Source organism: Carcharhinus amblyrhynchos, chromosome 18 (assembly GCF_965287045.1).
Source record: "Carcharhinus amblyrhynchos chromosome 18, sCarAmb.v2.hapA, whole genome shotgun sequence".
Taxonomy (NCBI): domain Eukaryota; kingdom Metazoa; phylum Chordata; class Chondrichthyes; order Carcharhiniformes; family Carcharhinidae; genus Carcharhinus; species Carcharhinus amblyrhynchos.
The window spans coordinates 42628632-42700720 of record NC_137341.1 but is presented as its reverse complement, the minus strand read 5'-3'; positions in this window follow the sequence as shown (position 1 = coordinate 42700720).

The window sequence follows — 72089 nt, the reverse complement described above, 5'->3', positions numbered from 1 at the left end:
GTCTATTGTGTCCACACCAACTCTTACTCAGGTTTACCCCCGTAACCTGACGTATCTACCCCGCTAATTCCCCAAACACTTTAGGGGCAATTTAGCATGGCCAGTCCACCTAAGCTGCACCCAGACGAAACGGACAGGAGGACAATGTGCAAACTCCGCGCAGACAGTCACCCCGAGACCGGGATTGAACCCAGGTCCCTGGAGCTGTGAGGCAGCAGTGCGGGCCGCTGTGCCACCATGCCACCCATCCTTTAAGCTGAAAGCTTGACGTCTGCCAAAAACTAGTTCTATGCCAGGGTGTTGGCACGGTGCTCCCAAATCTGTACCAGTGTAACCCGACGTAATCCCCAAGGCTACCTTGCAATTTGACATCATGAAAGTTCCCAAATTAACAAGGCATGAGGTAATCGCTTAAAACATGCATGGAGCCTATTAATTACCATTCATTAAATGAGTCTTAGCATGAAAAATTCCAAAGATTTAATCTGCCCCATAGATCTTAGAGTGCTTGAGAAAAAAAAATATATAGTTATAAGCTTCGGTTGCTCAAAATTATTTCAACATCTGCCAAGTTTTTGCCTGCAGCTGCTTAACATTAGTTCTGAACATCATTATGCAAGGGGAATGAAGAACATCAGTAAGTTCAGTGAGCAAAATGATTAGCAAAAGAGTAAGTTTGCATCTTGAAGGCATCTTGGCCGGCTCCACGCTAACTTGTGAATCTATATGTGCCATAACAGCCACAATACCAATGTGCATTCACATAGCGCCTTTAAAATTGTGAAATGCCCCTCGACACTCTAAGGGCTCCATGAAAGAACTCTATGAAACACTGAGCCATGAAAGGAGATACTTTTTGCTGATGACCACAAGCTTGGTCTGGGCAGTAGGTTGCAAGGGCAGTCTTAAAAGGATGCAAGAGAGGAAGAAGGAGGGGGTAAGTTTAGTCAGGGAGTTGCAAAACTTATGGCCTTGACAGCTGAAGACATGATCACCATTGGCACGGTGATGAGAGTCAGGCATTTTCAACAGGCCAGGTTGGAGGAGCAACTCAGAGGGTTGTGGGCTTGCTAAGCTTAGAGGAGAAGGGCGAGAATTTTTAAATCACGGTATGACTCAAACTGGAGCTAATGCAGCTCAGTGAGAACGGAGGTGATGGGTGATTTTGATTTAATTTGATTTGATTGATTATCGTCACGTGTATTAACATAGAGTGAAAAGTATTGTTCCTCGTTCGCTATACAGACAAAGCATACTGTTCATAGAGAAGGAAAGGAGAGAGTGTAGGAAGTAATGTTACTCTAGCTAGGGTGTGGAGAACACAGTTTACAGAATGTGGGAGGCTGGGTAGGAGTACATTGGAACAGCCAAGTCAAGGCACAAAGAAGCCATGAGTAAGGGAAGACTGAGATTGAACAGTAACATTTGATTTGATTTATTATTGTCACGTGTATTGGCGTAAAGTAAAAAGTATTGCTTCTTGCAGCTGGTGCATGATCTTAGACTTTTATACATTTTTTTCCCGATGGAAGAAAGCGGAAGAGAGAATGTCCAGGATCCATGGGGTCCTTAATTATGCTGGCTGCTCTTCCGAAGCAGGGGGAAGTGTAGACATGTATTGGGATACAGTGAAAGGTATTGTTTTCTGTGCATTAGTACACAGTAAAAAATATTGTTTCTTGTTGATGATGTTGAGCTTCCGATTTGATTTGTTACTGTGTACTCATGATCCAAACTGGGAATCGAACCCGGGTCCCTGGTGCTATGAGGCAGCAGTGCTAACCACTGTGCCACCCAGAGTAACATAATGATAAAAGTAAAGAAGGTCAAAGCGCAGTGCACCACAGAGACAGGAAAAATGTCCTGGCTGTAAGGAGCCAGAGCAAAGTAGGAAAGAAGAGATTTTGATAGTGAAGATAAATATCTCGTTATGAGCAGTTATAAAGATGGGAAGAGGCTAGGCAAATGCAACCAGCTAGGATAGCATACAGTACAGGACCACACAAAGAAATTAGAACAGCACAGCACAGGAAATAGGCCCTTCAGCCTTACAAGCCTGTGCTGCCCATTTTAACACTCAGTGAGTGCCTTAATCAAGTCTTTCGTCCACAATAAAGAGGGTGCAAATTTAGGGAATTATATGTACACCAGATTAAGTGAGATCCAATTCAGGGACAATTTATTGACACCAATCAGCCTAAAAGGCATGTTTTTGGGATGCGGGACGAAACCGGAGCACCCGGAGAAAACCCACGCAAGCACAGGGAGAATGTGCAAACTCCCACAGACATTGATCCAAGCCGGAGATCTGACCCGGGTCCCTGTAACTGTACAGCAGACAGTGATAGTCACGGAGCTGACGTGTTGCCCGTCAATTGGTCCAGATTAAGTGTACACTAACGGATGTGAAGCACTCGGCAACTCTTGAAGCAACGTCCAAGAGCAACCCTCGCACGACTCACCAGGCGATAGAATTGAAGCAGTCCTTGAGATAGTTTATGGTACATTTAAGGGGAAGTGAAATACTCACACAAGGAAGAAAGGAACACATGTTTATGCTGATAGAGTTAGAGGAAGTGGAGTAGGGGGACACAGCAGATGCATCGATATCAATTGGTTGTGTCTAAGGACCTGTCTCTGTGCTTTACATTCAGTGTGATTCTATGTAATGAAACAGAGGTGACCAAAGCTGCTGTGTTAACAGTATTGGAGCTGCAATCAACTATGTAGAGGCAACTTGAAAAGTTTAGCAATGGCATCGTAACTGCAATGGTGTGAAGGCATGAGAAAACCTGATGTGAAAAGAAGGCGGAAATATCTGAGAAGAAATGTGGAAATGGTTAAGAAGGAAGGGACATCAAGAGATGTTAATTCTTTATTAATGCATGGATTTCGTTACGCTAAGTAGCCAAAATTTCCTGTGGTAAGAGCAGATGTTTTGTGAATTTGTACCTACTGTTTAAATTGGTGGCATAGTGGTTAGCACTGCTGCCTCTCAAAGCCAAGGGCCCAAGTTCGATTCCCAGCTTGGGTCACTGTCCGTGTGGAGTTTGCATATTCTCCCTGTGTTTGCTCTGGGTGCTCCGGTTTCACCCGGAAGATGTGCTGTTTAGGTTCATTGGCCATTCTAAATTCTCCCTCAGTGTACCCAAGCAGGCACCGGAGTGTGGCAACTAGGGGATTTTCACAGCAACTTCACTGCAGTGTTAATGTAAGCCTACTTGTGACGCAAATAAATAAACTTTAATAATAGCGCAGAAAGGTTAGGGCATAATTGGACAATAGATATTGTATGACCACTTTCCAATAGGCCCACTGTTGTTTAATCTTGGGCCAGAATTTGCTGCCAAGATGACAAGGAGACTAATAGAACTTACCCTTATGTATAAACGCATCAAATCCAGGAGCGTGGTCAATACGCAGTTAAATTGTAAGTCACTTTCAAGGCTGTGCCACTCCGCACATTTGCTGTCTGCCTCACCCTTGGAATGCATTGACTGTCAGAAAGTTGTTGCATTTGCCTGGTAGAAATAAGCTAAGCTCCTGCATAAACGTAAGGCCAGCAATTAGCAGCCCAAGTACCCTAATAGCAATTTGACCATTCGTAATTAATGTCATTTAATCTCTCTGGTGCTGCAACTAAATTTTGCAAGTATGGTTTTGCATACCATCAGGTTGTAAACGTTCGGAGAAGATTTAAAAATATCAAATGTCACATTTTATTTGTCCTATAGGTCTTCTTTTCTCTTTTTCTTCTTCCACTCTTTTAAATTCTCTTTACTTCTCTTTCCCTACCTAATTTGATATTGAATTCACCTCCTTTACTCTCTTAATCCTTCTGCTGTTAATTTCCCTAACCCTTTTAGCTCATGATAAAGGAGATAGGTATCCTGTATTCTGCTCTGTTCACTCACGTTCCTGATGTTTTTAAAGTTTATTTATTAGTGTCACAAGTAAGGCTTACATTAACACTGCAATGAAGTTATTGTGAAAATCCCCCATCCGCCACACTCTGGCGCCTATTAGGGCACATTTAGCATGGCCAATGCACCCAATCAGCACATCTTTCGGACTGTGGGAGGAAACCGGAGCACCCAGAGGAAACCCACGCAGACACGGGGAGAACATGCAAACTCCACACAGACAGTGACCCAAGTCAGGACTCGAACCCAGGTCCCTGGCGCTGTGAGGGAGCAAAGCTAACCATTTTACTGCCACAAAGTCCATATTCCCTCATGATGCCATTGTTAGCTCAAACTTTCAGCGAATTTGTGTAGGCTGAAGAGTCCAGGGGAACCAGTCTAGTTCTTGGTTATTTTATGAGCAAGATCCCTGGAGACCCTTGAACTACCTGTCTGTTTTGCTTGGACTGCCTAACAGCGCAGTGGTTAGCACTGCTGCCTGACAATGCCAGAGACTCGGGTTCAATTCTGGCTTTGGGTGACTATCTATTCGGAGTTTGCATATTCTCCCCATGTCTGCGAGGGTTTCCTCCGGGTGCTCTGCTTTCCTTCCAAAGATATGCAGGTTAGGTGGATTGGCCATGCTAAATTGACCCTTAGGGTGGAATTTTCCCATCCTGCCCACCACGGGAATCATAGCGGGTGGGACATGGTCCATGCAAAAGTCTGCTGACCACAGGTGGGATTTTCCAGTCTTGGGGCAAGCGCAGCTGGAAAATCCCACTTTTAGTGTCTCAAGGTGTGTAAGTTAGTAGGATTAGCAGGCTAACTACACAAGTTTTAGGGGAGAGGGTCTGGGCAGCATTCTCCATTCGAGATTACATGTAGACTCAATGGGCTGAATGGCCTCCTTCGACACTGTTCAGAGTCTATGTCTGGTCCTACGATTAGATGCTCTGCGACTGCAGAATCTAATGTTTTATATTCTGTCCAGACGAGACAGATCCCCAAATGCTGATTAATGTCTAGGATCAAGTTGTAAAAGGGCCGACAGACAGTGTTAAGGGGCCAGAGGTGCAGAAGAGCCTAAATATAGACCAGCAGTAGATGGAAAGTTCAGTCACTGGTGTGACATGAATAAATAAAGAGGCCGTCACAAAACACGGCAGCATTGCTAGTTCGAGTACTTGGCTGGGGACAATCAGTCAATGACTAAAGTCTCACAGGCAGCTTTCGGCTTCAGTAGAGTTGAGGGAATAGTGACAAATTAAGGGAACAGCAAGAAAAAGTTGCATTGATATGGAACTTATAACATGACAAGACATTCCAAGATGTGAAATGCGACAGCGAGCCACATAGAGAGATATTAGAACCTGCAAGCAAAATCTTGGTCAAAGTGGTAGGTTTTACAGATCTTAATATGGGAGGTGGGAGAGGGAGAAAAGTAGAGAGGATGAGGGAGTGAGTCCCAGACTGCGCTGGTCCACGGTGCTGAAAGCACAGCTATTAATAAAGACGAAAAATAAATCAAGGGTGCCAGAATTGGAAAAGCACAGGTATCCTGGAAGGTTGGGGAGCTGGAGGAGGTTGGAAGGGTGATGGTGGGAGGGAGAAAGGGGAAAGGTGGTGGGATGGGTGGGGGACAAAGTCATTTGATTTGATTTGATTTGATTTGATAGTGATTCATAGAGTCATAGAGGTTTACAGCATGGAAACAGGCCATTCGGTCCAACTTGTCCATGCCGCCCTTTTTTTAAAACCCCTAAGCTAATCCCAATTGTCCACATTTGGCCCATATCCCTCTATACCCATCATACCCTTGTACATAAGCACATAAGAAATAGGAGCAGGAGTAGGCCATCTAGCCCTTCGAGCCTGCCCCGCCATTCAATAAGATCATGGCTGATCTGTCGCTGCTCAGTTCCACATTCCCGCTCTCTCCCCATAACCCTTAATCCCCTCGCTTATCAAAAACCCATCAACCCGCATCTTAAAAATATTTAGCGAGGCAGCCTCCACCACTTCAACGGGCAGAGAATTCCAGAGATTCACCACCCTTTGAGTGAAGAAGTTCCTCCTCAACTCCGTTCTAAACTGCCCCCCCTTTATCTTGAGGCTGTTCCCCCCAGTCCTACTGTCCTTTCTGAGCGGGAAGAGTCTCTCCATCTCTACCCTATCCATCCCATTCATCATCTTATATGTCTCAATGAGATCTCCCCTCATTCTTCTAAACTCTAACGAGTACAAGCCTAGTTTATTCAGCCTCTCCTCATAGCTCAACCCCCTCAACTCCGGTATCAGCCTAGTAAACCTCCTCTGCACTCCCTCCAAGGCCAATTTTAAAATACAAAATTATAGAGTCATAGAGGTTTATAGCATGGAAACATTTGATTTGATCTGAGTTGATTTGGTTTATTATTGTCACGTGCATTACTATTGTCACAGTGAAAAGTATTGTTTCTTGCACACTATACAGACAAAGCATAGCTTTCATATAGAATGAGAGGGTGCAGAATGTAGTTATAGCTAGAGTGTAGAGAAAGATCAATTTAATGTAAGGTAGGTCCATTCAAAAGTCTGATGACAGCAGGGAAGAAGCTGTTCTTGACTCAGTTGGCACGTGACTTCAGGTTTTTGTATCTTTTTCCCAATGGAAGAAGGTGGAAGAGAGAATGTGGAAGAGAGAATGTCCAGGGTGCTTGAGGTCCATGATTATGTTGACTGTTTTTCAGAGACTGCGAGAAGTGTAGACAGAGTCAATGGATGGGAGACTTGTTTGCATGATGGACTGAGCTTTTTCATGACCTTTTGTAGTTTCCTGTGGTCCTGGGCAGAGCAGGAGCCATACCAAGCTGTGATACAAACAGCAAGAATATTTTCTATGGTGCTTCTGTAAAAGTTGGTGAGAGTTTTAACAAATATGCTGAATTTGCTTAGCCTCCTGAGATAAGAGAGGCTTTAGCAGGCTTCCTTAACTATAGCATCAGCGTGGAGGGTCCAGGACTGGTTGTTGGTGATCTGGACATCCAGAAACTTGGTGAGATTTGAAAAAGAAGGTAAGGATACAGAATTATTGCTGGACCATGAGCCAATAAAAGTCAACAAGCACAGGGCAATGAGTGAAAAGGAATTGGTCTGGATACTGGCAGCAGAGTTTTGAATGAGTTTGAGATTTTATAGGATGGAAGGCAGTCGATGGGTCAGGAGGGCACTGAGATAGTCAAACTTTGTAGTTACAAAGACCAGCAGAGACAAGCCATCAGTAATTTCCCCAGGCATTCGACAGAAAGGCAGTGGCGATGGTTTAGTGTGCCACGTACACAGAGCAAGTATGTGCAACAAAAGCACACAGATGTAGGTTCTGGAAATGATCTTACCAGCTTTATGGCTTGCAGCTGCAAGCTTGTGTTCACAAGAACCGTTACACACTTCTTCTTTCCTGTAATTGAACAAAATACCATTGAGACTGGGGTTGGAGACGGGGGTGAATGTTTCTGCCTGTGGACAGTATGCACACTCTGTGCTCGTAATCCACCCACCCATAATATAAAATCATCCATAGACAACTCCAGAATCATTCTGACCAATAAACGCATGGAATGAACACTTCGATTCCCAGCCACAATGTGCTCATCCTGGTTTCATGAGAAAATAAATTCTAACTAAATTATAAAGGATGCAGAAGCAAACTCTTTATGTATCAATTTCATCCATGTGCCTTCATGTAAAAATATCCCTGCAGTATCAATACCTTGAGGATTACCATTGATCAGAACTAGATTAGCCATATAAACACTATGGTGATAACAGCAGGTCAGACGCTGGGAATCCTGCAGTGAGTAACTCACCTCCTGACTCCCTAAAGCCTATCCACCATCTACAAGGCACAATTTGGGAACACTCCCCATTTGCCTGGATGGGTGCAGCTCCAACAACACTCAAGAAGCTCGGCAACATCCAGGACAAAGCAGCTCACTTGATCAGCACCTCATTCACCACATTCACTCCTTCCATCAATGACACACACTGGCAGCGGTCTGTGCCACCCACAAGAAGAACTGTAGCAACTCATCGAGGCTCCTTCAGTAGTATCTTCCAAAACTGTGACCTCTGCCAACCAGACAAGAACAAGGGCAGCTGACACATGGGGACAGTACCACCTGCAAGTTCCACTCCAAGCTACACACAATCCAGACTTGGAAATATATCAGCCATTCCTTGACTGTGCTGGATCAGAAAGGGTTGTGATTTGATTTGATTTATTATTGTCACATGTATTAACATACAATGAAAAGTATTGTTTCTTGCGCGCTATACAGACAAAACATACCATTCATCGAGAAGGAAACAAGACAGTGCAGAATGTAGCGTTACAGTCATAGCTAGGGTGTAGAGAAAGATCAACTTAATGCAAGGTAAGTCTATTCAAAAGTCTTTTGTATCTTTTTCCTGATGGAAGAAGGTGGAAGAGAAAATGTCCAGCATGTGTGGAGTCCTTAATTATGTTGGCTGCTTTGCAAGGCACAGGAAGTGTAGACAGAGTCGATGGATGGGGGGCCATTTTGCGTGATGGATTGGGCTGCATTCATGGCCTTTTGTAGCTCCTTGTGGTCTTGGGTAGAGCAGGAACCCATCCCAAACTGTGATACAGCCAGAAAGAATGCTTTCTAATGGTGCACCTGTAAAAGTTAGTGAGAGTCATAGCTGACATGCCAAATTTCATTAGTCTTCTGAGAAAGAAGGCTAAGGAAATTTGGTGTCTGGGCCAACTTCCTCCAGAGCACTGAGCACACCCACATGCAAGGATAAACCTCAGAGGCCTCTGATTTGCGAAGGTTACGGGTGCCCTCTGCACCTAAGCCCATTCCCCACTCTCCTCCCCCGTCACCACCTTCCATACCACACTGATCGCTGTGTGTTGGAGGGTGAAGGAGGCATTGAGGCCTTTGCACTGAAGACTGAGAGGACTGAAGTGGGGCTATGAGGTTGTTACCACTGAGGCCCACACACCCTGACATTCATTGACCTCGTTGTGGTTACTGTGGACAGCTAAAGCCTCACATACTCTGGCGAAGTCAAGTTTCCAGCATTGTATGGCTGACCTGCACTGGACATCCTGGACCCATAGAGCACTGACTTTCTGCCCCCATACAGGGGTATCTTCCCTCCTCAGCCTCCCATCAGCCAGGTACAGTATGCCCCTCCTCACAGCGATGTGGCCAATGAGGATGTGCCTGGAGGCATCACTGACGTTAGACCTTCATCTCCCTTTCCAGACACCTTGATAGCTTGCACTGAAAGTGAGAATGGCCGGAGCCTTTTAAACATTTAAAGTTTATTTATTAGCCACAAGTAAGCTTACATTAACACTGCGATGAAGTTACTGTGAAAATCCTCGAGTCGTCACACACTGGCGCCTGTTTGGGTACACTGAGGGAGAATTTAGCACAGACAATGCACCCAACCAGCACGTCTTTCGGGTTGTGGGAGGAAAACGGAGCACCCAAAGGAAACCCAGGCAGGCATGGGGAGAATGTGCAAACTCGAGTTGAGAATTGAACCCAGCACTGTAAGGCAACAGTACTAACCCTGTGTCACACCGCTCCTTATTGGAAGGAGTTGGAGGAAGACTCCTGAGGTGGTGGATCGATGTCCAGGTGGGGAATGGGCCCCTCACATGTCAGAAGGAGGGCAGTTAAATTGAGGGACAGACGCTGTGAGCCTTTTCCCTCTGGGCTGCTGATACCCTGCACAGTCTGGGAATGAGGACAGGTGAGCTGCTGACAGTGATCGGAGCGTGCTGGACTGGTGTTTAAATATGGCACTGGGACTCTGTAACTGAGGGCAGGCTGGTGAATCAGCTGCAGGCCCACCAGGAGAGTTGGAGAGCAATGCGGTTGTGCATAATTAATGTGGTTCCAGGTACAGGAATCCCGTCATTCCGGCCAGTGGGACACCTGCTACCACACTTCGGGAGGGATCTTGTGGCCACCTTTCCCCCCAGGCCTGAAATTCCCGCCCAAGGTTAGCGGACCTCCGCCGAATTTTCTGTCTGACCCGTTACGATTCCCGCGGCGGGCAGGATGGGAAAATTCCGCCCTTAGTCTCAAAACGGGAGAACTCCGCCCTGTGAGTTTTGCATCGGAAGCTTTGCAAAACAGTAGCTTGCGTCGTTCTCAAAACTCAATGCTGGGAGCTGGGACAACATCACAATCGTGCTGCCAGATTCAGAGATTCGGAATGATTTACGGTGGAACCGACGTGTACCTTGCAAATCTGCTCTCACTGCGTGATCCTGTCGCTAAAGAAAATGGAAAGGCATGCACGTTATTAAGTAAACTTGACATTCCCCATCCTCAACAATGGTCCCATCTGTTAGAAATGGGTCACGTTTGAGGCCGCTTTTTTCACTAAATGTGTCTAATTGAGAATGAAAATTGAAAGCGGAGCTGTAACTACTCCAGGCTATTTAGCAAGGCCTTCGCACCAGGTGTTACACATTTTGCCTCTGTCTTGGATATTTCCTCCAGTTAGTGTTGCTGGTTTCTCCTTATAATCGGACCCAGGTCCTTCACAATCATTACCCATTAACCCAACCTGGAATATGCCAGCCGTGGTTCAGTTGGTTGCTCTCTGGCCACCGTGCCACCCTCAAGTGGGCACAGCGGTTAACACTGCTGCCCCACAGCACTGGGGACCCGGGTTCAATTCTGGCCTCGGGTCACTGTCTGTGTGGACTTTGCACATTCCCTCCGTGTCTGCATGGGTTATCTCCGGGTACTCCGGTTTCCTCCCATAGTCCAAAGATGTGCAATTGATTGGCCATGCTAATTTGCCCTAAAGGGTCAGGGGGCCTAGCAGGGTAAATACGTGGGGTTACAGGGATAGGGTCTGGATGGGATTGTTGTCGGTGTAGGCTTGATGAGCCAAATGGCCTCTTTCTGCACTGAAAGTATTCTATGAGTCACCAAGTCCTGGGTTGAAGTCCCACTCCAGGGTTTGAGCACAAAAATCAAGGCTGAATTCCAACACTGAGGGAGTGCTGCACAGTTGGAGGTGCCATCTTTCAGATGAGATGTTCTACCGAAACCACATCAGCCTGGTCAGGTGAATGTAAAAGGTTCTATGATACTTTTTGGCAGCACAGCAATGAAGTTATCCCTGGTGTACTAGGCCAGAATCCTCCAACCTCACTGGGGGCTGGGATTCTCCAGTCCTGCTGCAGTGAATGAAGATTTGGCTGAGCGTCAAATTCTCTGTTCTCATTGGCAGTGGTTGGCGGGGTTTATAAGATGGAAGAATCACAGCCCTAGTCAATATTTATCCCTCAATCAACATCACATAAAGAGATTTTCTGGTCATTATCACCTTGCTGTCTGGGGGACTTTGGCTGCCTCATTTCTGATGACGGTGAATACACTCCAAGGTACGTTTCGGGCTATAAGGTTCTTTGAGATAGCTGGCGCCTGTAAAAGATGTTATATAAAAGCAAGTCTCTCTCTTCCACGAAAACAGGTATAACCCAGGGATGGGTGACCCAGTGAGATGCCTTTCAAATATCACCAACCTCATGCAAACATTTCCCCAATCTGCTGAACACTGAACTCAGTTCATATTTTAATTACACACTCTGCAAGCTAACCCTGGGGCTAATGCTGGAGCAGCACAGTGGTTAGTATCGCTGCCAGGGACCGGGATTCGATTCCCGGCTTGGGTCACTGCCTGTGCGGAGTCTGCATGTTCTCCCCGTGTCTGCATGGGTTTCCTCCAGGTTCTCTGGTTTCCTCCCATAGTCTGAAAGATGTACTGATTAGGTGCATTGGCCGTGCTAAATTCTCCCTCAGTGTATCCGAACATGCGTCAGAGTGTGGCAACTAGGGGATTTTCACAATAACATCATTGCAGTGTTAATGTAAGTCTACTTGTGACACTAATAGATAATTTTAAAAACTGTAGTCCAGAAGCTGACCTACTTTGCAGTTGTGTGAATGAATGGGTAAACCTCCTGAGTAATTTGCACCACATTAAACTTTGGTCTTGTAAGCCAAAGTACTCGGTATCCATGTACTGAGCAGACTCTTCATGATTCCTCCTCAGTAGGGCTTCCTGTCTGGAATCTTTCTCTCCGCTATCTCAAGTGCAGCACTAGAGATCCTTGATGTCTCCTCATTCACTTCAGTCAGAGTTTCCTCAAGTTCTTCCACTGCATCCACAGCCCAAAGGCACTTGCCCTTTTAAGAGGTGTTGTCTACTCTTAAGTAGTCCTGGATTCCCAATTAGAACCAAGCCCACAACACCATTTCAGCCTCAGTATCATACAGTGCATTGACTCTGTCTATACGTCCCACATGTTTTGTCTATATAGCGCTCAAGAAACAATACTTTTCACTGTACATGTGGCAATAATGAATCAAATCAAAAGAAGAGTGCTTGAAACAAGCATGCACGATTAGAATTAGTAGGTGCCACCAATATTGTGTTGCCTACATTGATAATAACTGCCCTGCCCCATCCATTAAATGATAGCCCAGTGGTATTATCAGTAATCCAGAAACTCAGCTAATGTTCTGGGGACCCGGATTCGAATCCTGCCACAGCAGATAGTGGAATTTGAATTCAATTTAAAAAGTCTGGAATTAAGAATCTGCTGATGACTGTGAAACCATTGTCGATTGTCAGAAAAATCCACCTGGTTCACTCATAGCCTTTAGGGCAGGAAATCTGCCATCCTTACTCGATCTGGCCTATATGTGACTCCAGAGACACAGCAATGTAGTTGACTCTTAAATGCTCTCTGAAGTGGCCTAACAAGCCATTCAGTTCAACGAGGGATGGCAATAAATGCTGGTCCAGCCAGCGACGCCCATGTCCCACAAATGAAAAAAACAAAATGCCCATCTTCAAACACAAACCAATTTCCAGATTCATTGCTTCTCTGCTGTTCATTTCTACACATTTCAGATCACATTTGTCTCCAGTGAAAATTAATAGCCTCAATGATTAAGAATCGGGTGAAATGATGCGACGACAATAATCTCTCCCTCAATGTCAATAAAACGAAAGAGGTAGTTATCAGCTTCAGGAACCGAGGTGGAGGACATGCCTCTATCAACATCAAAGGGGATGAAATGGAAGTGGTCAAGAATTTCAAGTTTCTAGTCCAGATCACCAACAACCTGTCATGGACACTATAGTTAAGAAAGCCTACCAACGCCTCTATTTTGTCAGGAGGCTAAGGAAGTTTGGCAAGTCTGCTACGACACTCACAAACTTTTACAGATGCACCATGGAAAGCATCTTTCCAGATGTATCACTGCTTAGTATGGCTCCTGCCCTTCCCAAGACCACAAGAAACTACAAAGGAGTGTGAATGTAACCCAGTCCATCACACAAACCAGCCTCCCATCCATTGACTTGTCCACACTTCCTTGGAAAAGCAGCCAGTATAATCAAGAGCCCCACACATCCCGGATGTACTCTCTTCCACCTTCTTCCATCAGGAAAATGACACAAAAGTCTGAGATCATGTACCAACTGACTCAAGAACAGCTTCTTCCCTGCTGCCATCAGACTTCTGAATGGACCTACCTTATACTAAGTTGATCTTTCTCCACACCCTAGCTATGACTGTAACAATACATTCTGCACTCTCTCCTTTCCTTCTCCTCTATGTACTCTATGAAAGTAAGGCTTCATCTGTATAGTGCACAAGAAATGATACTTTTCACTGCATACTCATACATACGACAATAATAAATCAAATCAAATCAAACATTTCAGGCATGCCTTGGATGTTATCGCCAAACTAGCCTACAATCAAAAACCATGTCCCTGATAATCAGGAATCTATATTTGTCACCCCACATCTCAGTGTATAATGGTCTCAGAACAAAGTGGATAGCTGGTATCATTGAGTCTTCCTGTCCATTTACAGACCAGGGATGGAGGAAGAGATAATGTCATCAGCTTCTGATGCTCAGCAACAACAGAAAGTGAGAAAATGCACCTTCAAGGTTCCTTTCATCAAAAACCATCAGGTAAACAAGGCCCCTTTCCCTTAATAGAAAGGTCATAGTTACAGAGTCATACAATGCAGAAAAGGTTATTTGGCCCATCGAGTCTATCCAAGCAACCACTACCACTCAGGTTCACTAATCTCATTTTCCTCCACTTCTCCCATATCCTTGAATGATATGATATTTCAGCTAAGATCGTTCTTAAAATGATTTGCACAGCACATTCGATCTGGTATCTTTCACAACAAAAGACATGAATCTAAAAATAGAACCGTTTATGCCATGGAAGGACATTATTTGGCATCATGTCCCTGCTAGCTTGTTTCCTTTAATACATTCAAGATATCATTTAACCTCAATCACTATGGTGTAGTTTTTAAAATGTCTCGACTATTGGGAAGTCCATCAGTGCTAATCGTTCCCTAATCATTTTTGGTCATAGACTGACACTAAAATAAAAGCAAGTGAAACTGTTCCCTTGTCAACAGAATGCTGGAGTGATTTGCTTGTCGGGTCAGTGCTACCTTCAAATCTCAATGTGTCGTATTGTTGCCTCTTTCCGAAATATCTCAAAATACTTCACACAGAACAAACTCTCAGCCTTGAGGGAAGCACGAATGAAAAGCAGATTTCAAAAACATTTTAAAATATGAAGGATATCACTTAAAGCACGCATGTGTGCATTTGCCAAGCAGGTGAAGGGTTTTTTGAGGACTGTGCTCGGTGTCAGAACTATGGAAAGAGGAAATTGCGTTGGCATTCATTACAATGCCAGGTACCTGAAGTACTCCAGATGCCAGTATTACTTTGGGCAACCTTCCCGAGTCCAGAGAATTCCTTCCCCTTGTACTTCCTTCTAAAGCATTTATGCGTGTACAATATACCACGTAGGGATTGTTTATTGATCCACTCATGGGATGTGAGTATATAAAACATGGGATGTTAGAATATAAAAGCAAGGAGGTCTTGCTGCAACTGTACAGGGTACTGGTGAGGCCGCAACTGGAGCACTGTGTGCAGTTTTGGTCGCCGCATTTGCGGAAGGATATATTGGCCTTGGAGGGAGTGCAGAGAAGGTTCACTAGGCTGATACCGGAGATGAGGGGGTTAGCCTATGAGGAGAGATTGAATAGACTGGGTCTGTACTCGTTGGAGTTTAGAAGGCTGAGGGGGGAATCTTATAGAGACGTATAAGATAATGAAGGGGATGGATAGGGTAGAGATAGAGAGATTCTTCCCACTTAGAAAGATAGCAGAACTAGAGGGCACAACCTCAAAATAAGGGGGGGACAATTTAGATCGGAGTCGAGGAGGAACTTCTTCACTCAAAGGGTGGTGAGTCTCTCGAATTCTCTGCCCATTGAAGTGGTGGAGGCTACCTCGCTGAATATATTTAAGTCACAGGTTTCTGAAAGACAAGGGAATTAAGGGTTTTGGGGAGAAAACGGGAAGGTGGAACTGATCCACTTCAGATCAGCCATGATCTTATTGAATGGCGGGGCAGGCTCGAAGGGCTAGATGGCCTACTCCTGCTCCTATTTCTTATGTTCTTATGTGGGTGGTGCTGTCAAGGTCAGCATTTATTGCCCATCCCTAATTTCCCTTGAACTGAGTCACTTGCTAGGCCATTTCAGACGGCAGTTCAGAGTCAACCACGTTGTTGTGGCTCTGAAGGCACACGTAGGCCAGACCAGCTGAGGACGGCAGATTTCCTTCCCTCAAGAACATTTGGGAACCGGATGGGTTTTACCACAAGCTTTTCACGATCGTTGTGGAAGTATTGGGTTCCAGTGACTGATGACCGAGAATTTATAACAACGATAATGTATTAAGCATTCTGAGCAGCTCTGACATGCATCCATTTTGCCCACTTTCTGGGGGCATCTACGAAATTATGAGAGGCTGGATAGAGAGGCTCCGGGGTTGAAGCAGTTACAAGGTAGCACAGGTTCAAGGTGAGAGGGGGAAGGTTTAAAGAAGATGTACGAGGGAAGTTTTCCACACAGTGTGGTGGGTGCCTGGAAAGTGCTGCCAAAGGAGGTGGCAAAGGAGTCATTGTCAATTGTCAGGAAATCTGATCTGGTTCACGAATGCCCTTTAGGGAAGGAAATCTGCCATCCTGATCTGGCCTGGCCTCCATGTGACTCCAGAGACACAGCAATGTGATTCACTCTCAGATGCCCTCTAAAATGGCTGAGTGAGACACTCAGCTTAAGGCAACTAGGGATGGGTAATAAATTCTGGCCCAGCCAACGATGCCCGTGTCCCACAAATGAATAAAAAAAAACTGAGTGACTTGCAAGGCTGCTGCAGAGAGTCGACCACATCGCTGTGGCTCTGGAGTCACATGTAGGCCAGACCAGCAAGGACAGCAGATTTCCTTCCCTAAAGGACATCAGTGAACCAGATAGGTTTTCCCAACAATCAATTCATGTCATCAGTAGATTCTTAATCCGGAATCTATTTTTTATTGAATTCAAATTTCACCATCTGCTGCGGTGGGATTCGAATGTGGGTCCCCAGAATTTCTGGATTAATAGTCTAGCCATAACACCACTCGACCATCACCCCTGACCAATCTGCATCAACTCTCTGAACAGAGCATCTTACCAAGGCATGATGGACAGTATCTCAGCCATGTATCCATGTTATAGCTTCTGCTTACCGAATACCCGGTTAGTAAAGGGAGCAGCAAGAGGTGCTTTATACAACTTGAAACCAAGTAGCATGTTCTGGTAACACTGACGTACTTTGGAGGGTTTTTTGCCCATTGGAATCGATTGTTTCAAGTCCTGGCCAGGATTGGTAATCCATCTCTTCCACATTATTCAACCTTGGGCTTGTCAATGCGGATTTCTCAGATAACAGATTCGAGGGACATTGTGCTGGGATCTCCTGGCGAACAACACGATTCCCTTGTGATCAAGTTGACGCTGCCAATAAGGCTTCATCCCTCGCCAGCAATCCAGCATTGCAAGTAGCATTCCTGCTCCTTGGGAATTATCTGGAGCTGCCCATGGAACGCAATCCCACTGGAACCGCAGCGAGCCCTGCCAAGAACTGACGAGGAGCTCATTCATGAGGGACCATCATGGATTACATGAGGAATGGTGTGTTTCTGAGAATGATGAGAGATTCAACTGGCACCAAAAACTGCACGGGCAAACCCCGAACAGTTTACAACCTCAATGTGAATTCTAAATGAAAAATAGTAATTCCAGAGCAACCATTATCTTTTTCACACATGCTACGCTGCTCATGGAAGCAATGTTGATAAATCCTGAAGGTTTGGATAGACTAGGTGTGGTGAAGATGTTTCCATTAGTGGGAGAGACTAGGACCCGACAGCACAACCTCAGAGTAAAGGAATGACCCTTTCGGACCAAGATGAGGAGGGATTTCTTCAGCCAGAGGGTGGAATTCATTGCCACAGAAGAGTTTAGAGGCCAAGTCATTGCATATATTTATGAGAGAGATGGATAGGTACTGAGAGCCAATGTTTTGAGTCCAGTTGACCCTTCATCTGAGCTCCATCAACTCTGATGAAGGGTCAACCAGACCCAAAACATTGGCTCTATTCTCCATCTACAGATGCTGTCAGACCTGCTGAGATTTTCCAGCATTTTGTTTCAGATTCCAGTATTTCATTTCTTTCATAGATAGATTCTTGATTGGTAAGGGGATCAAATATTACAGGGCAAAGGCAGGAGAATGGGTTTGAGAAATTTATCAGCCATGATCGAATGGCAGAGCAGAGTCGATGGGCTGAATCCCTAATTCTGTTGCTATATCTGAGGGTCTTGTGTCTAATGGAAACATACTGGTGGAAGGCACCGACAACCAGTGCTCTCATTCTAATGTCACTTTGATGATCTCCACACAAAATAACTAATTAATATGATGTGATTGTGCTTATTAAATAGGAATGAGCAGGTAGGTAATAGGAAGTGGCACTAGAATTGTGCGATTTTAACCAGCGTCTATCAAGTAACAACACGAGGAGAATGTGCAAACTCCACACAGACAGTGACCCGAGCCGGGAATCAAACCCAGGTCCCTGGAGCTGTGAAGCAGCAGTGCTAACCGCTGTGCTACCGATTAGAACCAGGATGGGGAGAAATTTCTTTACCTAGAGGGTTGTGAACCTTTGGAGTCCGTTACCCCAGAGTGCTGTGGAAGCTCAGTCACTGAGTCTGTTTAAAGCAGAAAGAGACAGATTTCTGATTAATGTTAACATCAAGGATTAATGGGTAGAGTGTTTATAAAAGTGGGCAGGATTTTCCAGCTGCGCATGTCCCAAGACTGAAAATTCATGCCCGAGATCAATGGACTGTGTGTGTCCCCCCTGCTATGATTCCCATAGCGGGCGGGACAGGAAAACTCTACCTGTTGAAGTGTCTGTGCAGCCGTGATCCTTTAAATGGCGGAAAAGACTCGATGGGCTGAATGGCCTACACCTGTCCTATGTTCCTACAACATCAGATGGTTGGCAGCGGCTTGTTTATGTCCAATTGTTTAAAATATTGGCTGAAAATTCACAATATGGCAGGGCATGACAAGGCGGTAGATCTTAAGTGGCACCTTGAAAGAGGAGAGACTGGTAGATAGGTAAGAGGTGCAGGCAGGGCACTCCAAGGGCTTAACGCCTAGGCAGCTTAATGCATGACTGCCAAAAGTGGAGCGATTAAAGCAGAAATACTCAAGAGGCCAGAATTGGCAGAACACAGCGATCGAAACCAATCTAAGCTTGCTACCACTCACCCAGATAACATCAGTCTCCAAACTAGCAAACAAATATGATATAGCAAGGCACAAAGCTGATATTGGCCAACATTACAGCCCTGTAGTAATTAATTAACTGCATGAAATTCCTCATTATATTTCAACAATGCGACACAACCTGATTATTTCCATGAATTTAATCCCCACGGGAAAAATGGTATTATTTCTTTGCCTGTTCCTTCCCGTTGAAATCTTGAAGGTTTGTACATGGTGCTCTATCGAACTGGCTTATGCAGGATTCCTGGGCCAGAGTTTTATGCTGCTTTGGCAGGCAGACAGGCAGCCAACCCAGAACAAAGCATCAGCGGTGCATCTTGCCATCATCGTGCACTCGCTCAATATTTCAGTTGGCCCATGAGGGTCAGAAGCATGGCCACCAACAATCAAGCAGGATTGACATGAACCGTACACAATACCATAAAGGCGAAACACTGCGGGTGCTGCAATCTGAGACAAAAATGCTGGAAAAACTCGGAAAAAACTGGAAAAACTGCTCTAGTTTCCTCCGAAAGACGCGCTGGTTAGGTGCATTGGCTGTGCTAAATTCTCCCTCAGTGCACCCGAATAGGTGTTGGAATGTGACGACGAGGGGATTTTTCACACCAACTACATTGCAGTGTTAATGTAACCTATTTGTGACACTAATTTTCCCCAATAGGTGTACACAAAAGGTCATGGGTAGAGGAGGGCACTCATAAAGTTAAAATGGCAGCGTGGGCTCGTTGGGCCAAAGGCCTGTTTCCCGTGCTGTGTTGCTGTGTTATTCCAATAAACTAGTAAACTTTTACCCCTGCCTTCAATTCTTTAAAGCGTTGAATTTATTTTACATCCTGTAATATCAAAATGAGTGTTCTCTCAGATTGTTAACAGCCGCATTTTCAGGCGATTAACCTCTCAATTTCTGGGTTAAAGTTAATTTTTTAGTGTCACAAGTAGGCTTACGTTAACACTACAATGAAGTTACTGTGAAAATCCCCTAGTTGCCACACTCCAGCACCTGTACAGTTACACCGAGGGAGAATTTAGCATGGCCAATGCACTTAACCAGCACGTTTTTCAGACAGTGGGAGGAAATCGGACCACCCGGAGGAAACCTCACAGAAACAGGGAGTGTGTGCAAACTCCACACAGACAGTGAGCCAAGCCAGGAATCGAACCTGGGTCCCTGGCGCTGAAAGGTAGCAGTGCTAAGCACTGTGCCACCATACTGTATGGTGCAGGGTGAGGGAATGAAAGATGAGTCATAGCCACAAAAACGGCAAATTGCGCGGAGGGTTTGGAGAGTCTGCAGAAGGATCTAGATAGGCTGGGCGAATGGGCCAGGAAATGGCAAATGGAATTTAATGTTGGCAAGTGTGAGGTGGTCCACTTTGGTAGGAATAATGGTAGGAAGGACTATTACTTACGTGGCGAAAAACTGCAGCAGGCGACGGTGCAGAGGGACCTCGGGGTCCTTGTGCATGAGTCGCAAAAACCCAGCTTGCAGGTGCAGCAGGTGGTCAGGAAGGCGAATGGGATGCTGGCCTTCATAGCGAGGGGGATTGAATATAAAAGTAGGGAGGTCTTGCTGCAGCTGTATAGGGCATTGGTGAGGCCGCAGCTGGAGTACTGTGTGCAGTTTTGGGCGCCGTACCTGCGCAAAGATATTTTGGCCTTGGAGGGAGTGCAGAGGAGGTTTACTAGGCTGATACCGGAGTTGAGGGGGTTGAGCTATGAGGAGAGGCTGAATAAACTAGGCTTGTAGTCGTTGGAGTTTAGAAGAATGAGGGGAGATCTCATTGAGATGTATAAGATGATGAATGGGATGGATAGGATAGAGGTGGAGAGACTCTTCCCGCTCAAAAAAGACAGTAGGACTAGGGGGCACAGCCTCAAGATAAAGGGGGGGCGGTTTAGAACGGAGTTGAGGAGGAACTTCTTCACTCAAAGGGTGGTGAATCTCTGGAAATCTCTGCCCGTTGAAGTGGTGGAGGCTGCCTCGCTAAATATTTTTAAGACGCGGGTTGATGGGTTTTTGATAAGAGAGGGGATTAAGGGTTATGGAGAGAGGGCGGGAATGTGGAACTGAGCCGCGACAGATCAGCCATGATCTTATTGAATGGCGGGGCAGGCTCGAAGGGCTAGATGGCCTACTCCTGCTCCTATTTCTTATGTTCTTATGTTCTTAAAAACCAGGGCAAGGTGACGAGGCGCAGCCCATAGACTGAATAGAAGGTGTAAATGGCCAAATGACAGAGAAGCTGAGATCAGAAGGTAAGTTGTGACAGACTCCGCACAGACAGTGACCCAAGCCAGGAATCGAACCCAGGTCCCTGGCGTTGTGAGGCAGCAATGCCACCGTGCCACCCCATTTCTCAAAGCTTATTAACTGGAGGGTTGGCATTGCTACTCTCCAGCCCTGTTTCAGTCCAGGATTGCACAGAATACATCTAACACACGCTGGAGCCTAACGTTCCCTTTGAGGAGTATGCCGCAGACTCTGTCGCTCTGGCCTGGTGTTTACTGCAAAAACACTCCGACTTCCCCAACTCAGCTTGGGAACCATTGCCATATTAGGCAGTGTTTGGCTTCTCGGTGGCGATTCTTATCGCTTTCTGTGTACCCCGGGGAGGAAGAAAAAAAATTCTGCAGATTTCTGCATTTTGTTTGAGCTAATCGGAATTTGTAAGACATCTGAGCGACACCCCTAAGGGCTACTCAGTGAAGTTAAGTGGAGAGACCTTTGAAATCTGAACTGTGCTTGTGGGGAGCAATGTTTTTAACTATACATCTGATAAGAGTTTGTTGCCTGAGATTGAACTGAATCGGAATATTGCGTCCTGCAAGTTATAGTCTATTAATGACTGTTGTGCCTATCTGTTTTGTACCATGACGAGGGGTTTAGTCACTTACTTCCAAAGAGATTCTAATCATTAGTGAGGGAAATCGGGAAAGATATATAAACTACAGACAGGGAAAGCAATGGCCTTGTGGTATTATCACTGGACTATTAATCCAGAAGCTCAGCTAACGTTCTGGAGACCTGGGTTTGAATCCTGCCATGGTAGATGGTGGAATTTGAATTCAATAAAACATATTTGGAATTAAGAATCTGCTGATGGCCATGAAACAATTGTTGCAAAAATCCATCTGGTTCAGGCTGGCTTTAGATGAAGGGTTATCTGGACTTGCAACGTCAATTCTTTTCTCTCCTTACAGATGCTGTCAGATCTGCTGAGATTTTCTAGCATTTTCTTTATTGGTTTCAGATTCCAGCATCCACAATAACATGCTTTTATCCATCATGTCCTTTAAGGAAGGAAATCTACCATCCATACCTGGTCTGGCCTATCCGTGACTCCAGAACCACAGCAATGTGGTTGACTCTCAACTGCCCTCCAAGGACAACTCAGGATGGGCAATAAATGCTGGCCAGCCAGCGATGCCCATGTCCCATTAATAACTAAAATGAAAGATTCTCCTACAGAATTCTCATGAAGATTCCTGGAACTGATTCACTAATCTTACCCAGTTCTTCTCTTTGCCTGATCTGCTGAGTGTTTCTTCAATTTTCTTTACTTCCTATCAAATGGAGACCAATTCTTGACAGTGAGCTGGGTTCTACATGGAGGCACAACACTGTTCTTGTTGCAATAATCTTTCCTCAAGACTTGCTGGAGAAAGGTTTGGAGAAAACCCTTTGAGTGGGAACTGGTGACAATGCTGTAAGCATGGTGACAAATAACAAGGAGCTGCATTCTGTTGGAACTAGGGAGTATTTTGGATGCAAGGGAATGATAATCAGTCGATTATTTGAAAGAAATTAAGCACACAATTCGACTCAAAGCTCATTCACATAATTGGGCCCTATAGGTGATAATTAGGCAGGGTGACAGATGCACGAGCAGAACTAGAGGGCACAGCCTCAAAATAAGTGGGGGGCAGTTTAGATCAGAGTTGAGGAGGAACTTCTTCACTCAAAGGGTGGTGAGTCTGTGGCATTCTCTGCCCATTGAAGTGGTGGAGGCTACCTCACTGAATATATTTAAGTCACGGGTAGATAGGTTTCTGATAGACAAGGGAATTAAGGGTTATGGGGAGAAAGCGGGAAAGTGGAACTGATCCACTGCAGATCAGCCATGATCTTGTTGAATGGCGGGGCAGGCTCGAAGGGCTAGATGGCCTACTCCTATTCCTATTTCTTATGTTCTTATGTTCTTACAAACATGGGAACAAAGGAAAAAATATTATTTAAACTATTGGTAGGAGCCCTCCCACACCCTGCAGCCATTTTGAATTTAAAACCTTCTAATATTTTGTGGAAATGGTACCAATCTTTCCCAAAGCCATCATCTGGCAAATCACGTTGCAACTACATAAAACGTTGGTCAGGCCGCATTTGGAGGATTGCGTGCAAATCTCAGAAGAATGTGGGAAGATTTGGAGAGAGTGCTAAAAATGTTCACCAGGATGTTGCCTGATCTTGGGATGTTGGTTATGAGGAGAGGTTGAATAAACTAGTATTGTTTTCACTGGAAAGACGGAGGCTGAGGGGAGACCTGATACAGATCTACAAAATTATCAGAGGCACAGACATGGTGGATAGTCAGAGGCTTTTCCTCAGGTGAACTGGTGTGACGGCGATAATCTCTCTCTCTCAATGTTAACAAAATGAAGGAGATAGCATTAACTTGAGGAAGCGTAGTAGAGGACATGTCTCTGTCTACATCAATGGGGATAAAGTGGAAATAGTCAAGAGCCTAAAGTTTCTAGGTGTTGCGATCACCAACAATCTGTTTGGGTCCCTCCATGTCAATGCTAAAGTTAAGAAAACCCACTAACGCCTCTAACTTTCTCTGGAGGCGAAGAAAATTTGGCATGTCTGCTACAACTGTCACGCACTTTTACAGATGCATTCTTTCTGGTTATATCGCGGCTTAGTTATGACTCATGCCCTATCCAAGACCACAAAAAACTACAAAAATTCACGAATGAAGCTCAGTCCATCGTACAAACCAGCCTCCCATCCATTGACTCTGCCTCCACGTCCCTCTGCCTTGGAAAAGCAGCCAGCATAAACAAGAATCCCAGGCAGCCCGACATTCTCTCTTCCACCTTCTTCCGTCGAGAAAAAGGAAGAAAAGTCTGAGTACACATACCAACCGACTCAAGAACAGCTTCTTCTCTGCTGCCATCAGACTTTTGAATGGAACCTATCTTGTATTAAGTTGATCTTTCTCTACACCCTAGCTATGACTAAATTCTGCACTTTCTACTTTCCTTCTCTATAGTATGCTTTGTCTGTAAAGCGTGCAAGAAACAAAACTTTTCACAGCAGACTAATACATGTGACAATAATAAATCAAATCATATCAGGGTGGAAGTGTCAATTATAAGAGGGTACAGGTTCAAGGTGAGAAGGGGAAAGTTTAGGGGAAATATGCAGGGGAAGAGTTTCACATGAGCGTGGTGGGTGCCTGCAACACGCTATCAGAGGAGGCGATGGGAGAAGGCACATTAGCAACATTTAAGAGGCATCTGGATGGGTACATGAATAGGGAGGGAATAGAGGGATACGGACCGAGTCAGGGTAGAAGGTTTTTTGCTTTAGTTTAGTTAGGTCATTGTGATGGGATGGGCTTGGAGGGCCGAAGGGCCTGTTCCTGTGCTGAACTCTTCTTTATTCTTGTTCCTATCTCTTCAAAACAGGTTTGACTTGGTGCAGTGACACCAAACTAAAGAAGTTCAAACAGTTTGAAAAGATTTTTCAACCAGTTTTTTGAGAAGTTCTTTGTTCAAGAGCTTGAGCTGACTGCGGGTCAGGTAATGGTAAATGTGCTACACCACAGGGCTCCATTTGAACTTTCACATGGGAACGCAACAGTATAAATGGGCCCATCTTGGAGCAGCAGCAAGGAATCTGGGCCTGTTGTAGCAGCTGGGCCTCATGCTACGGTGACCTTACATCCCTGGCTTTGTCAGGAAAATCCCGGTTTTTCATTAAACATCCTGCTAGCCCAAAAGCCTGCCCAAAATAATTCAAGCATCCCAGTTTACAGATTTTCCCTCTTTCCATCGAGTGTCTCCAGAGATTTCCACAGCATCACTTCTCTTCACTTCCTCGCTGTACTGTCCAAACTATGTTCGGGGCTGTGGGTTTTAATAAAAAGCTGCAGTCTGCTCACGTGGATTCAAAATAACATAAGCAAGGTTTATTGAAAGCTGCTTATGGCACTGTGCCGAGTACAAACTGAAAGTAAAACATCAGCCGCTGCAAACACCCTAATGACACCACCATCAAATTATCTGATCAGCTCTTAAAGCAATATGCAATCCTTCAGCCCAATCTAGCCCATGCTGACCAAAATGCCCATGTAAGCTATCCCATTTGCCTGTGTTTGGCCCATATCCCTCTAAACCTTTCCTATCCATGTACCTGTCCAAATGCCTTTTAAATGTGGTCAATGTCCCTGCCTCAACCACTTCCTCATTCCATACATGTTCCACCCTCTGTGCAAAAAAGTTGCCCTTCAGGTTCTCAATAATTCTTTCCCCTCTTAACATAAACCTAAACCCTCTAGTCCTTGATTCCCCAACACTGAGAAAAAAACTGAGTGCATTCTCTCTATCCATGTCTCCCGTGATCCTATACACGTCTAATAAGATCACCCCCCCAGTCTCCTATACTCTAAAGAAGAGTCCTAGTCTGACAGGGGATTAATTTCTCAGAGGCACTGGGTATAATTTACCCCTATGACCTATAATTTAACCTATGACCGCCTGGGAGCCAGGAGGGAATGAGCCCCTGGGTGCTGACAGGAGGATTGACAGAAGTGTCCACCAGTCGAAAGCTACGATTGAAGAGATAGTCAGACCACACCCATGGATAAACCACCAATCAGAGGTGAAGAAGCTGACGGCAAACAAGATTTTGACAATCCGTGTACCTCTTTGAGGCGTCGTCGCTGTTGAAATCCAGTTTGCGCACAGCAAGATCTCACAGAATGGCAATCAGCTTATGAAGCAACAATCTGTTTTCCAGACATTAATGGTGGCTTTCAGCCCGGCTCTGGTCTCCTCCAAACCCACTACCCCCCGCAACACCCCCCACTCCGCACTCCCATCCCATCCATTTGCTCAGCTTGGCTCAGGGCCCAGTTGGTGCACTTAAACAGGGACCTGACAACTTGGAATCCCCCATTCTCCCCACTCCATTTAATGTGCACCCCGCCTCCCCCACAATTTCTGGAGCTTTTTTTTATTCATACGCAGGGCATCAGTAGTTGCTTAGCATTTATTGCCCATCCCTGGTTGCCCTTGAGAAGGTGGTGGTGAGCTGCCTTCTTGAATCGCTGCAGCCCACGTGCTGTTGGGTGACCCACAATGCCATTAGGGAAGGAATTCCAGGATTTTGACAAAGCAACAGCGAAAGAACGACGATATATTTCCAAGTCAGGATGGTGAGTGGCTTGGTGGGGTGCTTGTAGGTCTGTTTGCTTTGCCATTGTCTTTTCTGGTGCCTAGGTCAACATGGTAAGAAGTCTCACAACACCAAGTTAAAGTCCAACCAGTTTATTTGATAGTAAACCCACAAGCTTTTGGAAATGCTGTTCCTTGGTCAGGTGTGTGGAAAGTTCTGATCAGAGAAGGCACACACAGTTTACAGGATACTGATTAGAATACGAGTTTTTACAGCTAACCTGCTATTCAAGATGCAGACAATGTGAGTGGAGATAGCATTAAGCATAGGTTAAAGAGATGTGTAATGTCTCCAGACAGGACAGTAAGTGAGATGTTGCAAGTTCAGGCAAGTCATGGGGGTTACAGATAGTGCGACATGAACCCAAGATCCCGGTTGAGGCTGTCCTCATGTGTGCAGAACTTGGCTATCAGTCTCTGCTCAGCGATTCTGCGTTGTCGTGAAGGTCGCCTTGGAGAACGCTTACCCGAAGATCGGAGGCCGAATGCCTGTGACCGCTGAAGTGATCGCCAACAGGAAGAGAACAGTCTTGCCCGGTGATTGTCGAGCGATGTTATTCATCTGTTGTCGTAGCGTCTGCATGGTCTCCCCAATGTACCATGCTTCGGGACATCCTTTCCTGCAGAGTATTAGGTAGATAACATTGGCCAAGTTGCAAGAATATGTGCCGTGCCCCTGGTGGATGCCTAGGTAGATGCCAGGTAGTCCATCCAGCTTTCATTCCTTTTAATTGACTTAGTAGAGATTGATACAACTGAATGACTTGCTGGGGCATTTCAGAGGGCAAGTGAGAGTCAACCACATTGCTGTGACTCTGGAGTCACAGACCAGGTAAGGAAGGCAGATTTCCTTCCCTAAAGGACATCAATGAACCAGACAAGTTTTTCCATCAATGGTTTTATGGTCATCAGTAGACTCTTAATTCCAGATTTTTTTTTTATTACTGAATTCAAATTTCACCATCTGCTGTGTGGAATTTGAACCAGAGTCTCCAGAACATTAGCTGAGTTTCTGGATTAATAATCCAGCGATAATACCACGAGGCCATCACTTCCCTTAAAAAGTTAAAAATCAGAGAGCCCGGGAGAGTGTAGCATCGAAGGTAATTTTGCTTTCTTTCTGGAGCCAATTCTCCATGGATTTCGAAGCCTTAACTGATTAATTGACCTTGAATCTCACCTCTTTCCCTCTTAATGGCTGTTTTTCATTTGTTTTCTTTTTTATTAAAATTCTGAGTCCGCCGGTTTTCTGTGAATTTCATTAGCCAAAGTGCCACAGGGGTGTTAAGTTTCATTGATTGACCCTGGAAAGGGAGAGTCTTGGCGTTGCAACGCGGAATCAAGATTAATGCGGTCACGGGTGTACTTTATTCAAAACTAAATATAGGAGTGGAAAGAAGTTAAAACAAGATTCTTGAGCTGGAGAATGATCATTGAAGTGAAGACCTCACCAGACCAAAACTCTTTCATCTTTTTCTATTACAGAACAGCTGTAACCATCCTCAGAGATTTTCTGTGATTTCAAAGTTAAAATTTGCTTTCGCTGTCGATGGATACAGCGCTCTGCAGGATTGCCTCCTCTTCACTGAGGCAATGCTGCTTTGCTGGCTGCAGCTCTTAATCACTTCCTTATTCCTCAGGGCAGCATCAGTGAACCAGAGGTCAGATGCCAAAATAACTTTTCCACGGAGAGACCTTTCCTAAACTCCGTCTCCTCAGATGTCAGAAAACGTCTCGCGGGTAAAGTGAGACTTGCTGCCGGATTCCTCCGGCTAATTTTGGCCTGCGAAGCATTGGAGTACGGTAAGGGAGATACCCCTGTACTCTTCCCAACCCTCCCCCAACCTTCCTCAAACAGCTACTTAGACTTTTTTTTATTAATTCATGGGACGTGGGTGTCACTGACTGGCCAGCATTTATTGCCCATCCCTATTTGCCCTTGGAGGGCAGTTGAGAGTCAAACCACATTGCTTTGGCTCTGGAGTCACATGTAGGCCAGACCAGGTAAGGATGATAGATTCTTTTTCCTAAAGCACATTAATGAACAAGATGGGTTTTTCAACAATAGTTTCATGGTCATCAGTAGATTCTTAATTCCAGATTTTTATTATTGGATTCAAATTCCACCATCTGCTGTGGCGGGATTCGAACCTGGGTCCCCAGAACAGTAGCTGAGTTTCTGGATTAGTAGCCTAGCGATGATACCACTAGGTCATTGTCTCCCCTATATCCTTGCACTAAGTTAGCCTCGCACCATGCATCTGCACATTCTCCCTGTGTCTGCATGGGTTTCTTCCAGGTGCACTGTTTTCCTCCCATAGTCTGAAAGACGTGCTGGTTAGGTGCATTGCTAAATTCTCCCTTAGTGAACCCAAACAGGTGCCAGAGTGTGGCAACTAGGGGATTTTCACAGCAACTTCATTGTAGTGTTAATGTAAGCCTACGTTTGACACTAATAAATAAACCTTAAACTTTAATGAACTGGGAGAATAACTTCGCATGTGTAATAGCTCGAAGCGACTCGATGTGGCAAGCAATTAACTAAAAGGTTTATTGATAAGAAGAACTATATACAACGGAGGGTTCAACAGCACAACTAAGACAGATTTAGGGCAGGATTTTCTGGCCATTCTCACCCCAAGATTGGAAATTTCAGCCAGAGACATGGTCCATGCCCCACCTTCAAGGATTCCCGTGGTGGGCGGGACTGGAAATTTCCACCCATACTCCTAACATGGCCCTGACTCCAACTGAAGCCCTCCAGTCCTGGGACTGTTAACCCTCGTTCCTGAGTACCCAGGTCGGTGCACTCGTGCTCCATTGGCTCTGGTAGCCTGTGAAGGATTGCCCCTTGAAGGGACCATGCTAGGGAATGCACAAATGCTGGTTAAGCAGTCATCTCATAGCCATGAAGAGCCAATGGACGTGTTTACCTCTACCCATGATTATGCCATCTTTCACCAGCTCTTCCCTTCTTGTGTTCTCCATTGCCTCTTACTCAAACCATGACTAGAGTTGCATATTTCTCTGAGTTGTTCTTGCATATTGCTCCATTGGGCACATTGAAACATGTACAGATACATAGCCTGCTGGATTCAACTTATCAGAGGCTACGATGAGAATCTAGGAAGAATAAAGGAGCTGAATATTATTTGAATGGAGAAAGGCTGCAGAAAGCTGCAGCACAGAGGGATTTAGGGCAGTTGCTCAATATAACTTGTCAGGGAAAGGAATAAGTTTGCACCTAACTCCTGGGAATGTCACAGTACCTGGGAAAACTTGAATTATAAAATTCTCGTACATTCAAATCCCTCCAAGGCCTCACCCATTCCTATCTCCCTATCCCCTTCCAGCTCCACGATCTTCCAGGAACTTATCCTGCCTCTGATCTTTTCAGGATGTATCACAGCTTGGCACAGCTCCTGCTCTGTCCAAGACCGCAAAAAATGGCACAGCGTTGTGAACGTAACTCAGTCCATCACACAAACCAGCCTCCTGTCCATTGACTCTGTCTACACTTACTGCTGCCTTGGAAATGCAGTCAGCATAATCAAGGACCCTATGCACCCCGGACATACTCTCTTGGGATCACGTACCAACCAACTCGAGAACTGCTTCTTCCCTGCTTTTGAACGACCTATCTTGTATTAAGCCGATCTTTCTCTACACCCTATCTATGACTGTAACACTATATTCTATACTCTCTCCATACCTTCTCTATGAACGGTATGCTTTGTCTGTATAGCGTGCAAGAAACAATACTTTTCACTGTATGCTAACACATATGACAATAATAAATCAAGTCAAATCAACTCAAATTCTCCTGTGCATCTCTCATTTCCTTCTTCCCATATCTGATTGCTCTGCCTTCCATTACTGAGGCTGAAATCCCTGGAATTCCCTTCCTAAATCTCTCCATCTCCCACTTCTCCGCTTCTTAAAACTTACTGCTTTGACCAAGCTTCTGGTTCCTTATTCTAATATCTCCTCTGTCACTCCTGATAACTGTCCTGTGGAATGCCTTGTGGGCGTCTTACTACGTGAAAGGTGCCACGTAAATGCAGATTGTTGTTGTATGCGCATCCCCTACTCATTAACGTTGAAACCATAAGACTAGAAGGCGTAGGAGCAGGCCATTCGGCCCATCAAGTCTGCTTCATCATTTAATGAGATCTTGGCTGATCTGATATAATTCCAATTTCCCACCTCATCCCCATAAACCTTGATTCCCTTACTGAATCGGAATCTATCTCAGCCCTGAACATACTTACTGACCCAGCCTCTACAGCCCTCTGCAGTAAAGAATTCCACAGATTCACTACCCTCTGAGAGAAGGAGTTTCTCCTCATTTCTGTCTTCAATGGGTGACCCATTACTCTGAGATTATGCCCTCTGGCCCTAGCCTCTCCCCCAAGGCGAAATAACCTCTCAGTATCCATGCTGTCAAGCTCCCAGGGAATCCGATATGTCTCAATAAAGTTGCCTCTCATTCTTCTAAACTCCAATGAGTACAGGTCCAACCTACTCAACCTCTCCTCATTAGAAAATCCCTCCATACCCAGGAACAACCTAGTGAACCTTCTCTGGACTTCTCCAATGCTGATATATCTTTCCTTAGATAAGGGGACTAAAACTGTTCACAGTATTCCAGATGTGGTTTAGACCAGTGCCTTGTATAGTTTTAGTAAGTCCTCCCTATTTTTATACTTCATTTCCTTTGAAATGAAGGTCAACATTACAATTACTTGTTGAGCTTGCGTGCTAGCTTGTTACAATTTACGCACAAGGATCCCTAAATCCCTCTGTGCTGCAGCCTTTCTCCATTCAAATAGCATTCAGCTCCTTTACTCTTCCTACCAAAATGCAAAACCTCACATTTTCCTACATCATATTCCATCTGCCAAATTTTTGCCCAATCACCTATCCCTCTGTAGATTCTTTGGGTGGAACTTTCCCATCATGCCCACCACAGGAATCGCAGCAGGTGGGATACAGGTCATGCCGAGGTCCATTGATCTCGGGGAGTATTTTCCAGCTTTGAGGCAAGCGTGGCCTGAAAATCCCACTCCTGTGTCATCCTCACCACTTGCCTTCCCATGTATGGCTTCCACTGTTCCATTGATGACAACCTTTCTCAAAATCAGGCAGATTAGTTTGATAAGATAGAAGGGAAGTCCCATAGGCATCAAGAATTCAACAGGGTATTAGAGTTGGTTTCCACGCAAGCCCTCACTCGCTTTGTGTGTGTGTGTGTGTGCCTGTGTGTGTGTGCCTGTGTGTGTGCATGTTCTTTTGTGGTGTGTATGTGTATGTGTGTGTGCATGTGTGTGTGTGCACATGTGTGTGTGTGTATGTGTGTGCATGTGTGTGCCTGTGTGTGTGCATGTGCATGCTTTTGTGGTGTGTATGTGTGTATGTGTATGTGCGTATGTGTGTGTGTGCATGTGTATGTTTGTGCGTGTGTATATGTGTGTATGTGTGTGTGCGTATGTGTGTGTGTGCATGTGTATGTTTGTGCATGTGTGTATGTGTGTGCGTATGTGTGTGTGTGCATGTGTATGTTTGTGCATGTGTATATGTGTGTGCGTATGTGTGTGTGTTTTTGCTTATGTGTTTGTGCGCCCCCTATGCAAGCAACGCTTGCAAAGCCAGTGCAAGTAAAAGCTATGCACAGTCTATTTTCAAGCACTCACAACCCCTTGTATCCTGTTTACACTGTTCTCAGAGAGGTCACATCAGCTCCAAGCGCTGACCTCTGTTCTGTAATATAATCAACATGAATCATTAAGGTGGAGTCCAACTTGGAACCAGTATAGAGAGAAGTAGCCGAGTTTCATATCAGTGAAATTTGACTTGGCGTCAATGTCACTAAAATGGGGTTGCCTAGCAAAAGAACTCAGTTATCTCAGTCAAACAGATCGTTGGGGAAATAATTGAACGGTTTCCAACTATATGTAAGCTAAAGAACACAGAAGCTATAACGCATTCAGAACTCATTGGTAAACAAACCAGTGTGTGACCTAATGCGATGTACTGCATTTTAATAAAGTTACCATTAACCACGTAGATTCAGACACAAGTCAGGATTTATACACAACTGGAAGATAGAACAAACACTGAATCTAGGTGCCTGGTGTTCCAGCAAAATCTTTACTATCCCATATGCAAATTGGAGTTTAGAATGATGAGAGTGATTCTGATCGCGGTATATAAAATTTTAAAAAAGGGATTGATAAAGTAAACGTAGACTAAATGTCTCCTTTTATGGGGCAATCTCAAACTCACCAACTTTTACAGATGCACCATAGAAAGCATTCTTTCTGGTTGTATCACAGCTTGGTATGGCTCCTGCTCTGCCCAAGTCTGCAAAAATTACAAAGGGTTATGAATGAAGCCCAGTCCATCATGCAAACCAGCCTCCCATCCATTGATACTGTCTACAATTCCCACTGCCTTGGAAAAGCAGCTGGCATAATCTTTGTCCTAAACCTGTATCCTCAAACTGTGAGCCCCTGGTCCTGGACATCCCCACCATCAGGGTGCATCTACCCTGCCTCGTCCTATCCATCTAAACCTTCCAAACATCCCATCAGGTTCCTTCTTGTGATTCTGGAACTTATCTGAGGAAGGGTGTTCTTGCTCTAGAAGGAGAGTAAGAAATCTCGCAACACCAGATGAAACAGGTATATTTGGTAACATGAGCTTTCAGAGCACTGCTCCTTCATCAGGTGAATGATCCCTAGAGGGAGCACAGAGAAGGTTTAACAGGCTGATTCCTGGGATGCTGAGACTGATGTATGAGGACCGATGAAGTTGGTTAGGATTACATTCGCTGGAGTTCAGAAGAATGAGGAGGGATCTCATAGAAATCCACAAAGTTCCAACAGGACAAGACAGATTCAGGAAGGATACTCCTGATGGTGGGGATTTCCAGAACTAGGGGTCACAGTTTGAGGTTTAGGACAGAGATGAGGAGAAATGTCTTCACCCAGAGAGTCTGTGGAATTTACGACAACAGAAATAATTGAAGCAAAAGCACAATGTTTTCAAGAAGCAATTTGACACAGCTCGAGGGGTGAAGGGGATCAAAGGATGTGGGGGGATGGCAGGATCAGGCTATTGAGTTGGATGATCAGCCATGATGAGAATGAATAGCAGAACAGGCTCGAAGGGCTAAATGGCCTCCTCCTGCTCCTATTTTCTTTGTTTCTATGTTCCTCATTCTGTATCCCTTTACCCAATAGCAACTCATGCAATGAGTTTTAAAAAATAACCTTTTTTAATTTAGTTTCACCATCTCACCGGGTAATCTGACCTACATTTATACTTTAAAAATCTTAAATATCCTTTTGGCAAAAGAAATGTTAAACGGTGTCTCCTCTGTCCTCAAAGTTGCTGCCAAACAGAGGTTCACCAAACACAGATTCCCCATTCTTAGCAACCTCAACAAACTTGTGACTGGAACTCTCAAGACAGGTAATGTTTGTGGCTCAGGGCAGCACGGTAACACAGTGGTTAGCATTAATGCCTCACAAAGCCAGGGTCGCGGGTTCAATTCCTGATTTGGGTCACTGTCTATGTGGAGTTTGCACATTCTCCCCGTGTCTGCGTGGTTTCCATCGGATGTTAGAATGTAACCAATGATAACATTGGATCTGTTGTTGTGTGACTAATGGTAACAAGCTGTAAAGGTCAGCTGACCCAGTAAACTATGTAACCAATGACAAAAATCATGCGATGGTTAGCTGACTAGTTGTCTCAGTATAAATAAGAACCTGTTGGGAATTGTTGGAGTTTGGAATGGCCCAGGGTGAGGCCTCAAGTGTTGGAGTAATGAAGTTTCTGTATTAAACCCTTTTCTTTGATTTACCTGTTGGAGTACGTTTTGTTTCATTTTATTGCCTAGAACTGAAGAGTGCCTTCTGCAGGATGAACACCAAGTTTCCAGTTTCCTTCCAAAGATGTACGGATTAGGCCATGATAAAATTTCCCCTTAGTGTCAGGGGGATTAGTGGGGTAAATATGTGGGTTATGGGGATAGGATCTGGGTGGGTTTGTGGTTGGTGCAGACTCAGTGGGTCAAATGGTCTCCCTCTGCACTGTAGGGATATTATAATTTTATAACTTCAGTCCCTCGTACGTAAGGAAAAGGTGGTCAGGTGAAACAGGGTAGCACCCCTGCCTCTGTGCTCTGAGCCAGAGGTTCCACATTCAAGTCCCACTCCAAGGCTTGACAGCCAAGGAAGGTGTGTTCATAATGTGGCCAAACAAGTTGAGTATAAACTTGTAAATCCTTCCAATACACACCAATGGCAGCAGTAACAGCAGGAGAGCCATGGTCAGGCATGCGATGGAAAGGAAATTAAAGCTTCTATCATTATAGTTCATAGCTCTGGACTAAAATATTCATGTAAAAGTGCATGTTGCCACAGCAACCTGGACTTCTATCATTGATCTGATTTGATTTATTATTATCACGTGTTAACATACAGTGAAATGTATTATTTCTTGCGCACTATACATACAAAGTATACCATTCATAGATGCATAAAGGAAAGGGAAGGGAGAATGTAATTACAGATAAGGTGTAGAAAAAGATCAATTTAATGCGAGGTAAATTCATTCAGAAGTCTGACAGCAGCAGGGGAGAAGCTGCCCTTGAGTCAGTTGTTATGTGTTTTCAGACTTTTGTATCTTTTTCTCAACAGAAGAAGGTGGACGAGAGAATGTCTGGGGTGCATAGGGTCCTTGGTTATGCCACTTTCCCGAGGCAACAGGAAGTGTAGATGGAATCAGTGGATGGGGGGTTAGTTTGAGTGATGGAATGGGTTACGTTCACAACTTTTTGTAGTTTCTTGTGGTCTTGGTCAGAGCATGAGCCCATACCAAGCTGGGATACATCCAGAAAGGATGCTTTCTACTGTGCAATTGTAAAAATTGGGGGCAGGTTGATTTAGATAGTGTGGATCAGATTGATGCTGACAACAGGGTGTTTGATCTCCGTTCTGGCTGGGGTGGATTTGGGACTTGTTTCCTTGCCCTGGTTGTGGTGCGATGGGTTGAATCTGCTTCTGGGTAAAGAACAGGAGAAGAAGCACGTTGAAGAATCTCCTTCTTTGGCTCAATGTCAATGTTAGTCTGAGTCTGCTTCTATGAAGTGTCTCAGGATACTTTACTGCATTAAACGTGCCACAGAAAAGTAGGTTTGGCTTGTACGGATCTTGGTATTTTATTCACACATTATTTCAACCCCTCAAAGTCTTCTTTCCAAAAACCCAATTTCCCAATAGGTTAAAAGCAAAATACTGCAGATGCTGGAATCTCAAACAGAAACAGAAAATGCTGGAAAGTCTCAGCAGGTCTGACAGCATCTGTGGAGGGAGAATAGAGCCAACGTTTCGAGTCTAGATGACTCTTCGTCATGACTCAAAACGATGGCTCTATTCTATCTCCACAGGTGCTGTCAGTCCTACTGAGACTTTCCAGCATTTTCTAAACAGTAGGCTTATTGTTCTATCCAACCTCATTTCCAACAAAAATGAATATCCTAATGACCGCGACAACCTAAACATTCCCAAATTTCTACTTGCATCATATTGTGGCAGCAAATCCAATATTTCCTTCACCTTGTGTGTTCCTCGGCTTAGGAAAAGGTACTCAAAATATTCCAGTAAACTCCCTCATGCGTACAGGTTGTTCCCACTTCATGTCAGAAAGATTAAAATCGCCTACATATCACAATCCAGGTTCAGCCCTAATCTTTTTCATGAACTCCCATATGAAACCACTCAGCGTAATGGTGTGTTAAATATTCTATCCTGTTTGAGTTCCAGTTCTGAAATTACAACGTACACTGTACTGGCCCTTACCAACCATTGCTCTGGCTCCTGTGTTACGGTCAGGCATATCCTTGATTCGATTTGTTGCTACTACTCACTTTATTAGGAGACTCAGATTACTAAAGCAGAATTCCCTCGGTTCATTGAAGATTAATAAATGCAATGACAATTGGAAACAGTTTGCCACATTAAATGTCATGTTGTAATAGTCTCCAATTAATTCTAATCATCCGGTAATTTAACTTGCTTTGGCCAAGGGTAACGCAGACATCCGGCTCACTAAAGGCTCTGCCTCCACCGGCGGAGGTCCACACCAGCGGGGATCACGTGTGCTCCCCAGAAATGGGAACCAGGCGTGATGGCCTCGCTGGTAGGACCAAAGGTCATTGAGGTCCCCTGGGAAATCGGTGGTGGGGATGGATGGTGAGTGCCTCTTGGGCAGTGCCAGCCTGGCACCCTGGCAGTGCCAGCAATTGGGAGGCTGGCGATGTTCAGGATAGGGAGGCACATGTCGACTGATCTCCCAGGACGCTGGGAGATCTGCACACGTGCACTGGCCTGCTCAGCAGTCTGACGCTGGCCTCTCAAAGAACAAAGAAAATTACAGCACATTAACAGGCTCTTCAGTCCTCCAAGCTTGCACTGACCATGCTGCCCAACTTAACTAAAACCCCCCACCCTTCCGCATATTCCTCTATTCCCATCCTATTCATGTATTTGTCAAGACACCCCTTAAAAGTCACTACTGTATCCGCTTCCACTACCTCTCCCAGCAACGAGTTCCAGGCACCCACTATTTTCTGTGTAAAAAATCTGCCTCGTACATCTCCTTTAAACCTTGCCCCTCGCACCTTAAACCTGTGCCCCCTAGTAATTGACTCTTCCACCCTGGGAAAAAGCTTCTGACTACCCACTCTGTCTGTGCCTCTCATAATCTTGTAGACTTCTATCAGGTGGCCCTTCAACCTCCATCGTTCCAATGAGAACAAACCAAGTTTCTCCAACCTCTCCTCATAGCTCTCAGGCAGGATTAGGCTCTCCACCCAACATCCTGCAACCGGCACCCCCACCACCCACCGATATACCGTTAATCCTTTGATGGCTTCTGCACAGAGTGCCAGGAATTTATTTTACCAAGCTTGCCCAAAAGTCTTGTTTTCTCACCCATTGGGTACTTGCAAACTTAGTTCTTTTTTGGAAAATCGGGCCACAGATCTCTCAATTCTTCAAGAATGTAGAGAGCAACATCTGATTATTCTGAAAACATGCACTTGGGTATTACACTTAAAGTCTACATTTACATTTAGAGGTAGAGAGATTCTTCCCGCTCAGAAAGGACAGCAGGACTAGAGGGCACAGCCTTAAGATAAGCTGGGGGGGGGGGCAGTTTAGAACGGAGTTGAGGAGGAACTTCTTCACTCAAAGGGTGGTGAATCTCTGGAATTCTCTGCCCGTTGAAGTGGTGAAGTGGCTAAATATATTTAAGTCACGGGTAGATAGGTTTTTGACAGACAAGGGAATTAAGGGTTATGGGGAGAAAGCGGGAAAGTGGAACTGAGCCACTTCAGATCAGCCATGATCTTGTTGAATGGCGGGGCAGGCTCGAAGGGCTAGATGGCCTACTCCTGCTCCCATTTCTTATGTTCTTATGTTCTTAAGTCAGCTTCTTATTGATTGTCTTACTGCGTACATATGCATTTAGTGTTGTTACATATAAAATTTGTGCCTCATTGGTCTTATTGCATGCTTCAGCTGTCACGGCAGTTATTGATAAAAATAAGCTCGACAGAATATGCATCTTCTTTAGCAACATTGAATAATCACAGAATCATTGAGTTACAGCACAAAGAAAAGGCCATTGAACGCCTCTGGTTCATCCTGGTATTTTCCTCCTGATGAATATTGTCATCTAATCTCACCCTTCTGCTCAATTCTTATGGTCTTTAATTATTCTCCTCTACAGACGACTATCGCATTTCTTTTTAAAGGAGCATGTGGACTGTTTTGCTGGACAAAATTCCACATTCTAACCACCCCTACAAAAATAATTGTTTTTTTCTAATCATACCTATAACGCAGTGGGAATCTTTAACATTGTGTCCTCTCATTACTACCTTGTCTATCAACAGAAAACATGCGTCACACCCTATCTTTAGCTCTCCAAAGTAGGGAAAGCTTCAATCATCCCCTCGGCTTTCCCAGCTTTAGTTGAAACAAAGCATTAAACTTTGAGCCTCCCTTCATCTCTGTTATTGCTTTCAAATGGTGTCTTACAGCACAGAAGGAGACCATTCGGCCCATCATGTCAACGCTGGCTCTTTGAAAGAACTATCAAGATAGTCACTTTCTCTTTTCCCATTGCCTTGCAATTTCAAGTCACCTCTCACAAGGTGATGCTCAAAACTAGGCAATATTTCAATGAGAATCCATAATTTCATAAAATCCCTCCTGTTCAGGAGGAGGCCATTTGGCCCATCGAGTGTGCACCAACAACAATCCCACCCAGGCCCTATCCCCTTAACCCTAGGTGTTTACTCTGATAATCCGCATATTTACCTTGATAATCCCTAATGATGGTCAATTTAGCACGGCCAATCCACCTAGAACATCAAACACAACAGCACAAACAGGCCCTTCGGCCCACAAGTTGCGCCGATCATATCCATACCTGACAGGCCATAGAACACCTAACCCGCATACCTTTGGAGGAAACTGGAGGACCCAGAGGAAACCTACACAGAGACAGGGAGAAAATCCAGCCACCACACATGCAGTCACCTGAGGCTAGAATTGAACCCTGGTCCTGGCACTGTGAGGCAGGAGTGCTAACCACTGCGCCACCATGCATTATTCAATATTACTTCCCTTGCTTTTGAATCTTCTGTCTCCAGTTTGATTTTCTTTGTGCCTTTGTTGTCTACTCAATCGAGAGAGATCTTTATCTGCGAATAGGTTTCAGACAGACGGGAAGATGGGTCAAACCCTCCAACGGTATCAGGCATGCCCCCCACTGATAGCCCATTACCCGGGCAGACAGAAAGAGAAACTTAGCTGGCTTTGGATCAATCAAAAGCAGAGGGTCTAGAAACCCACCCACCAGAAATAAGGTAAGCCAAGTGATGAGGTAGGGATGAAATGGTAGGAGGAGTTTCACTGGTAGAAAGAGAGGAAGATAGCCAGAAACTTTTCTTGTGGAGTCACCAACTTTAACAGGTGAATCATAGAAAGCATTGTTTCTGACTATATCACAGCTTGGGATGGGCTCCTGCTCTGCCCAAGACCACAGGAACTACAAAAAGTCATGAATGTAGCCCAGTCCATCATGCAAACTAGCCTCCCATCCATTGACTCTGTCTACACTTCCCGCTGCCTCGGCAAAGCAGCCAGCATAATCACGGACCCCACGCACCCCGGACATTCTCTCTTCCACCTTCTTCCGTCGGGAAAAAGATACAAAAGCACTAACCAACTCAAGTATAGCTTCTTCCCTGCTGCTATCACGGTTTTGAATGTACCTACCTTGCAATATGTTGATCTTTCTCTACACCCTAGCTATGATTGTAACACCCGTCGGGAAAAAAATACAGAAGTCTGAGGACACGTACCAACTGATTCAAGAACTGCTTCTTCCCTGCTGCTGTCAGGCTTTTAAATGGACTTACCTTGCACTAAGTTGATCTTTCTCTACACCCTAGTTATGACTGTAACACTACATCCTGCACTCTCTCATTTCCTTCTCTGTGAATAGTATGCTTTGTCTGTATAGAACATAGAACAGTATGGTGCACGGGAAACAATACTTTTCACTGTATTCCAAGACATGTGACAATAATAAATCAAATCAAATCCTTTTCCCTTAAGTACTCTATCAATAGTATGCTTTGTCTGTACAGTGTGCAAGAAACAAAACTTTTCACTGTATACTAATACAGGTGACAATAAAAAATCAAATCAAATCAAATCAAAAGGAGCAATTAAGGCCTCAGGAACAAGGGCAAGGTTTGAGGAGACGATGGTGTAGTGGTATTGTCACTGGACTAAAGATCCAGGGTAATGCTCTGGGGACCCAAATTTGAATCCCAACACAGCAGCTGGTGAAGTTGGAAGCCAGCAAGTCTTATTTTGAACTCCCAAGTCAAATGATGATCATGAAACCACCGTTGATTGTTGTACTATGTGGCTCACTGGTGTCCTTTAAGAAAGGAAATCTGCCATTCTTACTTGGCCCTTGCCTACATGTGACTCCAAAGCCACAGCAATGTGGCTGACTCTCAACTGCCCTCTGAGATGACCTTGTAAGCAATTCAGTTCAAGGGCAGTTAGAGACGGGCAGCAAATGCTGGGCTTGCCAGCAGCAACTACATCCCAATAAAGAATAAAGAAAAAAGAGGGGTAGTGACTCCAATTTGAGGCTGATTGCTCCGTTAATGCCAGGTTAAGAGAACAATAGGTTGATCCCAGTATGACCAAATGTTAGCTGTTGTTCACATTGTCACTCTAATCTGAGCGTATCTTAAATGAACTTTCAGTGCCTTTGCCTGGCATGAACAGGACACGATTAGGATTGTATTCACTGGAGTTTAGAAGAGTGAGAAAGGTGGATACTCAACGTGGCCTTGGAGTCCTTGAGCGTCAGTCATTGAAAGTAAGTGCGTAGGTCCAGCAGGCAGTAAAGAATGTAAATGATACGTTGACCTTCATAGTGAGAGGATTTGAGTATAGTGATAGGGATGTTTTGCTGCTATTGTATAGGGTGTTGGTGAGGCCGTACCTGGAGTATTGTGAGCAGTTGTGTTGCCTTTATCTAAGGAAGGATATCCTTGTTATAGAGGGAGTACAGTGAGTGTTTCGCAGACTGATTCCTGGGATGGCAGGTCTGTCATATGAAGACAGATTAAGTCGCTGAGGATTATATACACTGGAATTTAGAAGAGTGAGAGGGAATCTCATAGAAACTTATAAAAATCTAACAGGGTGGAATCATGTTTCTAATGTTGGGGCAGCCCAGGACTTGGGGTTGTAGTTTGAGGATAAGGGGCAAACCTTTTAGGACTGAGGTGAGGAGAAATTTCTTCACCCAGAGGGTGGTGAGTGTGTGGAATTCATTCCCACAGAAAGCAGCTGAGACTAAAACATTGTCTGATTTCAAGAAGATATTAGATATAGCTCTTGGGACTAAAGGAATCAAGATCATAGAACCCTACAATGCAGAATGAGGCCCCGCAGCCCATCAAGTCTGCACCGACCACAATCCCACCCAGGCCCTACCCCCCCCATATATTTTACATGCTAATCCCTTTAACCTTAGCATTTCAGGACACTAAGGGGCAATTTTAGCATGGCCAATCAACCTCACCCGCACATCTTTGGACTGTGGGAGGAAACCGGAGCACCCGGAGGGAACCCGCACAGACACGAGGAGAATGTGCAAACTCCACACAGATAGTGACCCGAGCTGAGAATCGAACCCAGGTCCCTGGAGCTGTGAGGCAGCAGTGCTAACCACTGTGCTACCGTACCGTGGATGAAGGGGAAATCAGGATATTGATGATCAGCCATGATTAAAATGAATGGCGGAGCAGGCTCGAAGGGCTGAATGGCCTACGCCTGCTTCTAGTTTCTATGATCCTTATTGCCACTTAAACAGGATTCTGAATGGATTTTCATTTAGTGCGCCCCTCATTATATTCACAGTGGCAGAAGAGAAGTGGCGAGTCCAGTGGAATTATAATGGGTATCGCTCCACATCAATGAGCTACATTATGCAGCTTTGTTAGGCTTTGAATGAGAGCGGCCACCTCTGTGATTCATTTTCTTGGTGAGTAACTCCATCTCGTAAGACAAACGAGATTTCCAATCCATTAACCAAGCAGCAACTTTGGACTCGTGATGCGGAGACCGTTAATTACTCCGAGTTCGAGCCTCCTAAAACATTTATTCCAACTCTACAGTATTACTGCCATAGTTAACACACTCAGCATGGTCCTTTGTCAGTGAATGAATAGAACTCATTTCGACAACTGCCTTTCAGATGTGGAGGCTGTGGAGAGGGTGCAGAAGAGGTTTACCAGGTTGCTGCCTGGATTAGAGGGAATGAGCTACGAGGAGAGGTTGGACAAACTAGGGTTGTTTTCTCCAGAGCGTCAGAGGCTGAGGGGAGACCTGATAGAAGTGTACAAAATGATGAGTGGCAGTGATAGGGTTGACAGTCAGAATCATTTTCCCAGAGTTCAAATGTCTAATATTAAGAGGCACACACTTGAAGTGAGAGGGGGAAAAGTTCAAAGGAGATGCGAGGGGCAAGTTTTTTATGCAGAGTGGTAGATGTATGGAGCACGCTGCCAGGGGCGGTGGGAGATGCGATAGGGGCATTTAAGGGGCTTTTAGATAAGCACATAAGATGCAGAGAGAGACCAGGAAAGAGAAGAGAGGGACAAAGAAAGAGAGCAAGCAATGAGATATCAGGAGAGAGAGAAAGCAGTGAGAGATCAGAGAATCCCAACGGTGCAGAAGAGGCCATTTGGCCCATCGAGTCTGCACCAACTCTCTGACGGAACATCTCACCCAGATCTTCTCTCCCACCTTCTCCTGGTAACCCCATACATTTAACATGGCTCATTCAGTTAACCTACACATTTTGGGTCATTAAGGGACAATTTAACATGACCAATCCACCTCACTTGCACATCTTTGGAGTGTGGGAGGAAACCCACGCAGACACAGGGAGAACGTGCAAACTCTGCATAGACACAGTTAAGGGGACAGAAATGACAAATGCTTCTGAGCGGAGTTGAGGAGTAAAATTTTCGCCCAGTCACTGGTCGGGATATCAGTCTCAATGTCTGAAAGGGTGGTAGCAACCCTCATTTAAAAATGAAACACTTAGGTACACAGTGCTGTAACCCACAGGAGTACAAACCCTGAAGTGGAAAGTGAGATTAGGTTGCATTGGGCACCACAGTGGTTAGCACTGCTGCCTCACAGCGCCAGAGACATGGGTCCAATTCTGACCTTGGGTGACTGTCTGTGTGGAGTTTGTATGATGTCCCCATGTGCATGTGGGTTTCCTCCTGGTGTTTCATTTTTGCCCACATTTCTTCTCAAATCATAGAATCGGTACGGTGCAGAAGGAGGCCATTTGGCCCATCGCGTCTGCATCAACCACAGTCCCACTCAAGCCCTATCCCCGTAAGCCCACATATTTACCCTCCTAGTCCCCCACAAAACTTTGGACTGTGTGAGGAAACCCAGTAAGAAGTCTGACAACACCAGGTTTAAGTCCAACCGATTTATTTGATAGTAAACTCACAAGCTTTCGGGGTTAGTCCCTTCGTCAGGTGAATGAAGAGTTCTAACTCTTCGTCAGGTGAATGAAGAGTTCTATCTCTTCGTCAGGTGAATGAAGAGTTCTATCTCTTCATTCACCTGACGAAGGGGTAAACCCTGAAAGCTTGTGAGTTTACTATCAAATAAATCGGCTGGACTTAAACCTGGTGTTGTCAGACTTCTTACTGTGTTTACCCCAGTCCAACACCGGCATCTCCACATCATGAGGAAACCCACGCAGACACGGGGAGAAAATGCAAACTCCACACAGTCACCAGAGGCCTGGTCCCTGATGCAGTGAGGAAGCAAAGCTAACCACTGTGCCATTGTACTGCCCGCTTCTTGTGCTGGTGCAGACATGGTGGGGAGATTGCCCAGGCTCTCCATTATTCTATGGCAGCATGGTGGCATAGTGGTTAGCACTGTTACCCCACAGCACCAGGGACCAACGTTCAATTCCTGGCTTGGGTCACTGTCTGTGCAGAGTCTCCATGTTGTACCCATGTCTGAGTGAGTTTCCTCTTGGTGTTCCTGTTTATTCCCACAGTCCAAAAGAAATGCTGGTTAGACACTTTGGCCATACTAAGTTCTCCCACAGTGTACCCGTACAGGTGCTGGAGTGTGGCAACCAGGGGGTTTTCACAGTAACTTCATTGCAGTGATTTTGATTTGATTTATTATTGCCACGTGTATTGGTATATAGTGAAAAGTGTTGTTTCTTGTGCGCTATACAGACAAAGCACACCATTCATTGAGAAGGAAATGAGAGAGTGTAGAATGTAGTGTTACAGTCATAGCCAGGGTATAGAGAAAGATCAACTTAATGCAAGGTAAGTCCGTTCAAAAGCCTGACTGCAGCAGGGAAGAAACTGTTCTTGAGTCAACTGTTATGTGACCTCAGACTTTTGTATCTTTTTCCCGATGGAAGAAGGTGGAAAAGAGAATGCCCGCAGTGTGTACGGCCCTTAATTACTGGCTGCTCTGCCAAGGTAGTGGGAAGTGTAGCCAAAGTTAATGAATGGGAGGCTGGTTTGCGTGATGGACTGGACTACATTCACGACATTTTGTAGCTCCTTGCGGTCTTGGGCAGAGCGGGGGCCATACTGAGCTGTGAAACAACCAGAAAGAGTGCTTTCTATGGTGCATCTGTAAAAGTTGATGAGAGTTGTAGCTGACATGCCAAATTTCCTTAGCCTTCTGAGAAAGTAGAGGTGTTGGTGGGCTTTCTTAACTAGAGTGTCAACATGGGGGGCACCAGAACAGGTTGTTGGTGATCTGGACGCCTAAAAACTTGAAGCTCTCGACCCTTTCTACTTCATCCCCATTGATGTAGACAGGGGTATGTTCTCCTTTACGCTTCCTGAAGTCGATTGTTAATGTAAGCCTACTTGTGAAACTAATAAATAAATTTGAACTGGATTCCACCAGCTTGCGCTATCACTGTAAGCCGCATTGCTTCCCTTCAGTTGGTGCATGAGTTATTAGAATGAATTTTTTTTTAAATTCCTAACATAGCCAGAAGTGCACTACCTGTGTTTTTTCAGTTTACGATCACGGAATTGAGTTACGAGCTCCACATTAACCGTTTTTTTTTCATAAAGAGCGATCAATTTGGGGGGATCTGTGGTTATTATTACAGCTGTAGGTGTTACTTTATTTCAACACACTGAAACAAAATGTTAATTCTCAGTCCTGATAACATCTACCGCAAATTGCTTCGGCTGAAGACGCCAGCCAGGGACTGGACGAAGCTCACGCCACCTTAAGAGACACGGATGCAATTTTCTTAAGAAAAGAAATTGGGAACCCATTCAGCAAGCAAGTGATTACATGTCTGAACTGTGTCTTAATAACCTTTGCCCTAGAAACGGTTGCTGCCGTGAAGATTTGAGGTGTGGAAGCCAAGGGGCGATTTACAAAAATATGCTGGGGGGATTTTCCATTCCGTGAATGATTTGAGCTTATCCCCAGCACAAGATACCGATTGCATTATTGGGTGCGTGTCTCCATTATTTATACACATCAAGCTGACACAATGCCTTTGGCAGAACAGTATTAAAAACAGCATCTGCCCCAGCGGATCTGTACAATAAATTAAAAAGAGACTTTTCCTCATTTAAATCTTCCCCCTCGCAACCCCCCCCTCCGCCAACCCCCACTCTCCCTGTTTGGTGTGTAAATATTTCATTATATCCTACTCATTCAAGCTAAACTCCAGCCAAGGCTGGCAGGACGAATAGTCACTTTGCCGTACTGAGAAATGCTTGAATAAAGAGACTTCTGTTGAAGTTTTCCTTCTCGCACTCATCAGGACAGCTGCAAGAATGCCAAACTTCAAAGGAAACAACAGCTCATGCTACACGAGATGAGGGTGCTGATTGATTGGCAAGTCAGCTCTGATTGGTCAAGATATGGCCATGGCAAATGGGAACGATTACCCCTGATGTTTTCCTTTATTGTGTCTTACATATACTTGCTGGAAACTATCTACATTCAGATACAGTGGCCTGTCCTGTGCGGGCAAAAGAAATATACTCAGACATTATTCTCTGTCCACCAATAGAGATGGCAGTGAGAGACCAGGAAGAAGAAGAGTGATAGACTAGGGGGGAAGGGAGAGAGAGAGAGAGAGAAAGAGACAGAGCAGTGAGAGAGGTTGGGAGAGAGAGAGAGAGCAAGAAGGTGATGGGAGATTGAGAGAGAGAGAGAAGCCAATGAAGAGAGCTGAGTGTTTATCCTACCAGGATGACCGAGTGGTTAAGGAGTTGCACTTAAGATCCAAGGGATACATATCCGCGTTGGTTCGAACCTCATTCCTGGTAAATGAATTCTGCAACCTGTCCTTTATCTCTCCCATATGCAGAATCATAGAAACCCTACAGTACAGAAAGAGGCCACTTGGCCCATCGAGTCTACACCGAACACAATCCCACCCAGGCCCTACCCCTATATACTCTAAGAACGGTATGCTTTGTCTTTGGATGGCATAGTGGCACAGTGGTTCGCACTGCACCCTCACAGCTCCAGGGGTCCGGGTTCAATTCCGGCTTAGGTTCATGTCTGTGCGGATTCTGCACGTCCTCCCAGTGTCTGCATGTGTTTCCTCCAGATGCTCCGGTTTCCTCCTGCAGTCCAAAGATGTGCTGTTTAGGTGCATTGACCATGTTAAATCCTCCCTCAGTGTACCCGAACAGGTGCCGGAATGTGGCGACTAGGGAATTTTCATTGTAGTGTTAATGGGGGTTTCCCCGTGTCTATGTGCTTTCCTTCTGGCGCTCCAATTTCCTCTCACCGTCCAAAGATGTGCTGGTTAGGTTGATTGGCTGTGCTAAATTGCTCCTTAGTGTCAGGGGGATTAGCAAGATAAATATGTGAGGTTACGGAAATAGGACCCACGTGGGATTGTGGTGGGTGCAGACTCGATGGACCAAATGGCCTTCTCCTGCACTATGGGGATTCTATAGATTCTATGATGCGTGTGGAGAAGTAGAACTGGCTTTGTTCTTAAGCTGAACTAAAATACCACCAACCACACAGACCTCTCCAATACCCACTCAGTATGGCCTCAATTTCTGGTGTTACACATGAGCATCAATAGTAATTGTCCTCTGTACAGTTCCTGGCAGACTTTTCATTGCAATGAAAGATTGTCCTCAGTGAAAAATGATTGGCCCCCAACTTCCTGCATTTTGTGAAATTGTTCCGATAACAGATGTCAGCCAGAAGACTGTGAACAATCAGAAATGTTTGCAAGGAGCAAAACATATCATTGAGGCAAAATACATCCAGTTCGCCAAAGTAAATAGCTGGAGCACAATTCAGAAGGTAGAAAACTATTCTGGGCTTTCAACTATCCACTTAGCAGAAATTGTCTTCTTTGATCCACACCTGTGTAGTAAATGGATCAAACCACACATGTTTATTGGTAGTAAGTGTAATTGTAATGACCGTTAACCTTCCTGTAAAATTGTTTTCCTGATGGCTAAGTCTTAGTTTATTTGTTAGCATCACAAGTCGGCTTAACACTGCAATGAAGTTACTGTGAAAATCCCCCAGTTGCCACACTCTGGCGCCTGTTTGGGTACACTGAGGGGGAATTTAGTACGGCCAATGCACCTAACCAGCACGTCTTTCAGACTGTGGGAGTAAGCCAGAGCACCCGGAGGAAACCCACGCAGACACGGGGAGAAGGTGCAGACTCCACACAGACAGTGACCCAAGCTGAGGATCGAACCCATGTCCCTGGCACCGTGAGGGGCAGTGCTAACCACTGTGCTGCTGAGCTCTGAGACAAAACTGAAATTGTCAACTGACAAAACTGTCTTGAGCAGCATTGCCCTCTTTCTCTCTCAGGTGGTCACGTGCCCGCCTCAGTGTTATTGCAGATAAGCGCGCAGTGGGGTCTCTGCTCCTGGGCAAAGTTCTGCAGCAGAAATGGTTTATTGGAGCAGCAGCCGGCAAGCGTGCGGCCATTTCTTTTTCTGCCAGGGTGCATTCTGGGTGACACAGTCCACCCTGAGGCACACTTTCTGCACGGCCATGGCCAACTGAAGGGACCAAGATTGCCAAGCAGCTGGGGAGGTCGGGAGAACAGCAGTGGTTGCAGCTTCGCAATAGCCTTGTTGCCTCATAACGCCAAGGGACCCGAGTTCAAATCCGGACTTGGGTCACTGCCCTCGAGGAGTTTACACATTCCCTGCGTGGGTTTCCTCCGGGTGCTCCAGTTTCCTCCCACAGTCCAAAGATGTGTGGGTTGGGTTGATTGAGCGTGCTAAATTGAGCCTTAGTGTCAGGGGGGTTAGCAGGATAAATATGTGGGGGTTCAGGGATAGGGCCGGGGTGCAGGCTCGATGGGCCAAATGGCCTCCTTGTGCAGCGTCGAGATTCTGTGATAGAATGATTCTAATCCCATTGAAGGTGGCAGGAACGAGATTGGGGAGAAGGGTGAAGGGGGCCGCCCACTCACCATCTTACGTTGTCCATTGCCACGCAAAGGAAATACCTACCCCAGAGGTTGACTAAAGGCAATCCAGGTAAATGGACAGATGTACAAAGGCTGCACAGAAGTGTCCATCACACAAGAGCAAAGCGGGGTGAGCGTGGCACTTACGGAAGGTGACTTGGTAAGACAGTTTGATGAATATATTGTTCATTTCCATGCACAGTTGTCGTCTTATCAGCAAACAGTGCTTGGTTCACTTATCATTACCCCAAACAACCGCAGCTATTTGCTTGACGGGGGCTGGGTGACGGTTGTGCCCTGAAAGATTACACCTGCTATATCTTGTAATTTTATTAATGTTTTCATTCCCTGCAGATGCTGCGATATTGCGCGTAATATATCACCTCTACACTCACTGGGAGCTGAGTGCTTTACAGGTCATTCAGCAAGTGGCCCTTTCATTTCTCCCCACAGTGTGACACAGGAATAATGTCTGCCAGGCAGAACCGCAGGCACCAATATCAATGTGAGGTCTCACACTGTAAAAGTAAAAGCTGTCTGTTTAATTAAATTATGCCCATCATAGACGCTGAGTCCACAATGCTTTGAACTCCAAGACACTGAGCAAATTACACAGTCATGGAGTATGAAGCATTTTCTTTTGACAATATAGCTCCATTGTCCTAAGGGGTTACTGTGAGCCTGTGTTGTTAACTTGCTTAATTTCTGAAGCTATTTGGCAGGGTTCATGGTGCATTGACAGACGGATTGCTTTAAATTGATGTAGTAATAATATTTCAGCAGGGCAGTCACACTGCAAGTTTTCTTTCTAGCTGGTGACTGAGTTAATTTTCCCCTTCATTTCCTCCCCATACCTCTCCTGTTCTGCCCTCTCTCCTCTGTTTCCCCATCATTGGCAGCTTTACCCTCAGCCCCGAACTCTGGTATTCCCTTCCTAGACCTCGCCATCTCCAAACACACGAAATAGGAGCAGGAATTGGCCATTCGGCCCCCTCGAGCCTTTTCGATAAGATCGCGGCTGGATCTGTTCGTGTTTAAAGTTCTAGGAGCCCGTTTTAAAGGGCGGCACGGTGGCACAGTGGTTAGTGCTGCCGCCTCACAGTGCCAGGAACCTGAGTTCAATTCCTGGCTTGGGTTATTATTTTTGCAGAATCTGTCCACTCTCTGCGTGGGTTTCCTCCGGGCGCTCCAATTTCCTCCCTCAGTCCGAAAGACGTGCTGGTTAAGTGCATTGGCCGTGCTAAATTCTCTCTCAGTGTACCCAAACAGGTGCCGGAGTGTGGCGACTAAGGGATTTTCACAGTAGCTTCATTGCAGTGTTAATGTAAGCCAACTTGTGACCAATAAATAAACTTTACAACTTTACATTCCCGTCAACATCCGATAACCTTAAACTCCCTCGCCTATGAAGGATCTATCCTTAAAACTATTCAATGGCCCTGCTTCCACCGCCTTCTGAGGGACAAGAGTTCCAAAGTTGCTCAACCCTCTGAGAGAAAGAAATTCTCCTCATTTCCACCCTGAAAGGCGAATCCCTAATGTTACAACAGTTTCCCCTGGATCTAGACTCACCCACAAGAGGAACCATCGGAACAAGAGAAACCACCAGGAAACAGTGAAGAACATCTGCGCCTGTCAACATCAACGGGGCGAAGTAGAAAGGGTCGAGAGCTTCAAGTTTTTAGCTGTCCAGATCACCAACAACCTGTTCTGGTCCCCCCCATGCCGACACTATAGTTAAGAAAGCCCACCAACACCTCTACTTTCTCAGAAGACTAAGGAAATTTGGCATGTCAGCTACGATTCTCACCAACGTTTACAGATGCACCATAGAAAACATTCTTCCTGGTTGCATCACAGCTGGATATGGCTCCTGCTTTCTCAAGAATGCAAGAAACTACAGACGTTTGTGAATGTAGCCCAATCCATCACACAAACCAGCCTCTCAGCCAGTCTACACTTCCCGCTGCCTCAGAAAAGCAGTCAGCACAATTAGAGATCTCACGCACCCTGGACATACTCTCTTCCACCTTCTTCCATCAAGAAAAAGATACAAAATTCTGAGGACATGTATGCGCCGACTCAAGAACAGGTTCTTCCCTGCTGCCGTCAGACTTTTGAATGGACCTACCTCGCACTAAGTTGATCTTTCTCTAATTCTAACTGTAACACGACATTCTGCACCCTCTCCTTTCCAGAGTTGATTCTGGAGTTGAGAGGGTTGGCTTATGAGGGGAGATTGAGTAGACTGGGCTTATACTAAGTGGAATTCAGAAGAATGAAGGAAGATCTCATAGAAACATATAAGATTATGAAGGGAATAGATAAGATAGAAGCAGGGAAGTTGCTTCTTCTGGCAGGTGAAACTAAAACTAGGAGGCATGGCCTCAAAATAAGGGGGAGCAGATTTAGGACTGAGTTGAGGAGGAATTTCTTCACACAAAGCGTTGTGAATCTGTAGAATTCCCTGCCCAGCGAAGCAGTTGAGGTGGCCTTATTGAATGTTTTTAAGGAAAGGATAGATACATTTTTGAACAGTAAAGGAATTAAGGGTTATGGTGCGTGGGCGGGTAAGTGGAACTGAGTCCACAAAAAGATCAGCCATGATCTTATTAAATGGCGAAGCATGCTCGAGAGACCTGGGCCAGGGGTAGGGGGCCACTGGGGAGCTCCATTGGGGGCAGGGTTCGTGTGTCTGTGGGTGGGGCAGGAGGGAGTACTACTCTCATGTATGTGGGGGTGTCTGTGGAGGAAGGTGGTAATTTTCTATTGGGGATCAGTGTTGCCACCTTTTTCAGACCCTGGCCACGCCTGCAGGTGGTTTTTTTGCCCCAGGTGCGGGATTACCTGGTGGGAAATGCCAACTTTGCAGCTGATGAGCTACTCACTGGTTCCTCACCTCAGCCAATCCTCAGCAAACGAGGAGAAAATTCTATCCCTCGATGACCTTACGCCTGCATTGTGCACGGTATAGCAGGCTGGCAGTGACAATGGCTCGGTAGAGTTTGACTCTGTCACAATGAGATTGAATAATCTCTTGTCATCATTGAGCTCATAAGATGTAGGAGCAGAATTAGGCCATTTGGCCCATTAAATCCGCTCTGCCATTCAATCATGGCTGATACGCTCCTCATCCCCATTTTCCTGCCTTCTCCCCATAACCTTTCAACCCATTTCCAATTAAAAATCTAACTCCTTCTTAAATTAACTCACTGTCCCGGCATCCACTGCACTTTGGGCAGATTCACAACCTTTTGGGAGAAGTAGTTTCTCCTCAATTCTGTTTTAAATTTGCTACCCCTTATCCTATGACCTCTCGTCCTAGAATGTCCCACCAGCTGAAGCATCTGCTCCACGTCTACTTTATCTATACCACTTATCATCTTGTATATCTCAATTCAATCTCCCCTCATTCTTCTAAATTCCAGAGAATATATGCCTAAGCCGTTCAATCTCTCTTCATGCAACAAACCCCTCATCTCTGGAATCAATCTACTGAACTTTCTCTGAACTGCCTCCAATGCCAATCCATCTTCCCTCAAATAAGGTGATCAGAACTGTGCACAATACTCTAGGTGCAGCCTCACCGATGCCTTGTATAGTGATGGCACCAAATACAGGAGGGTCAGTGTAGGGTCTACTCATTCATTCGAATAGACGAGGGGGCAGCACTTGGTATGAGTTTTAAAATGGTTTTCTATTATTGAACAAAACTCAAAAAACAATTAATAAGACAGAAGTGAGAAGACAGTAAACTTGGGGACTGGATTCACAGCCAGGCCATGTACAAAAACATGTATTGAGATGAATGAAATCTGAGAACTGGACTGAACTAAACATGTACTGAAATGAAAATATATTTCAATCCTTATCTCGTTATTGGAAGTGTTTTTCACATGTTGTCTCTGTCTGCAAAAACAGCCCTTACAGCTGCTGTTATGGAAAGCTTGCTTTGCCCACATTGTGTACCCTTTAGGAATGCAGTCAATTTTTAGCTAACCCAGCATGCCTTCTGAGTTTTAAAATGTAGTCAAGTTGGCAGTGTCAGTTAACCCTGACAGTTTAGCATTTAAATCAGGTTAAAGTCCAACAGGTTTATTTGGAATCTTGAACTGTTCATGAGTGAGGTGAGTGAGTCACTTACCTGATGAAAGAGCAGCACTCTGACAGCTCATAATTCCAAATAAACCTGTTGGACTTTAACCTGGTGTTATGAGACTTCTTACTGTAACCATCTCTGTTGTGGGAAAATCACCACTCAGGGTCAGATTTAAAGTTTCAACATGCAGTTTATCGGACAAAGCTTTGGGAGAAGCGCTGGGCTCTCCGCAGCGCTAGTGGACACCTTCTCAACTTTAAAATGGCAGCTGAGCTTCTTTTATACATTTTCAAACAGTGGACAAGACTGGACATTAGCAGTTAGCACATTGTTATATATAGAGTAGACAAGTACGGACATTAGCAGTTATCACACCATTATACATTTCGGAGAAGAGACAAATACGGACATTAGCAGTTAGCACATCATTATATATAGAGTAGACAAATATGGACATTAGCAGTTAGCACATCATTATACATTTATGCCCCTCTTTCAATGACTGATCTTGTTAACAAAACTCATTGTTTTGGTTCTGCCTTATCTCAAGCTAAGGTGATCATGCAGGCCTCAAGTTCTGATTTATTTCCTGTAGTAATTAGACATTAACTGGATTTAACTCGTTGTGCAATGTCTGTGCCTAAGTCAGCACATCTTAGTGTCTTTTCACAGAGTCCATTTTGTGCCAGGTAACCATCTTGGATCTTTTAATTCTGGGTTTACTCCAACAATCTCAGTCCAATGTCAGCATCTCTACATCATAGGGTTTAAATGTAATTGCTACAGGCAGAAACATCTTAAAATGAAGCCTTTGCATAGACTGAAGCAGACAGGGATAAGCATACATAGGATGTCTCAGTCAGGTACAACATTGGAGAGATTCACTGAAGAAGTCCCACTCACCTTGTCATGCTCAGACATCTCTGGCACTAGATGATGTGTTTGAATAGGCAACATCACTAAAAACAAGTAGAACTTGACAGCAGTTTGTGGAAGGGTTTTAAGACAGTTCTTATTTTACTCGGGCTTTTTCCGCAGTGACAGAGGGGAGTCATTCATCCTCTTAGTGTGGCCTAGATTTGAACCTACGCTCTACATGAACATCCCATCTAATATTTTTCTTGGGGCTGGGGGGTAGTGTAGGAGGTTTAAGGCATGAGACAAAACAAAACAGCAGAGTAATGTGGTCTTCTGACAATCTACAGGCGTTGTTATTAAATATAGAAAGTGAGGATCTTTATTTTTCAAATAGTTTATTCTTCTTTGAAAAATATTAAAAAGCTAATATTACAAAGATGAAAATGTGTCGTATTTATATGAGGAGAGTTCTACTGGCATTAAGTGATATAGAATCTCAAAGCCTGGGATTAAAAGGTGATTTCATTTCTATGACTGTTGATGACAAGGTTGCAGTACTGCCCTGTCGAACCAGATGACACGTAGCAATAAATTCAAATTAAAAAATACAGAAGCTAGATGGAGAAGTAGGCCATTTGGCCCTTCGAGCCTGCCCCACCATCCAGTATGGTCATGGTCAAATAAAAGCCAAGGTGGCACAGTGGTTAGCAACACTGTCTCACAGCGCCAAGGACCCGGGTTCAATTCCAGCCTCGGGTCACTTTCTGTGTGGAGTTTGTACGTTCTCCCTGTGTCTGCATGGGTTTGCTCTGGGTACCCCAATTTCCTCCCACATGCCAAAGATATGCAGGTTAGGTGGATTGTCTATGCCAAATTGCCTTTTAGTGTCCCAACATGTGTCGGTTAGGGAGATTATTGGGGAAAATTCCTGAGGTTGAGGGATAGGGCCGGGGTAGGATGCTCCATCGGAGAGTCAGTACAGACTCGATAGGCCAAATGGCCTCCTTTGCATTATGGGGATTCTATGACTTTAAGAATGGCATCAGTTTAAGAACCATGCTGCCATCCCTACATTGTCTCTCATCAAAAATCTGGAAGTCCCTTCCAGACAGCACTGAGGATGTACCTACACCACATGGGGACTGCAGCAATTCAAGAAGGCAGCTCACCACCACTATCTCAAGGGTAATTAGAGATGGGCCCTAAATGCTGGCTTAGCCAACAATGCAAAGAATCCCATGAAATAATGCACAGAAGTGTTAGGAAAAATGAGAGCAGATGGAATTGGAGGTAACCCTCACCTCTAAATGTCCCAAAAAGACGATCAACTGGAATGCATGTGGAGAAAAACAACTGGACTCACCATATAAACACAGTGGCTGCAACAGCAGGTCAGCGGCTCAGAACCCTGAAGCGAGTAACTCACCTCCTGACTCCCCAAAGCCTGTCCACCATCTACAAGGCACAAGTCAGAAGGGTGATGGAATACTCCCCACTTGCCTGCATGGCTGCAACTCCAACAACACTCAAGAAACTTGACACCATCTAGGATAAAGCAGCCCACTTGATTGGTACCACATCTACAACAAATATTCAATCTCTCCACCACCGACACTCAGTAGCAGCAGTGTGTACTATCTACTAGATGCACTGCAGCAATTCACCAAAGATCCTTAGACAGCACCATCCAAACCTACAACCATTTCCATCTAGAAGGACAAGGGCAGCAGATACATGAGAACACCAGCACCTGCAAGTTCCCCTCCAATCCACTCACAATTCTGATTTGGAAACATATGGCCATTCCTTCACTATCACTGGGTCAAAATCCTGGCATTCCCTCCCTAACCACATTGTGGGTCAATCCACAGCTCGTGGATGGCAACGTTTCAAGAAGGCAACTCACCATCACCTTCTCAAGGGCAACTAGGGATGGGCAATAAATGCTGGCCAGCCAGCAACACCCCTGTCCCACAAGTGAATAAAAGAGCTCAGAATAATCCAGGAGTTCCCAATTTAGTTCAGACAATAACTGTCTGAATCTTCAGAATGCAAGTTTCATAATCCAAACACGCTGGCTGGAATTCTCCGGCCATTTATGCTCCATGCCTGCTTCTGGCAAGAGCAGAGAATTTGGCACTTAGCCAAATCTCCCTTAACAACAGCGAGCTAGATTGGAGAAACCAGCTCAACGTGATTCACAATGGTCTTTGATTTGATTTATTATTGTGACGTGCATTGGGACACAATGATAAGTATTGTTTCCTGCGCATATACAGACAAAGCGTATTGTATATTGAGAAGGAAAGGAGAGTGTACAGAATGTAGTGTTACAGTCATAGCCGGGGTGTGGAGAAAGATCAACTTAATGCAAGGTAGGTCCGTTCAAAAGTCTGATGGCAGCAGGGAAGAAGCTGTTCTTGAGTTGGTTGGTACGTGACCTCAGACTTTTGTATTTTTTGTCACACAATTTAACATGTGATCCCCAAGCAGTTGAAAGATAAAGTCATGGTTAAAGTTGTAGCACGCTCTGATCTGGACAATTGTGTTCAGTTCAGGGCAAGTCAAACATGGAGTGTTTGATGTTCACAGAACATTCATGGAATGTTCACAGAAGAGAGTTCAATCTAACAGCATGTAATGCTAAACAGCACATTGTCAATCAATCAATCTGAATGGCTGTCAATGGTGGCACAGTGGTTTGCACTGCTGCCTCACAGCACCAGGGACCCAGGTTCAATTCCAGCTTCAGGTGATCACATGAAGTTTGCATGTTCTCCCCATGTCTGTGTGGGTTTTCTCTGGGTGCTCTGCTTTCTCCCACACTCCAAAGATGTGCAAGGGGTTGTGCTAAATTACCCCTTAGTGTCCTAAGAGGTGTAGGTTAGAGAGATTAATGGGGTAAATATGTGGGGTAGCAGAGATAGAACCTGAGCAAGATGCTCTGTTGGAGAGCCAGTTCAGATGCAATGGACCAAATGGCCTCCTTCTCCCTCAATGTTACTCGAACAGATGCCAGAGTGCGGCAACTAGGGGATTTTCACAGTAACTTCATTGCAGTATTAATGTAAGCCTACTTGCGACTCTAATAAATAAACTTTAAATGAGGGGGCTTTAAACTCATGCAGCACATTAGCTTTTTTGGATGCCACCTTTTTAATTATTCTCAAAACAAAGATCTTAGGGATGGAAACTGTTTTGATTGCAACACACCGCCTCCAAGCCTTGCCCCTGTCCCACACACGCAGAGCACTAAAACCATTGAAATTCCAGTGGCTTTCAAAAGTGCCTGAGAAGGAAAGAAAGAAACAGAGTCCCCACAGTACAGAAGGAGGCCATTCAGCCCACTGAACCTGAAGCGACAGCAACCCCACCCAGGCCCTATTCCAGCAACACCTGCCAGTCCCCGACACTAATGGGAAATTTAGCATGGCCAATCAACCTAACCCGCACATCTTTGGACTTTGGAAGGAAACCGGAGCAGCCAGAGGAAACCCATGCAGACACGGGGAGAACGCGCAGACTCCGCACCAGTGACCCAAGGCCGGAATTGAATCCAGATCCCCAGCCCTTTGAGGCAGTAGCGCTAACCAACGTCGCCACCGTGCCGCCCATGCTGTAATAGATGCGCTGTTTAAACATTCTGAAAATCAACACAGGTTTGGTGTGCCAGGACTTTGACCTCTGACCTCTGGCATCAGCTTGTGTAACAGATGGTATTGATGTTATGACTCCTGAGGGTTCGGAGGTCAGCAAAGCTAAAAGTGCCAATTGCCTGCTGTCTGTCAGTCCTGCTTAGACGGGTCCTTCTGACTTTATTAGAGGGTTACACAACCAGCCAGGAGCGTTAACACCCTAGGTAATCTACAGGTGGACCCCGTTTCCCATATCATTGGCCTCATTAGTGGCGCACCAGGTTGCACAATCTCAGCCTCATGTTGCTTGGATCTGTCACCCAATATTTGATTGTAAAAGCTCCTTGCCGCAGGGAAGAAAAGAACAGGCCCAGTAAGCCACTGCCAGATTTCTGAGTTCTTCACGGTCACTGACATCACGTTGATAAATAATGGTTATTATCCTTAATAGTAGTAAACAATTCATCTGCAAACTATTACCCGTCCAATGTAATCTGGGGCCATGTGGAGCAACTTCAGCCAGCCCACGTTAACCCTTTGCAAGTCCCGTGCATAAATCGCTGCATCGCCACCCTGAAGGGAGGCAATGGCCTAGTGGTATCATCACTAGACTATCAATCCAGAAATTCAGCTAATGCTCGGGGGACCTGGGTTCGAATCCCACCACAGCAGATGGTGGAATTTGAATTCAATTAAAAAAAATCTGGAATTAAGAATGCACTGATGAAATCATTCCCGATTTATTGGGGGGAGGAAAACCCATCTGGTTCATTCATGCTTTTTAGGGAAGGAAATCTGCCATCCTTATCTGGTCTGGCCTACATGTGACTCCAGAGCAATATGGTTGACTCTCAACTGCCCTCGGGTAACTAGTGATGGGCAATAAATGCTGGCCCAGACAGTGATGTCCATGTCTCACAAATGTACGAAAGAAAGCTGAGAGCATCCCTTGCATCTTGCACAGCCATTACTCACTTGGCAGTTGACTTCCTCATGTGAACGATGTAAAATGAACTTGTCCTCTCAGGTATTAGTCCATCTTTCATCCGCCATTTCAAGAAAGATAATAATAACAGAAACACAATGCAAAAGATGGGTAGTTTTTCATGTGATGTGCCCTGATTGAAACTGTCATTGAATTCCTACAGTGCAGAAGGAGGCCATCAGCCCATTGAGTCTACACCAACCACAATCCCACCCAGGCACAATTCCCGTAACCCTATGCACTTACCCTAGCTGGTCTCCCTGACACTAAGGGGCAATTTAACATGGCCAATCCACCTAACCCGTACATCTTTGGACTGTGGGAGGAAACCACAGCACCCGAAGGAAACCCACGCAGACACGGGGACTGCGTGCAGACTCCACACAGACAGTGACCCAAGCTTGGTATCGAATCCGGGACCCTGGTGCTGTGAGGCAACAAATCTAACCACTGTGCCATGTTAGAGGGAAAAAAAACACCCTCCCAATCTACAAGTGTATCATGCAATCAAAATAAAGTCATTATGAAATGATCTATATCGGCTTCTGTGTATCAAAGAAACTGGTGGCCATTAAAAGTTCATTGATCAGCAATGCAAATATTTAATTATCAGTCCCATTTTGTTGAGGTCAATTCTATAAACAATTATCCTGTTATTTAGGCCTCCACGCATGATTTAATCAGATGTTCTGTAGTTATCCGGGCCTACGGGGGGGGGGGGGGGGGGGGGGTGGTGGTGGTGTTGTGTGGCACACTGACACAGCGGTTAGCACTGCTACCTCACAGCGGCAGGGACCCAGGTTCAATTCCAGCCTCTCCCGATGTCTGTGTGGGTTTCCTTTGGGTGCTCTTACAGTCCAAAGATGTGCGGATTGGCCATGCTAAATTGACCCTTAGTCTCCCAAGATGTGCAGGTTAGGTGGATTGACCATGCTAAATTGCCTCTCACTGTCCAATGATATGTAGGTTAGAGGGATTAATAGGGTAAATGCATGGGGATACAGGGGTGGGGTGACACTGGGTAAGATGCTCTGCTGGAGAGTCGGTACAGACTCGATGGGCTGAACGGCCTCCTATTGCACTGTTGTGATTCAATGATTCCAGTTGCATTGACCATGGTAAATTCTCCCTCAGTGTACCCGAACAGGCGCCAGAGAGTGGCAACAAGGGGATTTTCAGAGTTATTGCAGTGTTAATTTAAGCCTACTTGTGACACTAATAGATAAACCTTAAACATTTTCTATGACTTATAATTCACCAGGTTCTGCTCCTCACCAGCAAAAGGGCTTCATTTGACAGAAGCCTGGCTCGCAACATGAGGCTCAGAGTATTAAGAACCCTTTGATTTGATTTATTATTGTCACCTGTATTAGCATTTGATGAAAAAGTATTGTTTCTTGCACGGTAAACAGACAAAACATACCATCCATAGAGAAGGAAAGGAAAGTGTAGTGTTACGGTCATAGCTAGGGTATAGAGAAAGATCAACTTAATGCAAGGTAGGTCCATTCAGAAGTCTGATAGCAGCGGGGAAGAAGCTGTTCTTGAGTCCGTTGGTACGTGATCACAAACTTTTGTATCTTTTTCCCGGAGGAAGGAGGTGAAAGACAGAATGTTCAGAATACGTGAGGTCCTTGATTATGCTGGCTGCTTTTCTGAGGCAGCGGGAAGTGTAGACAGAGTCAATGGATGGGAGGCTGGTTTACATGATGGATTGGGCTACATTCACCACCTTTTGTAGTTCCTTGCAGTCTTGGGCAGAGCAGGAGACATACCAAACTGTCATATAACCAGAAAGAATGCTTTTTATGGTGTATTGTGTAAAAATTGGTGAGAGTTGTAGTAGACATGTCAAATTCCCTTAGTCTTCTGAGAAAGTAGAGGCGTTGGTGGGCTTTCTTAACTATAGTGTCAGCATGGGGAGCCAGGACATTTAACATGGCCAATCGATCTAACCAGCACATCTTTGCACTGTGGGAGGAACACTGGAGGAAACCCATACAGACATGGGGAGAATGTGCAAACTCCACACAGACGGTGACCCAAGGCCGGAATTGAACCCGGGTCCCTGGCGCTGTGAGGCAGCAGTGCTAACCACTGTGCCAAATTGCAACTTGACTTTGCATTCTCATATTTCCTACATTTTTGGCTCCCGCTGGGTTCTCTGCCCCACCCTCCACCTCCCCCCCCCCCCACCTCGCCCACCCCTCATGGGGAGAATTCGGCCCTTACTTGCTGGCTAACCAGGAGTGGCCAAGATCCAGAGCCACAGCAATGTGGTTGACTCTCAACTGCCCTTGGGCAACTAAGGATGGGCAATAAATGCTGGCCAGCCAGCAACACCCATGTCCTGTGAATGAAAAATAATAAGGTTTCATGCATTAAATTGTTGTGATTTATTGATGTTGGGCAGGTTTCCAGAGCGAACTGCCATGCTCCTCTTCAAATTATTGCCAAGGCATCTTTTGCAGCTGAGAAAAACAGATAAGGACTACTGAAGGTGCCGCCATTTTGATCAGATTCTAAACTGGTTTAGAATCTGATCACATTGGTGGCACCTTCAACAGTGCAGCACTCCCTCAATGTGACACTGAATGTGAGAATGGATAACAAGTTCAAGACTCTGCAATCATGAGACACTATACTTAACAAAACATTCATTTCAGCTATAAATAGAAAGGCCAAATATTGATCCTTGCACAGCATTCAATTAACCCAGATATCTGTCTGGACAGAATCAGAAGGATTCAGGGAGAGCTCTATGACCTCTTGTCTTCCGTGCCTTTCTGATTTTGGGCGGCACGGTGGCACAGTGATTAGCACTGCTGTCTCACAGCACCAGGAACCCCGGTTCAATTTTGGCCTCAGGACACTGCTATGTGAAGTTTGCACATTCTCCCCATGTCTGCATGGGTTTCCTCTGGATGCTCCAGTTTCCTCAGACATTCCAAAGATGTTCCAAAAGGGTTAGTTTGATCGGCCACGCTAAGTTGACCCTAGTGCCAGGATAAATACGTGGGGTGATGGGAATAGGGTCTTGTTGGGATTGAGGTCGGTGCAGACTCAATGGGCCGAACTGCACTGTAGGGATTTGATTCTATGATACATTTGGCAGAGAGCTCCAACACGCTCCTCATTCATGTCGAAGCCTACATGAGAGGGGATCTCATTGAAACCTACAGAATACTGAGAGGCCTGGATAGAGTGGATGTGGAGAAAGTGTTTCCATTAGTGGTAGAGATCTGAGGGCACAGACTCAGACTTGAAGGGATGACCATTTAGGACGGAGATGAGGAGGAATTTATTCAGCCAGAGGTTGATGAATCTGTAGAATTCTTTGCCACAGAAGGCTGTGGTGGCCAGGTCGTTGAGAGTATTTAAGATGTTAAGATTAAGATAGATAGATTCTTGATGATTAAGGGGATCAAGTGTTACGGGGAAAAAGTGGGAGAACGGGATTGAGAAATTTGTAAGCCATGATTGAATGGCAGAGATGGGCCGAATGGTCTAATTCTCCACCTACATTTTACGGTCTTATTACTCTGACATTGCACTGAACTGAAAATTGCCTTTTCCAACTTAAGTCAAGTGTAGTGTCCCCACCGCCAATTTCAGCTAACTCAACACAGACCAGGCATTCAATCTGGTTCAAAGAGAGCATCAGTGGCCCAATGCCAGGCCAATTAAGTATATTTACCAGCATTACCACTTGTGCTGAGTCTTAGGCTAAAGGTTCGAACCACACATCCCAGGGCAGTGGTCAAGTACGTCCACTCGTGCTCTGCACCACACGCAGGCTTGAAAATGAGTGTGCTGCCTCTTCACCTCAAACGTTCCTGATCTCAAGCGGGCGACCCCCCCCGCCCCACCAGTCTGCCGGAAAGGTTAATCGTTGCCAGGCTGCATCGCTGGCAGTTGGTTGAGTGTGATATTGGCAGCAGAGCGGGTGAAGCCTGCCAGCCACTTGCAGCTGGAGTCAACAAAAGTCCTGGAAAGGCGGATGGAACTGCAGAGAAAAAAATGGGAACGCTTAAAATTAATGTTTGAAACAACTTAAGCAGAATCTTTGCTCAGGCCAGAATTCCACTCTCCGTGAGGAAAGACAGGCCAGTTTTCCTGGGGTTGTTTAAAAGCAGTTTCTTTGGCCTCCAGTTACGGTGGACAGTCCACTGCAGGATGACAAGCAGCAGTAAAGGAATGAATCCTTACAACACTAGGGGACGCAGTGGCCTAATGGTATTGTCACGGGACTAGTAATACAGAGCCTCAGGGTAATGTTCTGGGGACCTGGGTTCGAATCCCATCATGGTAGGCGGTGAAATTTGAATTCAATAAAAATTAATTTGACCATGAAACCATTGTCGATCGTTGTATAAACCCAGCTGGCTCACTAATGGGCTTTAGGGAAGGAAATCTGCCATCCTGGCCTACACGTGAGTCCAGATCCACAGCAATGTGGTTGAATCACAACTATCCCTCAGGGGATGGGTAATAAATGCTGACCCAGCCTGCAACGTCCGTGTCCCATCAAAGAGCAAATTTGAAAACAGATGCACGTTGTCAGAAATCGTAGAATCCCTACAGTATAGAAGGAGGCCATTCGGCCCACCAAGTCTGCACTGAACGCAATCCAATCCAGGTCCGATTCCCATAAGCCCACACATTAACCCTGCTAATCCCCTGACACTAAATTGGCCAATCCACCTAACCCGCACATCTTTGGACTATGGGAGGAAACAGGAGCTCTCCCCACCCAAGACACCTTCTTCCTCCTCTCTGCAGTTCTCGTGGTACCTACGAGGACGCACTTGTCTGGTAGCTGCTGAAGGCAGGACTTCCTCCCTGGGGAGAAGCAGAAATCACCCCCCTGCCCCTTTAGCCTATTTCACCCACCCACAGCACATTATGCCTTCTTGATTTGATTTGATTTGATTTATTATTGTCACATGTATTAGTATACAGTGAAAAGTATTGTTTCTTACGCGCTACATAGACATAGAAGGGAAAGAGGCAATGCAGGACGTAGTGTTACAGTCATAGCGAGGGTGTTGAGAAAGATCAAGTTAATACGAGGTAGGTCCATTCAAAAGTCTGACAGCAGCAGGGAAGAAGCTGTTCTTGAGTCATTTGGTACGTGTCCTCAGACTTTTGTATCGTCTTCCGGATGGAAGAAGGTGGAAGAGAGAATGTCCGGGGTGCGTGGGAGCCTTAATTACGTTGGCTGCTTTTCCAAGGCAGCGGGAAGTGCAGACAGAGTCAATGGATGGGAGGCTGGTTTGCGTGATGGATTGGGCTACATTCATGACCTTTTGTAGTTCCTTGCCGTCTTGGGCACAGCAGGAGCCCATACCAAGCTGTGATACAACCAGAAAGAATGCTTTCTATGGTGCATCTGTAAAAGCTGGTGAGAGTCGTAGCTGATATGCCAAATTTCCTTAATCTTCTGAAAAAGTAGAGGCGTTGGAGGGCTTTCTTAACCATAGTGTTGGCATGGGGGGGACTAGGACAGGTTGTTGGTGATCTGGACACTGAAAAACCTGCAAGCTTGAAGGGCAGGGTGGCACTGAGCGGGTTGGCCTCGTGCCTACTTTGTTCTTTGTTTCTAGGGGGTGGGAAGGGTACAAACTGCCCACCCTACCCTACTCTCCTCGGGACATCCCAACACATACATAATTTCACAGTGGGGTAAAAGGGCCTCCCTTCGTTTCAACAATGCACTGATGTCGCGAGCAGCAACCAAAGTCACCAGCAGGTCATTGCCAACACCTTTCTGAATAACTTTCCCGTTCCGTTGAACTGAGATCCACTCGACAAGAATTTCTGCGCTCCCTGGTCACAATGATGATTCCACAGGAGCACTCAGCTTTTGAAGTATCTGAAAATCCGATTTAGCCAGCGCACTGTTAATTACAGGGGGAGGTGGTGGCGGGGGGGGGAGACAGAAATTCCCTTGCTTTTCATTAGAAGAGAATGGAATGTCACCCTCATTGTCTCTATGGAGACAAGTCTTGAGTAATACATTCCTTGAAAACAAATCAAATTTAAAAGCACGCATTGCAGATGCCTGAAGCCAGTGATGAGACATATGCAGCACACATGTCAGCAGCATAATTATCCAACGCAGAACCGCTCTTTCATATTTGATGTCCCCTTTTTACAGAACAGACCTTCGCCAACCAGACTTTGGAGGGCCAGATGGGAGGGTGAATCAAAAGCTCTGTTCGCCTGCTGTGAAGAGGGCCAGAAAAATCTCCAGCGAAGGGAAACTGTTGGGCGTGGGGTTGGGGGTAAAAATGCCTTACTGGAAAAGAACAGATGATAAGGAATTTGTCCCGCGGAGGGATGTGTGCTTATAAAAGGAGGGACACTTTTACTAGCGAGGCGTTTGCTTGTATAAACATGTAATCGTGGAGAAGTCAGCCTTGTAAAGGCAAGCATTAACACTCTCCCATCTTCTAAAAGCCAAATAAACTGCCCCCTGCATTTCAGAGGGGTAAAATAATCCTGCCTACAAACAACTTCAGATAAGTCTCAGTTGCTTCCTTTGCTTTTTAAGAGGTTTCAGGTCACCAGTGGCGAAAGGCAGCAAAGATTCAGACTTTGTCTACTTTAACCTTGGTCTCAGTGGACATAAATTGATCGTTTAGGGATGAGTGCAGGCTGTCATCAATACAATGCCAATGTGATAAAGGACTTCCAATTTGTGTCAAAGGTTGAAAGGCTGAGACAGAGCCCTGTACAAAATGCAGCCACAATCTCCACCGAGTTCAATATTGATTGTGGAAACGGGCACTTGAGATAAGCAGTCCGATGGCCAAAGGTTATCCCCACATCTCTGAGATCCAACTGCCCTGTCCACCTATCCATCTGGCAGCATGGTGGCACAGTGGTTAGCGCTGCTGCCTCACAGTGCCAGGGACCCGAGTTCGATTCCAGCCTCGGGTCACTGTCTGGGTGGAGTTTGCACATTCCACACCCCCCCGTCTACATGGGTTTCCTCTGGGTGCTCTGGTTTCCTCCCACACTCCAAAGATCTGCAGGTTAGATTGATTGGCCGTGCTAAATTGACCTTTAGTGTCGGAGGGGTTAGCAGGGTAAATATGTGGGGTTACAGGAATAGGGCCTGGTTGGGATTGTGATCGGTGCAGACTCAGTAGGCTGAATGGCCCCCTTCTGCACTGTAGGGATTCTATGGTCTCTGGATCTTTCTGGTTTTCTTTCAAACAAGGTGTGAGGAACACACTGAAAATAGCACTTCAAACACCAAGCTGTGGCTCCGTGACAATCACTCTCACCTTGGAATAACGGGGCGGGATTTTCCAGCCACGCTTGCCTCAAAACTGGAAAATCTCGCCCAAGATCATCAGACCTTTGCATGTTTCCCCTCTCCTCCTGCCCACTATGATTTCCATGGCAGGCAGGGAAAATTCTCCCCACAGTTTAAGTCTCACCTGAACACAAGCATTGATTGAGGCTCACACTCCTAGGGGGTGTTTGTATTGTCTTTTGGATAAGACATTGATGTCCCTTCTTTCTCCAGCGGATAGAAAATGATTTGGAGATACCAGCGTTGGACTGGGGTGGGCACAGTGAGAAATCTCACAACACCAGATTAACCAGGTGGAATTAACTAATGAAGGAGCAGCGCTCCAAAAGCTCATGATTCCAAATAAGCCTGTTGGACTTTAGGTGTTGTGGTGTTTAGGTTTTTGGTGTTGTGAGACTTCTTACTGTGGGCAGAAAAGATTGAATAGCATTGTTTTGAAAAAACATTATGTATCTTGGCCAATACTTAATCAACATTGTAAAAGCAGATTATCTGGTTATTTCATCTTTTCATTCATTCACGGGATTTGAGTGTTGCTGGCCAGATCCACATTTATTGCCCATTCTTAACTGCCTTTAAGAAGGTGATGTTGAGCCGCCTTCTTGAACCACTGCAGTCCATGTGGTGTAGGCACACCAACAGTGTGGTTAGGGATTGAGTTCCAGGATTTTGACCCAGTGACAGTGAAGGAACACCAACACATTTCCAAGTCAGGATGATGAGTGGCGTTCCCATGAGTCTGCTTGCCTTGTCCTTCTAGATGGTCATGGGTTTGGAAGGTTCTGTCGAAGGAGTCTTGGTGTGTTCCTGCAGTGTAGATGGTACACACTGATGCTACTGTGCGTTGATGGTTGAGGGAGTGAATGTTTGCGGACAGGGTACCAATCAAATGGGTTGCACTGTCCTGGATACAGACAAGCTCCTTACTGGCGCTGCACTCATCCAGGCAATTGGAGAGTATCCCATCACACTCCTGGTTTGTGCCTTGTGGACAGCAGATAGGCTTTGGGAAGTCAGGAGGTGAGTTACTCACTGCAGGGTTCTTAACCTTTGACCTGCTCTTGTAGCCAAATATTTATATGGTTAGTCCAGTTTAGTTTCTGGTCAATGGTAACTCCCAGGATGTTGAACATAGAACATAGAACATTACAGCGCAGAACAGGCCCTTCGGCCCACGATGTTGCGCCGACCAGTTAAAAAACAATGACCCTCTAACCTAAACCAAACCCTTTCCATCCATAAACCTATCCACGGATCTCTTAAATGCCCCCAAACTAGGCGCATTTACAACTGCAGCAGGCAGGGCATTCCAATCCCTCACCACCCTCTGGGTAAAGAACCTACCCCTGACATCCGTCCTATAACTACCACCCCTTAATTTAAAGCTATGCCCCCTCGTGCTAGCTTTCTCCATCCGAGGAAAAAGGCTATCACTGTCCACCCTATCTAAACCTCTAATCATCTTATATGTTTCAATAAGGTCCCCTCGTAGCCACCTTCTTTCTAACGAAAACAACCTCAAATCCCTCAGTCTCTCCTCATAGGACCTCCCCTCCATGCCAGGCAACATCCTGGTAAACCTCCTCTGCACCCTCTCCAAAGCCTCCACATCCTTCCTATAATGTGGGGACCAGAACTGCACACAATACTCCAAGTGCGGCCGCACCAGAGTCTTGTACAGTTGCAACATGACGCTGCGGCTCCTAAATTCAATCCCCCTACCAATAAACGCCAAGACACCGTATGCCTTGATGGGGGAGGGAGGGCGGAATTCAGCGATGGTAAAACCATGGGGTATCAACAGCCAATGGTTAGATTCTCTTTTGTCGGAGATGGTCATTGCCTGGCACTTGTGTGGCACAAATATTACTTACCACTTGTCAGCCCGAGTCTGGATATTGTCCAGTCTTTCTGCATTTGTAAATGGACTGCTGTTACTATTCTAATGTTGTGTGTGCCAGCTTGCTGCATATAAATTTGCTGTTGTGTTTCTACATTGCAACAGAGACTGAACTTCAAAAGTATTTCATTGGCTGTAAAGTGCTTTGAGATGTCCTATGACCATGAAAGATACCATCAAAGTACAAGTCGAACCTTTTTATGTTTAACTCGCTAGGAGAATTCTAGAATTCTAACAACTCCTGCCTACAGCTGAACATTGTCGATAATCTCAGTCATGGTTCATACCAATTCAAGCAGTCATTTCTCAGAGTAAACATTGCCGAGTCTATTGGTCCCATTGTCTTCCTTGCCAGAATATACATGTTTGGACTAAACACATCTTTTTGAGCCAAAAATGCCATACTAAGACACCACAGGTACAGAAACAACACCTCAGCAGAATGTGTAAAGTGTACAATCCACATAAAGTTATTGAGTACAATGAACAAAGAACAGTAAAGCGCAAGAACAGGCCCTTCAGCCCTCCAAGCCTGTGCCAATCATGGTGCCTGCCTAAACTAGAACCGTACGTATTTACAGAGTCTGTATCCTTCCATTCCCATCCGATCCATGTATTCGTCTAATGCCCCTTAAATGTCACTATGATACCTGCTCCCACCACCTCCCTGGGCAGCGTGTTGCAGACATTCACCACCCTCTGTGTAAAAAAACTTGCCTCGCACATCTCCTCTAAACTGTTCCCCACACACCTTAAACCAACGCCTCCCAGTACTTGGCTTTTCTACCCTAGGAAAGAGCATCTGGCTACCCACTCTGTCCATGCCACTCATTATCTTGTAGACCTCTGTCAGGTCATCCCTCAACCGCCAACATTCCAGTGAGAACAAGCCGAGTTTATCCAACCTCTTCTCATAGCTAATGCCCTCCAGATCAGGCATCATCCCGATAACCCTCTTCTATATCCTCTCCAAAGTATCCACATCCTTTTGGTAGTGTGGCGACTAGAATTGTACACAATATTCTAAATGAGGCCTAACTAGGGTTCTCTACAGCTGCAACATGACCAATTTTTATACTCAGGGCCCAGATGGATGAAGGCAAGCATGCTGTATGCCTTCTTGACTACCTTATCCACCTGCATTGCCACTTTCAGTGATCAATGGACATGTATGCCCAAATCTCTCTGCCTGTCAATACACCTATGGGTTCTACCATTTACTGTATAATTCCTACATGCATTGGACTTTCCAAAATGCATTACCTCTCACTTGTCTGGATTAAACTCCATCAGCCATTTCCCTGCCCAAGTATCCAACCAGCGTATGCCTTGCTATATCCTCTGACAGTCCTCTTCACTATTCGCAACTCCACCAATTTTTGTGTCGTCTGTGAACTTAAAATAATCAGACCAGCTACATTTTCCACCAAATCATTTGTATATACTACAAACAACAACGATCCCAGAACTGATCCCTGTGGAACATTGCTAGTCATAGCCTTCCATTCAGAAAAGCAACCCTCTACTGCCACTCTCTGTCTTCTATGGCCAATGATGTGGAGATGCCGAGTTGGACTTGGGTAAATAGTGGCTTAGTTGTAAAGACTCACATTCTAATCAGTATTCTGTAAACTGTGTGTGCATTTATATGTCCTTCTCTGATCAGAATTTTCCACACACCTGACGAAGGAACAGCGTTTCCAAAAGCTTATGGGTTTACTATCAAATAAACTGACTGGACTTTAACCTGGTGTTGTGAGACTTCTTTCTATGGCCAAGCCAGTTCTATATCCATCTTGCCAGCTCTCCTCTGATCCTGTGTGACTTTACCTTTTGTACCAGTTTATCTTGAGGTACCTTGTCAAAGGCTTTACTGAAGTCCATGTATACAACATCCACTGCCTTTCCCTCATCTATCACCTTCGCCACTTCCTCGAAAAACCCAAACAAGTTACTGAAGCATGACCTCCTCTTCACAAAACCATGCTGTCTATCACTAATAAGTCCATTTGTTTCCAAATATGAGTAAATCCTGTCCTGAGGAGAGTGCAACATGCATTTATGAATTCAGAATATGAATAGTTATTTTCTCACAGAATCATAGAATAAAATATAGGCCTAGTGGTATTATCACTAGGCCATGTATCACTAGATACATGGATTTGGGCCAGTGCCTGCGGGAGTTTGCGCATTCTCCCATTCTCATGGGTTCTCTCTGGGTGCTCTGGTTTCCCCCCACACCCCCAAAGATGTGGTCTTAGGCTGATTGGTGTAACAAATTGTCCCTAAATTAGTCTCCCCTCAATCTGGTTTCCAATGTGGAGTGCCATAAGCATAGACAAGGGTCATGGGTGGAAGAGGGGACTCACAACGTTAAAATGGTGGCGTGGGCTCGTTGGGCCTGTTTTCCGTGCTGTGTTGTTCTTTGTTCTTTATCACTGGCCTATAAATCCAGAAACTCAGTTAATGTTCTGGAGACTCAGGTTGAAATCTTGTCATGGCAAATGGGGAATTTGAATTCAATAAATATCTGGAATTAAGAATCTACTGATGACCATTGACAATTGTCTCCAAAACCCATCTGGTTCACTCATGTCCTTTAGGGAAGGAAATCTGCCGTCCTTACCTGATCTGGCCTACATGTGACCCCAGAGCCACAACAATGCAGTTGACTCTCAACTGCCCTCTGAACAAGGGCAACTCGGGATGGGCAGAAAATGCTGGTCAGCCAGTGATGCCCATGTGCCACAAATGAATTTAAAAAATCATACAATCCCTACAGTGTAAGAGTGACCATTCAGCCCACCGAGTCTGCATCGACTCCCTAACAGAATATCTTACCCAGATCCTTTCCCCTTCTCTATCTCCGTAACCCTACCCAAGAATCCATCTAACCTGCACATTGTACAATCATAGAATCTACAATGCAGGAAACCGTATGGCCCATCAAGCCTTAATTATTCCACCCAGGCCCTATCCCCGTAACCCCACATATTCACCCACCTAATCCCCCTGACATTAAGGGTCAATTTAGCATCGTCAATCAACCTAACCCGCACATCTTTGGAGTATGGAAGGAAACCAGGGCACCTGGAGGAAACCCACACAGACAAGGGGAGAACATGCAGACTCCACCCAGACTGTGACCTGAGGCCAGAATTGAACCTGGCTCCCTGGTACTGTGAGGCAGCAGTGCTAACCACTGTGCCAGTGAGGTGCCCATAACAACTGTGCCACTATGCCGTGCTGTATTCAATGCACTCTGTAAAGAACTTCTACAAATTGGACAATAACATTCGTACCAGACACTAACTTTACAAAGGTCTGAATCATTTATTAAATTTATGAAGGACTACCATCACTGGCAGTCACATCTTCATCATCATCACCTCTACAAATTGATGCAATGTTGTGCCCACATCATACCATTTTTTTCTCTCTCCGAAATGCAGTCCAAAACTAGGGGGTGGTAAATACAAGCCTGTCAATGATAAACCCAATAAGGAATTCCAGAGAAACTTCTTGACCCAGACAGCGGCGGGAATGTGGCACTTGCTACCACATGGGGTGGTGGAGGTGAAAAATGTTGATGTGTTTTAGGGGAGGCAAAATAAGTACATGAGATGGGAAAGATCAGGGTGACATACTGATGGAACATTTGGTCGGAGGAGGTTCACATGGAGCATTGACGCTGGCTCAGTTAGGACAAGTAGCCCATTCCTGTGGTGCAAACAAAATGCAATGCCAATGTTTTTCCATGATGGCCTTGAGCTTCCCGGGATCCAGCTCTGTAAGTGCAGTGGAGCATAGTTGCCACATGCCCTTTTCCAAAATCCAATCCCAACCTCCAGGGACAGGTTGTCTTGCCATCAAGAATTGATTCTTTTGATTTGACTTGATTTATTATTGTCACATATATTAGCATACAGTGAAAAGTATTGGAATTTAATGTTGGCAAGTGCGAGGTGGTCCACTTTGGTAGGAATAATGGTAGGAAGGATTATTACTTACGTGGCAAAAAACTGCAGCAGGCGACGGTGCAGAGGGACCTCGGGGTCCTTGTGCATGAGTCGCAAAAACCCAGCTTGCAGGTGCAGCAGGTGGTCAGGAAGGCGAATGGGATGCTGGCCTTCATAGCGAGGGGGATTGAATATAAAAGTAGGGAGGTCTTGCTGCGGCTGTATAGGGCATTGGTGAGGCCGCAGCTGGAGTACTGTGTGCAGTTTTGGGCGCCGTACTTACGCAAGGATATTTTGGCCTTGGAGGGAGTGCAGAGGAGGTTTACTAGGCTGATGCCGGAGTTGAGGGGGTTGAGCTATGAGGAGAGGCTGAATAAATTAGGCTTGTACTCGTTAGAGTTTAGAAGAGTGAGGGGAGATCTCATTGAGACGTATAAGATGATGAATGGGATGGATAGGATAGAGGTGGAGAGATTCTTCCCGCTCAGAAAGGATAGTAGGACTAGGGGGCACAGCATCAAGATAAAGGGGGGGCGGTTTAGAATGGAGTTGAGGAGGAACTTCTTCACTCAAAGGGTGGTGAATCTCTGGAATTCTCTGCCCGTTGAAGTGGTGGAGGCTCAGCCATGATCTTATTGAATGGCGGGGCAGGCTCGAAGGGCTAGATGGCCTACTCCTGCTCCTATTTCTTATGTTCTTATGTTCTTATGTATTGTTTCTTGTGTGCTATACAGAGAAAGCATATCATTCATAGACAAGGAAACAAGAGAGTGCAGAATGTAGTGTTAAAGTCATAGCTAGGACTTAGAGAAAGATCAACTTCATGCAAGGTAGGTCCTTTCAAAAGTCTGATGGCAGCAGGGAAGAAGCTGTCCTTGAGTCAGTTGGTACATGACCTCAGAATTTTGTAGCTTTTTCTGGATGGAAAAAGGTGGAAAAAGAATATCCGGGGTGCATGGGGTCCTTGATTATGCTGGCTGCTTTGCAGAGGCAGCAGGAAGTGTAGACAAAGTCAATAGGTGGGAGGCTGGTTTGCGTGA